General features: G+C 41.1%; 1 protein-coding gene across 6 annotated transcripts; it reads left to right on the top strand.

The window, feature by feature from the left end:
- The first annotated feature begins 5,829 nt into the window (after positions 1 to 5,829).
- Positions 5,830 to 49,371, top strand: LOC125333628 (core histone macro-H2A.1). 6 transcript variants are annotated; one of them, XM_048319667.1, is made up of 9 exons: positions 5,831 to 5,962; positions 13,612 to 13,812; positions 27,157 to 27,263; positions 28,723 to 28,920; positions 30,744 to 30,851; positions 35,924 to 36,023; positions 41,343 to 41,432; positions 44,490 to 44,664; positions 48,641 to 49,371. In XM_048319667.1, exons 2-9 carry the CDS (start codon positions 13,641 to 13,643, stop codon positions 48,804 to 48,806), a joined length of 1,116 nt encoding a protein of 371 aa, XP_048175624.1. In that variant the 5' UTR covers positions 5,831 to 5,962; positions 13,612 to 13,640; the 3' UTR covers positions 48,807 to 49,371. The 6 variants fall into 6 exon arrangements, with proteins under 6 accessions (XP_048175627.1, XP_048175624.1, XP_048175623.1 ...); XM_048319666.1 differs by having other exon boundaries at positions 5,832 to 5,978; positions 30,741 to 30,851; XM_048319665.1 differs by having other exon boundaries at positions 5,832 to 5,962; positions 30,741 to 30,851.
- Positions 49,372 to 72,089: the final 22,718 nt, after the last annotated feature.

Below are 72,089 nucleotides of genomic sequence, written 5' to 3' on the forward strand. Positions count from 1 at the left end.
AGATGTCCTATCCCTAGTGATAGGACAAGGGAGAATGGTTTTAAACTAAAAGAAGGGAGACTTAGATTGGATGTTAGGAAGAAATTTTTTCCCTGTTAGGGTGGTGAGGCCATGGCAGAGGTTGCCCAGAGAAGCTGGGATTGCCCCATCCATGATAGTGCTCATCCAGGCTGGACACGATTTTGAGCAACCTGGTCTAGTGGAAAGTGTCCCTGCCCATGGCAGAGGGGTGGAATGAGATGAATTTTAAGGTTCCTTCCAACCCAAGCCACTATGTGATTCCGTGATTCTATGATTCCTAAAGTGGGATAGAGATGGAAACTGTTCTTACAAAGCAATCGAGCAGCTACTGCATTCCCAGTGCTCTTTGGATCCTTCAGCAAAAGCCAGGCTGACCACATCACTTGGCACTTTTGACATGAACATACTTCTGTGTCCTTCACAAATATCTGGCACCATCACTTCCTCATTCTGTACCTCCATACAGAGAACATACTTCAAAATAAACTGAAGGAATGATGGGCTGTGTCTGATATAATGAATTTATGAAGCTCAGGTTAAACTGAGTACATCACCCTCTGGTAAGCCTTCGTATGCTGTGACAGCCAATGATCTTTGTACCTGCAAGAGAAGTTTTGTTTAACTTAAGCAGTAGGGTTTGTCTCGTGAGATGGATGTGAAAGTGCCTGATTTCATTGCTGCCTGGTATTATGGTGGACTCTAATTCTCTTGCCTCCTTCATGAACCATATTCTATAAAATTTCTGCTGTCCAGCACAGGAGCTTTCTTAATTAATATTCCTCAGAGAGGTGATCTGATTTTGCTTTTGCAGGCAAAGAAATGGGTCTGCTTTAAAAATAACCCCTTACATGAAATGATGCATCATAGCAATCCCATGCAGAACAGCAGCTAGGAAAGTATTCCATAGCAATGGCCACATCTTAATAGAAGATCATCTCCTGGACATCTCCCTCTGCATTTCTGCAATTATCAACTACGTCTCCTACCATGTGCAATTATATAAAACCCCTCTGGCAACTACAGCTATTGCTTACATGGAAAATTAATGTAGTGGAGCAATGGGACCTAATAACTAAATATAAGAAATGTGAGTTATTACTACATTACTATCTGCCAAGCTTTACACCAGCTACCAGGAACCATGATCATCATGTGAAGTAATTTTGAATTCTTTGACTTAATAATACAAATCATAGATCTCAGATTTAATATTTTCTTTGCACAATAATGCAGAACTTTCCCCTGCCACTTGACATTAAAAATGCAGCAATGCAAGGGCTGTTTTGAATACCAGAAAGGAATGAACTGATTCGCTTAAAAGACAACCAGAGTTATGTTAGGAGCAGCTGTGTGGGAGTCAGGTTATGTTGGGAGCAGCTGTGACCATAGGAGAGACAGACAAGTGTCCTTGTTTCCTGGGTGCTCCAGGGTGCATCAGGCTTGTTTGAAAGCACACTTCTTCCATATTGCTGGGAAAGAGGCATTCATGTTTCCTGATGCCACTGTGTCATACTGCGGTTGGGCTACTGGTTTTATAAATCAAAAAGCACTTAGATTCTATTTAGAAGAAGCAGGTTTTGAAATGCATTATACTGCAGGTTAATATTAATCCTAATCTACAGATTAATAATGATCTTACAAACTTTGGCTTTTCCTTTTGTCCCAGCTTTAGTTAACTGTATGAATGACTTCACAACCTGGTTAAAAAAGGTGCAGTTATCATAGTGGCTCTCATTTTCCAGTTTAAAATTTTAAGAAGTTTGCCTTCTTTTTTTTTAAAAGTGACATTTTATTTAAAATATTTTCAAAGCAATTAAACATTGTCTGATAGGGGGTATAAACATTGATAAAAAATTTCCATAATTGACATTTTTCTAGAAGAAAGCAATGGCAAATGGCATACATGTTTGAAAAAGTTGCACAAATATCATGTTGGGGAAAACAGTAAGAGGTGGCCTGCCTAGAAAGATTTGGAACAAAATAAATTATTGGTACTAACTTATCTCTGTCTGCTAGCCTGGGAAAGAAATCCCAGACATCCACTTTTTGTGCCCTGGAAGTATTAATCTCACCATAACATATCAGCGCACCAGTCAGCACTTCTGTTACGGAACAACACTCCTGGCAATTAATACAGAGTCACCAGTGCCTTGACGTTGTCAAGGCAGGAGAAAATGTTCTGAAGCGGGAGGATATCCCAACTGTCCTGACTTGGATGTCAAAGCAAAGACTGACTGAAAACGGAATTAATCCTGCTCACCTGTGGCAGATAAACAAAGGGTGAGTATAAAACAGAAGCTCAGTTCAACAGTCAGCTGTCAGGTTTTGAACTGTGCTGAAACTAAACTGCAATTCTCTGGTGGTCTAGATAATGGAGATAAAAAGGGATCATTAAGATCAATGGCTCTGACCCTGAACCAAACAGGTATCAAACACACCATGCTTCCAGCACCAGTCTGTGGACAATCTTAGTTGCAGAACTTACTGATCTTGATGGGCTAATTTTGAATAACCGGGAAGCTGAGTATCTTTAGAGTGGCGGGAAAACAGAGCGAAGTGAAAGCAAAGGCCTGGCCCACACACATTCAAGTCCTGTAGTACATCATTCCTCTGGATGGTAAAGACACTGGTGGATTAAAGCAATCTGCTGCAAGGCCAGGGTCAGCCCTCTGGAAATCACAGCTAATACTCCCCTGGGACAGGCAGTAGGTCTGTGGGTTGCATTAGGAGCATGATAAGCACTGAGTGGATTTGGTACAAGGACACTGGGCCCATCTGATGGTGAAGGCAAGAATATCACTAGCATGACACACAGTACAGGTATATTTATCTGTGTGATTGTAACCTGAAGTTAAGAAGCATGGATTAGTCATACAGTCCGCAAAGAGAGAGAAGGCTGAGTAGCTGAACGAGGTTCAGATAACCCCTTCAGAGAAGTAGGTCATGTCTGAGGAATCTGTACTTTTTTTTGACAATGGGAAGGTGAAAGGAGAACAGCAGGGATCTGCTGGCTAGGCACACAACATCCTGAAGGAATATTTCAGCAACCTCCAGTAACCTAGGACATGCATTCTCAGTAGCCAATAAACACACAACATCATCAAATACCAGTGACAAAAGAGGTGACGCATTTAGAATTAGGATAGCTATCCTAAAGTGAAAACACTTATCTAAATTTAAGAGGATTACCCCCAGCCACAGCCCTTCCCACACTGCTCTGTCCCCTCCCAGGTGATATTTCCTTCTCCACCACCTCTGCTGCATAAACAAGTTAACTGTTTGTATTCTCAATCACTCAGAATTTCTTCTGCAAATAGTCCCTTGAGGTTGCTAGAATTGATTATAGAATCAGAGTGTCAAAATAAAGTAAGAGTAAAAAAATGTAAGAATATTAACTGTTTAGATTAGCAATAAAGACAGTGGAACTCTGGAAAGGTGTTTTTTCTCATTCTATATAAAAATAAATACACTACAACTGGCAAAGAAAACAAAACTTAAGCCAAGGTTTGTTTTAGTGAGGTTGTTCATGTAGTGTTTCACAGGCTTTTGTTGCAACTTCTAGACAGTCATGACACATTGTGTGCTTTCAAAATGGGCAATCTTTGTAGACCCAGCAGATGTTCAATATGATAAGTCTATGTTTTGGTGGGAGGTGAGCCAGGCAATGCTAACATTACAAATTATCAACAGCAGTCTTCATGCTAGCATCCCATTTCATGGACAAATTGTTCAGGACCTCTGCAAACTCAGGTAGCTCCCACTCTAGAAATTCTCACCAATTCTGTTTTGAAGGCTTTCTTCAAAAGCACAAAATCCATAGACTCCCCTTCAAACCAGACAAAATGAACAATGATAGTAGAAGAGCATAGAAAGCGACCTTCGGGTTGTAAGGGACCTTAAAGGTCATCTAGTTACAACCCTTGCAGCCTTCCATCAATCCCATTACACAATGTCGTGGGTTCTTTAATTTCACATGGGCTTTTGCAGGTCATATCAACAAGATATTTGGCGGAGGGTTGGTTTTGTGATTTGGTTTTTGTTTTGTTGGGGTTTTTTTTATTTAAATAAAACTTGTGTGGGTGACGGGAAAATAGAGTGTGAAGAGCCAAGCACCAGAGGACCAGTTCTGTTGGGTGCTCTGCACAGCATACAGAAAAGGTTACTGCATGGGCAGCACAACCAGCAAAGAAAAAGGGAACGGGGCAACGTGGAGGAAGAAGAGGAGGAGGAGGGGAAGGAGGGAAGGAGATGATTGATGTGTGTGGAGAGGAACACAGGGAAAGAGTTTGTCCTCAGCTGTGTAAGAAGAGCCATGGCAGATGGCCTAGTAAGGACTGTATCCATATCTTTGGGTTAAGGGCAATCAGGGACTATAAGGTACTTACCCAGCAGGGAGCCTTTGTTAAGCAAAACTGCCCCGCTGCATGGCATGCAGGGTACAGTTAGCACTCACAGAGTGCAGTGAGGACTAGGTTGCATTGGACTGTGTGGTGCACTGAGACATAATGAGAGATGTCTCAGGAGACACTGAGTTTAGCTGTGTTAAAAACCAGACCAGGTCTGGCCATTTAGATGGATGAGAGCACCACAATTATAATGCCTGAAACACTCTTTGAAGGGATATTTCTCAGACCAGCCACACATTTTACATAGGCTGTCCACACTCCCCTGTTTTTTCTTTTTCTTTTAAACCCCCTTCTTCCTTCCCGATTTCTATTTTGTATCACAAAGGCACTGTGATTGATATGCTGATAAGGAGAGCTGGAGCTCAGAGTGGTTGAAGAGAAGAGCAGGAAAAAAACTCCTTGCTATCCAGTAGTAATAGTATTATGCCACTTGTCACTTAGTACAGTTCTACCCATGAAAGAACAGCAAGGGACACTGGGGAAGAGGCTATGGGCTAGCATTCCGCTTTGGGTACTGAAGAAAGAAGATGCTCCATTCAAATGGCATTGGCACAAAAGTCTGGGAGCATTAACAAGGCAGGAATCTTCCAGGACACTCAAAACTCCAGCTGCTTCTAGTCCCACCATTGTAAACAGAGTGGCAGTCTGTTGTGACTTGTCTGTTGTGACTTGTCTGTCCTACAGCCAAGAACCGCTGTGGCAGCTCCTCTTTCCCACTGGCAGCCTGTGGGCGAGGCAACTGGAGGAGGCAGGAGAGGAGAGGTGGAAAAGGGACTGAACCCTCAGCCTGTCACAGGGCGTGTGGGCAGGGGGCAGCGGCGACCCAGGGCTCCCAAGTCGGCAAGGTGAGCTCAAGGACATCCGTGTGGCCCATGCACAAACGCGTCCAAACGCTCCATCTGGGGCCTTGGTAAAATGGCACTGAGCCATTTTTGTATAACACGAGGAAGAAAGTGCCTGTGCCTCACGGAACAATCCAGCTGCTCATTCTCTTCCCTCCATGAACTTCATTCTTGTGAGGAATACAGCGCGAACCCCCCGCTCTGACTTCCCCGTCCTGAAAATTTGGGAGTGAACACGTTTGTACACAATGGCTCGGTCGGGAGCAGCTGCGGAGGCCGCGGTGCCAAAGCCCAGCCCCACGCAAGGACAGGGCTTTTCAATAGCCCGGCCGGCCCAGCTGCCGCCTGGGGCCTGTGCGGGCGGGAGGAGAGGAAGGAGGGCCCCTGAGAACCTCCGTGATCGCGGCACCGGTGGCCCAGCCGAGAGGGATCGTGAGGGAATCCGTGAGTGGATCGTGGGGAGACCGCGAGGACAGCGTGCGGCACCATGACGGACCGTGCGGCACCGTGAGGCGGGCCCGCCGTGAGGGGCGGGCGGTGGATGTGACGCGCGGGCGCGCGGGGCATTGTGGGAGCTCCGCCAGCCCGTCCAGCCGATCCCGGTGGCCCCGCAGGCGGAGCGGAGCAGCGGGAGCGGGAGCGGGGACGGGAGCGGGGCCGCCGCCGGCCGACCGGAGACATCTTGCCCACGCCGTAAGTCACCGTCAAGGTCCGCCCGCTGTGCGGGAAGGAGGGGGTGCGAGGGGCTCTGTCGCGGCGCGGTGACACCCGGCGGCGATGGGGGGGGCCGAGCCGGCCAGGCGCGCCGTGGGAAGGAGGGGTGCCGGTCCCCTCCCCTGAGGGAAACCAGGGCTCAGTTCAGCTGCTGCTTGCTGTGCTTCGGGTGAAGCCGGGAGATCCACCCGCGCCCCGCGAAATGGTGGCAGCGGGGCTGTATTTCTATGGAATCCGCTACGGAATGACGGTGTGGGGCTGGAAGGAGCCCGGCGGGGGTGCAGGGGCGGCCGGGTGTGTGGAGCCGCGGTCCCCCACGTCCCTGTTGTTCCACGCACGGACGGGCTCCGTCCTCGTCGTTCCCACCGCGGGTCGCCAGGCAGGGGAGCATAACCGAGGGAGACTGCGAAAAGCACAAGGCAAAAAACAGCAGGACGTGCTTTGCGTGTGTTTCACTTCGGGATGAAGAACCCGTGGCATAAAAGTTACCTGCCTCGTGTGAATGACTTAATTCAAAAAAGCCAAATGACGTATTTTAAACCGTAAGCAAAGGTTTCCGAGAGTGGCAAAGATAAATGTTTGTCTGGAAACGGGGCTCCTTATTCTTTTAGGACTGTCACTTCTTGTAGAGGCTGCAATATGTCTGCCTGCAGGATTCGAGCAGCCCATACGGACTGTCTGGGTGTGGGTGTTCCTCCAAGGGGACTGCGAGTACTGCAGGGCGCAGGTGAATGCAGGTTCCTGAGGCTCCGCACCGGCCCCAGCACAGGAGCGCTGGGATTGAGACTCGAGGCTGACGTGTTTGTGTGTGTAAGAGACAGTGAGGGCAACAGACTATTTCTGTGACTTGCATCTCCCTGTAATCCTTTTGTTTCTTCTGTAATCTTTAAAAGTAAGTTGTAGAAGGCCCATGATATTGTGTCTGAAGCCAGCAGTTGGAACTAGCTCCTATGCAAGCAGGGTGGTGTAAAGCTGAGGTTGCTTCATTTGTAGAGACGGAAGGAGATTTGTTGAAATATACTTGGATGAGACTTGTTATTTATCTCTTGACCATGCAAGTGAACAACCATTTTTTCCCCAGGAGTGTGTGTGGCTGTCACTTAGCAACAGGTCTGTAGGGAACTTTGCAGATCCACTGCCTCCCCTATTCTAAAGAGTAGAAGAAATAAATGAGCGAAGGAGCAAGAGTGCAATTAATGAAAACAGTACCTGGGTTCTTAGGGACAGCCCAGAGTTGAAAGACTTACGTGGGAACAAGACAATTACAGTTGCATTGAAAATTATGTTTTAATGCAGTTGGGTATGAAAGATTTTGTATCATGTAGTCCCTAGAAAACTACCCAGTGTGTTTGGGGGTTTGGGGCGCTTTTTTTTAAGTGTTGTGAAATAAAGGAATTACATTGTTTACTTAGTAATGGTTGCAGGTTATTTTGCATCATCATGTTTCGTAACCTTTCACACTGAAATCTAGGCCTTCTGGGTTTCTGAAGAGTAACTGTGCTTTGCTGTGTGTACTGTGTGTGTATCCTTCTGATTGCCAGTAAAGCCAAATGTTGACAATGTAGATTAAGCCATAACTGATCTAAAAACTAGTGGCAAGACTAGTATTTGGCTTAATGACAGTAATGTCGGTAAAGTGCTGAAGCACTGCTTATTTTGTAGATCAGCATGAGCCGTAAGAGAAGTCCACCACTGCAAGTTTAATCTTAAAAGAAACTGCTGTGTTTAAATTTGTTCTTAGGAGTTACCTGGTTCTGCCAATACATAGCAATGAGCTTTGATAAAAGATATTCTCTTGATAAGATAGGTGATACAATCACACTCTGGAAGAACAGTCATGAACCTTTGCTCTCAGAGGAATGTAGAAATATTTTTGTGCAACTCTGTCAACTAGGATCAAGGCCTGCTGTCTGTTCCACAGAAAAGGTAGTCCTACCCCAGCAAGGTTATAAAGAAGGGATAAAGGAGCGGGGATCTGGAACTGTTGCTACAAGAGGAGAACAGAGTCTCCAGACAGATCCTCCATTGGGAGAGGAGATGTTGGCCCTGTGGGCAGTGCTGTGAGCATTAGGTTTTGTCATCTCGAGGTAAAATTGGGAAAGGAAAATGCAGTGCTTGTGGAAAGACTGCAGGGCTGGCTAGCTTGCTTAGTAGGAAAAGATGCTATGAACACATAAAGAAGCTGTAGTTCCTTACCCAGACCCATTCTAAAGACAGGATAGGCAGGATTCAGCTCATGGTCCTTGTTCCAGGAGTGATGTAAGAATCACACCATTCATTACCTCCTTGATGGGTCAAGTTCTTGCAATCCCTTCCCTCAGCAGCATAATGTCTATTTTAAATTTTGTTCTGCATTTGGATTTTGCCTTGGAAGCATCCATGTGAATTCTTTATTATCTTTTCATTTTCTTACAAATATGTCAAGGGACAAAGTTGTTTTCAACATTTTATTTAAAACAGTTTTTCTGAACATTAAATTCACAAATGGTCCAGTGACTTAAAGCCCTGTATAAATTTTTATGCTTTCTATCTAGGATACAAAAACCCATAATGTGTAAATGGTTATTTCAGGCCAGTTCTGCCAGCAGTGGTCAGTGAAGACAATTGTATTTACGTTTTCCTGACTATTGGTGGCAGGATGCCCAGCAGAAACTCTTGTCACACTCCCAGCACTGTTCTTAGTGGAGGTTTGCACATTAAGGGGCATTTGTTTTGGTGTTTCAGACCCACTGTGGGAGGGAAGGACTTCTGCCAGTTGAATACCATTGTGCAACAGTATTTTGTTTAGCACACAGATTTTGTGAAAACGTTATTCCTCTTTTTCCCATCCTTTATGTAGGAATTGTAATTGTCTTAATCTTCAACAGAAAGTACACCTACTGTGCATTCCTAGATGAGGAGTGTTCTCTTGGTTTTCCAAATGAAAATAAATGTATGGTGCTACCTTTTCAGATGAGAAGTTAATGGAGTTTTGGAACAGCTGTTTTACAACTAGTTTTACTCCTCTGTCTGTTTCAAAGAGTTACTGCTTTGATAAAGAATTTGAGCTGAAGTTTGAAATCACATCAGATCAAATGATAACTGAGTGATTAGCTCTTTTTAGTACTGTTGTACCTAGAAACCACAGTCCTAGGCAGAGACACTGTTGTGCCAGGCAGGTATTATTAGAGACCATTCTATACCACTTTATAAATATGCCAGCTTCTGGTTAGCTAAGAAAAGAGCAAGTTCATTGTCACAGCAAGTTCAAATGCACCTTTTCAGCAAGAGTTCAGCGAGTGGCTATTATTGTAGGACATAAATAGATTTGAGAGAATGGCAGCACTTACATTGTTAATCTTTTGAAACAATGGGAAGAAAATAGCATTGCAGTTAATCTCTTGTGATACAAAAATGAACTTTCCAGCTTAGTCTTTGTATTGAAAGAAAAGAAAAATAATTACTACATCTTTGTATTTTTCCTATTGTAGTAATGGTATCCTGAATTCCACTACACTTACTGATATGATGATGTAGATCTAAATTGAATCATTTCTTTGAGTGCAGTTAATACACCAGTGTAAGCCCACGATCAGAACAGTCTCTGTCTGACAGCAGTAACATTCATAGTAATTTGTTTAGTCATTAAGAACCAGTACCTGAAAACTATTAATAACAGACTGGGTTTATTACTGCTGTTTGATCAAATCGACTGAACTAATGAAGTACTGGTATTTGGTATTTGGGTATCGCTTTACCAGGATGTTCAGGCTGTACTTTAAGAATTATGTGATGTTAAACCTTTCATTTCACAGATGCCTATGTGCATTTGAGGAAGATGGTATTTGAAAGTGTGGTTTAGCAGAATATCTGTCTTCACATAGAAAAATATGGCCAACCAGAATTACTCCAGCCAATTTCAAAGAGAGAAATCTTAATTACGCTGATTTCATCACTACACCTTAAGGTCGTTTCTTAGGAAATGTGTTTCTGGCTCGCAAAGACGTGACAGCAGAGGAGCCTTGTAGCTTGAATCTTTGCTGTGACCCAATTAATACACCATCAAATCTTGTTTATGCATTTGGAGATCTTAGAAAGCAGTGTGAATCTTGCCACAGTCTTTAAGGGGTTTCAAAAGGCTGTGAATCAAGTGATAAATTCTGTATCTAGGGCAATCTGTGTCCAAACACAACAGAGCCACTGAAGAACATAGTGTTAAATTTCATTTGAAGTCAAAGGTGAACTTAGATATTTGACTCCTCAGTGATATCCCCTGATTATTACAGTGATAATTTTGTGAACTCTCACACTGAAACAAAATCATTTTATTGTCAAATCTGTGGAGACTTCGCAATGTATTTGGTAAAGTTCTCAATAATTCCATTGCAAGTACAGGAAAAAAGAAAGAAAGGAAAAGTACCGGTCCACTGACTGTCATTTACTGTGATTTACTTAAAAATATATTTACTTACTTTTATTATACTGCTCAAATCTTGTCTGAACTATGGTGCATGTGATAAGGTTCCCTTTGGTTGCTTCTCTGATCTGTGGGCTCCCAGTGACTCAGCAAACAGCTCTGGTTCATTAGTGTTGGCAGCATTCCAGAGTTTCTGGTGTTACAAAGATAAACCATTTTGGAATATGTAAGGCACACGGCTTTCTTTGGTTTTTGATCTATTGCCATGCACTTTACATTTCACCTCAGTACATTTTCTTGTGGCTTTTGCAAGTGAAATCTCTTTCCCTTCTCTTTTTTGGTGGAGAACTAGAAGTAGGGAAGAGACATTTGAGAGTTGGTTCGGCCATGCTGCAGCTCAAAGGCAGGACAAACAGGTTCCGGAATACACAGTTAAGCTCTGAAAAAGGTTTTCATGCCGGGCTCTCACCTTCACCTTCCAAATTACATGATTGGTAACAGTAAAAGTGGTACTTGAAACCTAATTGAAGTTTTCCTCCCTCCACCCCCAACATCTAAACAATCTGAACATCCAGTGATTCACTACATGTAGGAATGGGATCCTTGAGATGGGAAGGTTGGAAACTAATCTGTATCACATTTCATCTTTAATACTAAGAGTTTCAGAAGTTCTTGATTTTTTCATGATGCAGCCCTGCTCACCAGCACCTTTCAGATTCTGGCAAAGTTTCTCCTCACAAATAAACTCACAGCTAGAAAGGTCTTTAATGTTAATATAAGGGGATCAGGTTAATTGTCAAGATAGATCCAGGGTATCCTAAATATTATTGTGAGTTGTATGACCAAGTGCATAAAATAAAGAGAGAAATTACCTGTAGAATTCGCAGAGGTGATAAACTAAGCTTATGTAAGAAAAAAAATACTCCATTTTATATATGGGTTGGTGTTACTCTCTATTACTACCTACTTTACTAATGCTTTGATCCAAATGTTACAGTAGCTGATAGCTAAGATGACACTCGGCCAAAGGAAAAAAAACATTAGGAAGTAAGGATTTCCATATTCTCTTCCAGCTATTCTGACTATCCCATAAACTCACTAAATGATTAATAGAAGTTTACTGCTTAAGGCTTGCAGGCTTTCTCTGGAAAAATTATGGTTTTCGTCATTGACCTCTCAGTTACAAACCAAACATATTGCAGAGCAGCACAGGTACTTCTTATGCCCCTTTCTGTGGTGTTTGATTCAATGAACTTCTTAACATTGGAGATTAAATGTCCCTAGTACTGTTGATGAAAATGGATTATGAAACATGAAAATAATTTTTGGCAGAAGGTCTATAGCCAAGTCAAAGCCCCACCCAGCCTTCCTGCTAACAAAGACAGAGCTAACTAGATGAGAAAATGCAATTAAATGGATGTTTTTAAATTCATTTGTGAGCTGCAGTTAGGCCATTTCTCAAGGCAAGAAAATTGGCTTTTGTCCTCTTCTTCACAGAATAATGGTTGTTACAGAGCCGAGTCCACAGCGGATGAAAGGAGAAGGAGCCCTTTTGATGGCTTCCCCCTCCCAAAGATTCCTATCTGGTTTTGGACACGAGTTTCCTAAATGTAGTGTGACTTTCATCTGAGCTACAAAGATGGGATTATTTTGTTTTGCTTTAACAAACAGTAAACCCGTAGCATTTAATTTACTTGATGTGTTGTGCAGGTGTAGAGAAATTCTGATGAATGGAACGTGGAAGTGGAAAGGAAAAGAAACCTTTGATACTCGTGTTTCTTTCCTGATTTTGTTTGGCAGTTATGTAGCCTGAGTCTTAGTGACTCACTGAGGTTTGAAGGACTGTAAGGATGTGTCAGCACAGAACAGAAATTGCAAAACCTAAAAGTGGGGTTGATTAACCTGTTTTGACTAACTCTGAGCTCACTCCATTGTGTGATTCAGGCATGTGGGAAATACAGTTAGGTTCGTAAGGGCAAGGAGAGAATTCAGAATAAACAAGCAAAAAATAGAGGAAGCAGCAGAATGGTGTCTTGGGAAAGCAGGCTTAAAGGGGGTTTCATAGTGGAGTGTATAAACACATCAGTGAATTTGCATGTGTATTAGGTAGGACTTGTGCAGCAAGGGAAGAAGTGGGATGCACAGAGGTGTGTGTGTGTGTATCACTGATGCATTCTGCTGGTTTCCATGGAGTTCAGATGTGAGGGAGGGGAGAGATGGGGAGATGGGCACTGTCTCCTTTCCTCTGAGGTAATTTCAAAACCCAGTGAGTTGCCTAAACCTTCGAAGACACCTTGAGAGCCTGTGAACCCTCCACCCCTTTGGATTTACCAGCTTCTACTTACAGCCTGAGCAGAAATCAAAGAGACAACAGAGTATGTTTGACAGCTGTATCAGCAGTAGTTTCCCTCAGCAAGATAAACTGAGATACAGTTGTCACGTACATGCTGGGTGTTCAGATCACTGTGCTGTTAGGGAAAGGTGGCAGATAGAAGATCGTCAGATTCCTGGAGGGAATGTTGAAGCAATATGGTCTTCCATGTGGAGGTGGCTGAGTTTTGCTAGGTTCAAATCTCAAGGGGGTAATTTCAGATCTTTCTAAAAATAGAACTTTTACTGTACAGGAGATGTGTTTTGCCATCCATAGGCCTTTGTTCTGTCAATTCTCACACATCTTGAAAATGGAGTTTTTTAAAGAAGTACACTTTGAAAGCTTTAGTGGATACAGTTTCTCCTGGTTCAGAATGTAATTATTCATTAACATAACTGCCCTACCACAGCTGTTCAAATGCCCTATCAAAAGGTTTTCATGGCGATCAGGAGGTTGTGTCAGTCTCCTCGCAGAAAGCATCCTCTGCTTCAATGCAGAAGTTTTATTTAAATCCGGTAGTTATCACTCTGCTCCATTAGTGGTATTGGAGTTAATCTGTTAGGAATTTCAGAAAAGTAGATTTATAGGAAATAACTTGTCTTATATATTTTCTGTATAAAATTATGCCAAGTTACAATGGGAAGTAAACATTCTGTGGAAAATTATTTTAGGTTCTTGTTGTGTATACTCTAAAAAGGCAACTTGTCTGGATGTTTTAGATACTCTAATGCATTGCCTACTCCAAAATTCTGATTTGCCTTGGAATTCAGTGTGTGGTCTTAGAGCATCAGTCCTTATTAATAACCTTTTATCTTTTTATCTTTTTTTTTTTATCTTTTGTTCCTTTTTTTTTCTTCATAGAGTGCTGTTTCAGACCTGATACAGACAAGATGTCCAGCAGGGGTGGAAAGAAAAAGTCAACTAAGACTTCCCGCTCCGCGAAGGCTGGGGTCATATTCCCTGTCGGAAGAATGCTCCGGTACATTAAGAAAGGCCACCCCAAGTACAGAATTGGTGTTGGTGCTCCTGTGTACATGGCTGCTGTACTGGAATATCTAACTGGTAGGTTTTGCTGAATTATGTGACATAGTAGCAGTAAAAGTTAAACACAAACTGAATTTGCACAGAAAAAAACCCAAACAAATGAAAAAGATCATCTGATTTATAAATGACTGAAAAAGTTACAGCTTAAGTGCATGTTATGCTGAGCACACTTCTAAGCCAGAATAAAGGTACCCTCACTCCTGCCTCACAGCCCTGATGGCTTTTGTTCATTCCAGTATTGGATTTACCTTCACCAGTTGTAAACACACTGCTTCCACATAGGCAGTCAGGGTTCCTACTGCAATCTGTGTGTGTGGACTACATTGTTGCAGTCCTCCTTGCTTTGATTTTGTACCTGATGACTTTTTTGGGGTTATAATTGTCTGTTAAGCATATACATTAATTTTAAATAGAGAGAGCTTCTCAGTGTTTACATGGGGCTGAGATTGCTTACAGCCTTGTTTAAACAGTTTTGTTCAATTTACAGATTTCTTTTCAGACTACACATGCTGTTTGCAATTTGTTTGACGGTCTATGTCCACATGCACACTGTTCATCTTCCCTGGATCTCTGTATCTTATTTGCTTACATTTGTAGTTCTTGCTCTGTTCCTCTCATCACGTCAGAATGAGAATACCTTAAATAATTATCTCATTCTCACAGTACCTTCTCGGAGGACAAAAGTATTATTTTTCCTCCATTTAGAAAGAAGCTTCAAAGGAAGATAATGCTTTGCCCAGTGACATAAACAACCAGACATGCAAGTAAAGATCTTTACACACCTGTTTTGTTCTCAAACAAGACTTAAGACATTGCAAGTTTACCCCCCAAACAATATTACAAAAGCAGTCTTTTGACAGAAAACCCCGACTGTAATACCATCAACATATGGGCTTTTTGCAATAATGGTTTACTTAAAATAAAAAAAAAATAGAGAGGGGTTCAGTCACCTTCATGTGGCCAGGTTGACTTCTAAGTATATACTTGTGGTGTAGAGATCTAGAAAAAACCACAAGTGCCACATGGAAGAGTGTTTGGAGACAGATTCTATTAGCATGACTAAGGAAAAGCTTGAATTAGATCTTATTTCTCAAAGCAGTGTTTCTTTTTCCAGTGCATTTGCTTGTGTCAGTGTTCTTCTTGCTGCAGGTTCAAGTGTTGCAAGAGACAGGAGACTTTAAGCTGTATTGGTGTGCTGAGCCTCTAAAAGATACAGGTTTTTCTTTGACTCAAGCACAGAGTTGTAAAGCATTGACTTTTCTGGGAGTATTTAAAATTGAAGCAACCTGACCTTACCACAGTTTTAGATACATTTTATAATGGCTATTGACATGAAGAACAGAAGATTTCTTCCTACAGTTTCTTCTCCTGTAAAGATGAAGATTGATAATACTACCGAATAATTAATAGAGTGCTTGTTTTCTGTAGGATATTCATACCATCAAATATATTTTTCCCTTTCACTTGTTGACATTCAGTTTTCTTTACTTGGGCTTTTTCTTTGAAAGAATGCTTTTAAACTTCATAGATGGCCTTAAAAAAATAACATTTCCTTTAGCTAGGTTCCTGCTTACAGCAGTAACAACTCAAATAAAAGGCTTCTTAGGGTGAAGGGTGCTTTGAATGCTGCCCTTTTAAAGAAACAGAGCAATGCAGGTGATCTTAAGGCTCTGCTAATGAGCAGCACATGTTACTGGTTAACTGTTTGGTTTAAAGTGTTGGCTGCGGCAGTGATAGTTTAGGCAGTTAAGAACAGGCTGGGGAAATAAAGGTGTTTCTTTAACTGCTGTGCATCTTGGGAACCTGTCTGAGGACATTACCAACAACAAGAAAAAACCAAGCAAAAGTAGCATAAATCACTTCAGGAAAAATAGAAGAGGCAGGAGGAAAGGATAGCTAAAGGAAGAAGTACTTTACCTCTTTATCCCTTTAACTATTTTTAAGCAGTTTTGTTGTGGTTTTTCTGTTTCCTCTGAAGGCTAGGTAAATAATCTTAGTAACCTGTATCTCAGGGTTTTCTTTCATTCCTGTACATAGATGCATCTCAAAAGCACAGATACTACTTTTTTTTCCGGAGTTAGTACTAGTTTTATCATAGAATGGTTTGTGTTGGAAGGGACCTTGAAGTTCATTTTATTCCAACCCCCCCCTTCCATGGACAGGGACACCTCCCACTAGATGAGGTTGCTCCAAACCACATCCAATCTGGTGGCCTTCAACACTTCCAGAGATGGGGCAGCCACAGCTTCTCTGGGCAACTGTGCCAGTGCTGCAGCACACTCACAGGGAAGAATTTCTTCCTAATATCTAATCTAAATCTATCCTGTTTCAGTTTGAAGTGCTTCCCCCTTGTAGTCCCATCACTTTAAGTCCTTCCCTCTCCAGCTTTCTTGTAGGCCCCTTCCTGTTTCAATCTGGTGAGGATTTTTTTCCTTTCTCTAAGTTTTTCACACTCTGTATAGTACAATTTTTTAGCCTTTAGTGCTCAGTATGTTTTCTGAACTTGAGGTCATTCGTCTTTTTCAGTGTAATTCAGAAACAGCCCCTTGAAGTGGAATGCTTGGAGATTTTTGGTTTGTATTCTTTTTACCTCTTGGCAGTTATTACTTCACAAAACCGGAGAAATCCTGACTTCTCTCCAGGAGAATTTTTAAAGATCCTCATGTTAGCACATGGTCTGAGACCAAATCAAAGCATTTCAACCATTTCAAAGTAAAAGCAGGAACGTGACATAATAGGAAGGAGACCATGTGAACTGGCATGCTAATAAATTGGCTAAATCAAAAAAAGCAATCCTTTGCATCCAGGAAGGAGAAGTAAAAAATATCAAAAGCAGTCATAGGAAAGAGAAACTTCAGAAACAAAAATGGGAGGGGAAATGACAGAGACATGACCTAATAGAAAGGAACCTACCAAGGTTTAAAAACTGGTGCATCAGTGTGCAGAATATGGAACCAACTTTAATCCTTTAGAAGGTGAGGTGCTAAATTTTGCTGGCCTTTGCTGAGGTTTAACTTTGAAGTAAATCTGAAATTAGCCCATAATGTGCTGAGATCTGGGGGTTTTTTGTTCAATTTGAGATTCGAACTTCTGAAATGCTTCCAGCTGTTCAGACTTGGAGTTCTGTTCTGGATTCGTCTGGAGTTACGACTTCGTCCACTTTGTACTTGAAAGTACCTTATTTTTATCATGTGTGTACAACTACTCATCAGAAAGTGAGAGTGCACATTGTATGATTTCTCATGTCCTTAGATTTCAATATGCTTCACATAGAAACAAGTTGTACAGTGGGTATCCTCCTTTTATTACTTATTCACTAAAGGTTCTTGTTACCTAGAAGTAACATTAGAAAATAATTCTCTCATCAGCACAGTCAGTGTATCCAGTTTGGTTTCTTAAGCCAAGCTGATTATTGTTTCCTGGTTTTTATCTAAGGAAATAATGTGTTATGTCCACTGTAAATAGGATGCAAGTGTCTTTTTTGAGTAAATGTGCAGAAAGTACCTTTGAGTGTTACTAGTATTGAAGCAGGTGGATATACTTCCTTTCTTTACTCTGGAGGAATAGTGTGGATGCCAAAGAACTATAAATGTGCAGTTCTTATTTCTTTTCTTTCTTTGCAGCAGCAGTTCATGCAGTGCTTCCTGTCTTGCAGGGAATAGTCAGAGTAGTGCATCAGTTCTGCAGCATAAGCAGAAATTAATTTTAAGCTAGTCTCTGTTTCTAGGAGGCCTCTTAAGGCATCATTATCAACAGTTTTCAGTTGGCATGTGCAGTGTTGATAATTCCTTTTGTCTTCTTTCCTTATTGCACTTATTTTCCAATGGTTCCTTGCCTATTTATCTTCCCTAACATAGACTTCAGAAAACTGCAATCCCCTCCTTAATTTCTCTGCAAAATAGTGCATCAGTATCAGTTTATGTCAAAAAAGAACAGTAGGTCAGTCAAGAGAATGGCCACAGACTTCATCTGGGGCATTGCAGCCATTCACGTGAATTTCAGTGGTTTGTGTTTGTCAGAACTGCTCCTGCCATACAGGTATGGTCTTTTCAGATGTAGAGCTTGCACATGTTACAATATATAGTCCAACCTTTCTTGCTAACTGAAAAAGATACTCCTTTGCCCTTGAAAAACAGAAATCTCTTGAGCATAAAGGCAGCAAGAGCCAGGCCTGCAAGTGATTTCTGCTCTCCCCTCCCCCATCATCTGTTCTACACTGTAAATAATTTTCAATTGCCAAAATGTCATAGCAAATGAGGAGAAGGAGAAGTTTATTAAACAGCAGGAGCACAGGAATACAGAAGAAATGAGGCTCTGATTTGTATTTGTTATGTACATATGAAGATAGGAGAAAATGTTAAATACCTGTTTTCTCCATTAGATCGTTTTCTCAGCTGGGTTTTTGAGGTTTTTTGCACAGGGGTACTGTTGATCATATATTTTGTTGAAATGTAAAATAAGCACTTCTTGAACCCCAAAGTTAGAATTGCATCTGAGGCATTCCTGTGTTTACCTGAGTTTTTGTTTTCAGGCTTTCTAATGTCAGCAGAATCAAATAATGGGGGTTTATGTGCTGGAGCTCAGTTCATTGCGTTTTCATCTTGACTAATTTTCAATGTGGGAAATGCTCTTGGTCCAGAGGCTGATTCACTGCAAAAGGAGAGTCCTTCCTGTGAGCATTAGGTTTAAGTGCTCACTTCAGATGCTCACTTTGCAATGTGCAAGCTGAGCAACTTGAACTGCTGTTCTCCTCTTGTGTTCTGCTCACTGCCCAAAATCTTCACAGGCTCACTGAGGAAAACAATGATTTGCGCTCTCTGTCAAAGCAGATGTTCTGCTGAACTTCTTCTTGGAAGCAGAGGGGAGCTCAGGGTTCCACAGTAAAAAAGCATTAGGTTAAAAGCAGATTCAAGTTCCAGGCATTCTGAGACTCCCAGAAATAACCCAGTGTCCTTGGAGTGTAATGAAATTTAGGAAGATAATTAATTGACAATATCTTTTTTGATACTGCTTAAATGTGCATTCACTACCAAGATACGTTTCTTCTATTTAAAGAGGCAGCTTTAGAAACGCTACTTCCTTTTGTGGTGGTGTACCACAAACTCTGTCCCAAAGACGCTTGAAGTAAATGAGGGGCTTGTAGGATGTGTGCCTTCCCTGAGCAAGCATGAAACTACGTCTTCGTATGTAGTGCGCATTTAATACGGATTAATACTGGACGTAAAATACAGCAGGGTTGTTTATGGCAATAACATCACAACCTTTTGACTATATCAGCATAGGAAAGCTCCTTTGTAACATTCCTTTTACGTAAGACTTGTGTCGTGCTCTCAAGTGAAGTGTCATTATCACAATTTAAAATTGCTCCACTTGTAAGAAGTGCCTCTTTAGATACAAAACTTTGCACTGTTACCAACTGAATGACAAACTTTCTGAATTACAAATGCATGAATCAGTGTATGTCAAACGTATATAAATAAAGAGTTTTCTTTCACTGATAAGCTCTTCCTTGGCTCTAGCCCTGTAATCACTTACATACGTGTCTGTCATATTGTGTACTCCCATAAACTTCTGTGGATCTTAGAGTTACAAAAGCTCACTCAGTACAAAATTACTGACCTGATTACAGTCCTAATGTATTCTCCAAGCTGCACAGGTCAGGTTTGATGAAAAACTGTAAGGGCCAACAAGAGTGTTTTCTTGTAATAAAAGCTCTAACAGTGCATCTTGCTATGTCAGCACAGTTCAGAGAGGTAAATATGCAACATTGTGATGTGTCGGATTGCAATAATGTACAAAATGCTGGATGGGGCTGGTTTAGTTTTTATGTCATGGTCAGTGAATATTTCTCCCTTGAAAATGTTAATTTTTTTGCTATATTTCAGTTGTATTTTAATATCCTTAGATCTAGCATGAAGTACTTTTTATTCTAGTAAGTAATTTCATCTGTTTATTTGGCTAAGTTACAACAGAGTAATGACTTCTTCTGTATATTGCTGCTCAATTTAATACTGCTTTCAGCCTTTGTTTGGAAGAATGGAGTGTAAGAGAAGTGTAAAACAAAAATGTGGCTCATTTCACTACACAGTTTTTTCCTACCCATACCTTTATCTTAACACAAATTCCTTCTTGAGAAGGAGAAAAGAATCTATAAAGCTTAAGTCTTTTCTTCTTCAGCCCTTTATTCTTGGAATGACAGTTGTAGCACAACTGGCTAGAAAGCAGGAAGACATCCTGACTCCACAGTGTATTTATCAAGCAGTTTCTTTCTTCAGATATTCACAAATTTTAGAAGTTCTTGCATCAAGTATTGTAAGCATGATTTTTTTCCTCCCTTTTTTCCATGAGGATTATTTAGAATGCCTGAGTTCAGATAATGTTCTTTGGTCTTCAGTATTTTTCCAAAGTATATTTTTCCCTGAATTACCTTTAGAAATGAAATTCCATTTGGATTATTCGGTGCTGTCAGACAAAGTGCTCCATTCTCAATTTTAACTTCACTGGGGGAAAATAAATTTAGGGGATTGTACTAGTTTGAAAACAAACCAGTGGGAGGCACCAAGTCAGAATAACAATTTAATGGAAGTTAAAGAAAAGGAAAAAAAGTAAAAGAAAACACTGGTTCAAACTGACAGAGTCAAGGTACAACCTGACACCCTGTTAGGCAGGGTGGTGGTAGCAGTCTGGTAGAATGGTGGCTGCAGTCCTCTGAAGCGGTGATCCTGTAGTAAAAGAGTCTGCTCTTCCTCAGAAAGTCCAATGGTGGCTGTGTAGCTCCTGTCCTCTGGAAATCCAGTGGGAAAGGTTGTCTCTGGTGGTCAGAGTCCCAGCTTATATCCACGATGGGATGCTTGGTTCCTCCCTCTGGGTGGAGCATCTCACAATGGGGTAATGAGTCATGAGGCCAAGTGTTGATTAGGCTCATTAACAGAAGATAGTCCGGAGGGAGTTATCTCTGAGTCAGGCGGCAGGACAATGATGGGCAATTAACAGAAAGATAGTCTGGGGGGAGGAGGCAAGGAAACACTGCCTCACCTGGTTTCAACGGCTCATGAGGATGGTGATAGAATACACTGCAACCCAGGACAGGGATATACAGTGAAATACAATATTTCTAAACCAAACAGGAGGTACTTTTCTCCCAACTTGCAAAAATGTCTGTGGTGTAGCAAGCCTTGTTAGTGAAAGATGTTATGGATACTAAAAAAGGTGCTGAACCTTTCTGAATGGATTCAGAAAACAATTAGACACATCCATAGAAATAAAATCCATTGGGGAACTAAACAAAAAGACAGCATTTCTAACTTGGGGAACCACTCAGCTGCACATGGCTGAAATCCACAGGGAATGTTCTGGAAAAATAGCATTTTAAGTTTGCCTGTTCCTTTAATGCTCCAGCCCACCTGCCCTTGGGCACTGGCTGAGGACAGGAGGTCAGGCTGGATATGGGCTTTACTCCAGTGAAGTTAACAGAGAGTCCTCTTGATTTCTTTAATGTTTGGGAATGCAGGGTTAAAGACTAAACTAGGACCAAGTCTCAGGATGTGAGTCGTCTCCTGTATTTAACAGCCAGACCAAAGCGTACATGGAATCATTTAGGTTGGAAAAGCCCTCCAAGATCATCAAGTGCAACTGTTAACCTGGCGCTGCCAAGTCCACCACTAAACCCTGTCCCCAAGTGCCACATGCTGCACTTGATCAAGTAACGTCTGGCAGCAGTTCCATTAATCCATTTCTAAAACATATGTAAGCTGTTACGAGGAACAGCAAAGTGTACTGCCAGGTAGAGGAAGCTCCACTGAAAAAGAGTAAAAGCTGATTTGAGTTAGATCAGGATTCTTGTAGAGAAGAGCTAGGCTAGCTCTTTAAATTAGTACTCAGGGTGTGGCTGGTGTAATAAATAACGTCTGAGTTGAAATTCAGGTTTCCCTGAAAATTGAACTGTCGTATCTTTTACAGATCAATAGTAAACAAGAAATTAAAATTAAAAAAGTAAAAAGGGAAGGAAGTTAAATAACCCTGGATCTCTTACAAAAAAAAAATAATGGATGGTATTAAACTCTAGAAAAAAGATGAAAAGATGTGTAAGTCAGATCAGAAGGCTCTAAGTGGAAGTGGCTTTTGTGGCCTGAATTTGTGTTTTATGTAAACAGCAATCTGTCATCTGCTTCACAGAAATGCAAAACTTACAATAACTTGGCAAAGTTAACAGTTTTTCCTTTAAGGGGCCTAGTTTTGATACAGCTCAGATTCTCAAGGTTTGGGGTTTTTATCACATCCTAAGAGAACGATTGCCCTGCTGAGAGTTAAGGTTTCATCAAGGCTTGTTCAAAGCAGTAAAGTTTCTTGAACCGATTTTCACTGCATCAGATTTCCATGACTTTGAACCAAGGCTGAGAACTGTTTTATTGGAATGCATAAGAGGGAAAGTGTTGTTAAATGATTTTACCTTCACTCTTGCAACTGCAGATTTCAGGGAGATTTGGTGGAATACATGGAGAGTAGAATGCAGGAAACTTTTAACAGTCTTGGTTGATTGGGGTTGATTGGGTTAAAACCTTCCGGAATCAGGTAAAATGATTCTCAAGTCAATAAAATGCTGATGAGAAAGATGATTGATTTAAAGTACAATAAGCAGACTCCTTGTCACATAGTTGGCTTTGTAGCAAATACATATTTTTCTCAGTGGAATTGTATCAACATTCATTTTTCTTTGATTTCTGGATATTGTTTTCAATTTTCTTTTGAGGAGTGGCTTCACAATTTTTTAGAAACCCCTGACTTGTTCCTGTTGGAATTTGTGTGTTCAGAAACTGGCCTTGTGTCAACACATCACCTGTTAGTTGTTAAGAGTTTAATTTTCAAACATATTATTTCATCTCCCTGAAGACAGGGGGGACAAAGAGATTTGATGCAACAGCCATGATTTAGCTTGAGATGTAAACCAAAAAAAAAAAAAAAAGAGGGAAAAAAAAACATTTTGGGGATGAAATCAGACCAATTGAATTGACTATTTACATTGATAAAGTATTACAGCCTGGAATCCATGATAAGCTAAAGGCTTTGTCATTTAGTCTTGAGAGGAGTTTTAGTCAGTAATGACCAGTAATATGTTGTTTGAAAATTAGGATAAGTGAACTAGAGCACTCTCCAGGAGGGGGAGGAGAGAATGCATTTGCTTTTGTAGCACCCAGGTTTGCAGTTCCTACTGTGCCTGCTTTGTTCTGGCCTAATAGTAATTAGTTTCATTTTAACCACGTGTTGTGCTCTGGTTCCAGAATTTGCAAGTGTTGTGAAATACCAGTGTAAGAGTACTCGGGCCAAGCAGACCCCCGTGAAAGGGAAATGCAGGTAGTGAAATTGGGAACTTAGTAGGATGTCTAAGAGATGACCTGAGTCTGAAAGTAAAGAATGAGGAACTTGCCCTGAAAACTTGACTCAGGATGAGGTTTCTGTGGAGACTTCTGACACTTTTTGGTTGTGTTTGAGTAGGAAATGTCTTGAGAACAGCTTTTCCTGTGGTCTTATCTCAAGCTTAAATATGAAGATACACAACCGGTTTGCTTTTCTCCCTTAAAAATATTTAACTGAACTTTTAAAAACCTCAGCTGAAGAAAAGTAGTTTTGGTCCAAATGCTGAGAACAGGCTTAGACCAGTTTTCACTACCCATATCCTAGTTCTAACTATTACAAAGGAGTTTTTCAAGTGATCTAAATGAAAATTGCCTTGGAAATAAATTTTAAGGAAAATTTCTTAACTTTCAGGGTTTCCCACTTTATGCTTCTACTTTAATAATGACTGAAAAGAAGAAAAATATTTATCATAACTATGTCTTTATCATGTTCATGATAAAGTCAGATTCCTGAGGCATCCACACCTTTTTTGCTACTTAACAGCTGTCCGTACATGAATATATCACATGCTGACATAGCATTCCTAATTAATTTTTTTCCCTAATTATACAGTTCTCACACCTTTTTCATTGGTTTGTTTTATATCTGCTCTTAAAGTGGTACATGTTGGTTTGCATTTTTGTTTGAAATTATTCAAAAGCACAGAAAAAGTAACTTGTGCAGATGGAGTTTCTCTTTGTATTAAGCTGATTTCAGTATGTAGTGGTTGAAGGATACCTTTCCAAACCATGTAATATTGAAAAACTTGGGGTTTTCCTTCACTTCTGAAAAAATAGAGCTCTTCATGTTCTTTAGTTCTGTAAAGTGAGTCTTGCAGTTGCCTGTTGCCTGAGTGGTGGTGATGTAATTATTCTCTAGGGGGGAAATGCCTTGAGTAAATATATGAAACGAATGGAATAGACATTATGCAACTTCCATCGTTTTTGTGAGGCCTCATTTTTGTAAAACATTCTTGTTTTGGTCTTCTGGCTGGATAAATACAAGCTGAGTGAAACCTGATGTCATGGAAGCTCTTAAAACTTTCTTTTGCCTCAACAAGTCTGAGCAAAGCTTTCTCTCTTGACCCTGCTCAATTGCAGGAGTAGATTTTTGAATGTCTGTTTTTTTCTACTGTGGGAAGATTACTTTTAATGAAACAGAACTCTTCAGTGACCCAAACCTTTGAACCTGGTAGAACAACACTTCCAAAGATGGGCTGACCTGAGAGTTCAAGTCCAGTCTCAGTTTTAAATATTTTTTCCCACCTACTTCTTTTTCCAGAGTTACTCTTCTGAAAATTTGAATCAGCTCCCTTACAGAGAGATCTAGATTTTCATCTAATTTAAAATTGGTTTAGAACATGGGCAAAACACCATTTAAATCTTTAGAATTAAAGCAGTGTAAAACATATGTGAAAATAAAGCCGTCTGCAAGAAAAATCCAGGCAAGTAGTCTGAATCCTGTCTGCATCCAGAAAGTCTACATTTCCAGCATTTCTAAGTGCTCTATCTGTTGGGTTTGGATTAGGTTTGTCTCTTGTCAGTGCTAAATCAAAAAACTGTTGCCTATGTTGGCTTCAGCTGGAATACCTCCTAATCTGTTTCTAAATAGGAGAGTCCCCCTCTGACCAGACTTGTGTACATAGCTGAGTTTGGCTGTTCTCAGTGCTGTGGGTCTCTCTGCATGTACTAGCAATACTTGATTATTGTTGGAGAGCTGAGGAGAAGGCCAGAAGAGAAATTCCACCTTCCATGGCCTCCTCCTCTCTCCCGCTCCCCAAGCTCATCTTTTGTGCTCAACACCAGTGCAAAGCATTCTGTGCCTGAAGAGGAAGTGGGGTACCTCAACTTCCCTAAAGGACCATTAGAAAACTGTAATTTCAAAATGAGTTTCCTGTCCAAGGAAGAGGGCTTAGCACTTACAAGAACAGTTCTCCACTGTATGAGGCAGACATTTTCATTTTATGAGGAACAAATAAAACATTCCTCTGTGCTTTACAGGCATAACACTTTCTTAGAGTCTTTAGTTCCAAAATGACCTGTCTGCATAGCTGTGCTGATCAGTCGCAGGGAATAACACGGCCTGACTGTTCAGCGGGGCCTAATGCCGGAAAGAAGTGGAGGTGGGGGAGTGGAGGCAAACCAAAAAGCAGCAAAGCCTTCCCTTGCTTTTCAGCTGGGATTAAGTCTGAGGTACAAACAGTTCCATTCCTGGTGTGGAGAAGTGGAGGTGGTGGAGTTACTCAGTGATAGAGCCTTGCTGAGGTCAGTGGGGATGCCTGGGGTGTATCCAGGATTTCACCATGTCCCCTGGGAGGTGATGCAGGGCTTTTGCCACCACAGGCTGCAGGCAGCTAAACCTCATGTGTCTGAGCTGGGCCTTGGGAGAAGTATGTGAAAAGGATTATGCCAGCTTAATTCAGTTCTTTGGAGGTGTGGAAAGCATGGGCAGGTTGACCTTACCCAGCTAATCCTGCTTTAAAAATAAATTAAAGCAATTGTTGTCAGCATGAAATGTTGAGTTACTTTCAGGGTTTCGACTTAATATTCTGCCTCATGCTGTAATAAAGTTAATTGAGTGCTTTGTAGAACACAAAAATAGTGAAAACACACAAAAATCCTCCATGAAGTTTAACTGTAGAACATCCAGAAGCATCTGAATGTTTTCCAGCATCATAACTTACTTGTTATGGGACTTAGGATGAAAAATAATTGGTGAATCATGTTAAATTCAGTCTAATGAGATGCCGTGGTCTGTGCTGTGTAGTATTACTTAAGATTTACTGTGTCCTACAGTAAAGGCATGTGGTCACATGGACTTTGATTTTAGTATTTTTTGTTTCCAGGTTAATGCCTTAATTCAGTTCTGTTTGCCTCCAAAGCAAGCTTATGGGAGAGCTCTCATGGTATAGTCAGCTCTTAAATGTGAAATCAACTCATATATTATTGTAATGTTGCATTTTAATATTAGTGTGTAATAGATGTAAAAAAAGACATTTCCTTTTTTTTTCTCTTTTTCTCCAAATGTTATCCGATATGCAAAAGGAAACCTACCAAATGCCATAGTGAAACACAGATTGTAGAGAGGGAGATGAAAGGTTATGTGTAATGGAGACAGCAGTAGCACATAATTGCAAAGTCTGATAAACATGTTATGTCATTTTTTTTTTAATTGTTCCCCAGACTTTCTTGTAATTAATTTTATCCTTGCCCAAGGCTTGTTGAGCTGCAGATAGATCAGTTAGCAGGTAATGCTCTAATCTTTCTCTGCAAAGATCCTGCAAGAGGAGCAAGTTCGTCTTTCCTGATTCAGTTATATGCATAGCTGTTAAACCTTATATCTTCTAAGGAAATACCTTCTAAGGAAATAATTTATGAGGCGCAAACAAACATGATTCATCAATTACTTTTTCTGGTTAAAAACGTCTCAGATACGAAAAGAGTCTTCAAGTGAGTGTAGCAGCAGAATTTGTATTTTTAGTGTCCTAATTGGATGTGTGCTTACATAGTTCCATAATGCTAAAAATGAGTCATTGAGAATAGTGTCTTCCAGTAATAAAAAAGTAGAAGTGATGCAAGCCAGAACTCGCATTTGACAGGTTTGAGAAAAAGACCTATAGAATTTGTGTATCTACTGTACTCTGTCCTCTGATTGGAGAGGGATCCTAAGAGATGAGCACACAGTAGCCTTGAGAAGAACACTGAAAAGTGAAGAATCTAGGGGAACTGCTTCAAAAGAGAAAAAAAAATTCTAGTTTAAAGCACAGGACTTAAGTGTGCATTTGTTCTTCAGTGATTAGACTTATATAAACAAAATGATACTTTTAGAGTTAGATGTCTATTGAAGGTACCTACAGCAGTTAGGAGTAACATGATGTAATTCCCCAGTCGTTTTGCATGGATGCTAAATAACACATTGACTTTTCTTAATGATCGCATTGTAATTAAAAAGAGCTTACTTTTTCTTCAGCGGAAATTCTGGAATTGGCTGGAAATGCAGCAAGGGACAACAAGAAGGGTCGAGTCACTCCTAGACACATCCTGCTGGCTGTAGCAAATGATGAAGAATTAAATCAGGTAAGAAAAATCTCTGCCATGTGAAGGCCAGGATTTCCTTTAGGGCTTCTTAAATTGTCTTTCCATATAGCTGACTTGTAACTCAAGACCTCCTCTTATTGAGTAGCACACCAGGAAACACTCACTAGCATGCTGGCTGTGTAACTAGCTACAGCACTCAGCTTAATTATGTATTTCAGCACTCCTAAAATGTGAAAAAATGCAGTGGAGATGTAAAATGATGTTTGCTAACACTATTACAACCACTTCTGTTGGACTGAGGCATTGTCATAAATTCAAGGACGCTGAGAAAGTCCTGCAGATGCTGGTTTTTGTTTGGTTGGTTTTAGTTTACCCCTTAGCTGAGGACTCAGTGGGACCTAACCACTGAAGTCTGTTATTGTGACCACAGAAGAGCTCTAAACTCTTGCAAGTCTGTGTCCTTTGCAGATTTAAAGATGCCTTTAACTTAGCCACAAAAAAATGGGCATTATTATTACAGTGCCGTGGTGTCAGCCAGAGGCAGTGGCTGGGGTTAACATACCTTTGTGTGAGGTGCTGTAAAAACCTGTCTGAAAAGATGCTTTTTCCAAACCTATGTATCATGATGGAGCAGGAAAAAAATAATATCCCCCAACCACCGTCCTTCTGGCTTTGTCCGAAATTTGGTAATACTTTCCATTCATTATCCTTTTGTAAGTTTGGGGCTCACTGAGTTGAGACTGGGGAGCAGTAACACGAATCAGAAAGTGAGAGTAGCTGGGGGACCTGGATGTCACTGTCTGTATCCTCCTGAATAATGAATTAGTCCCAGTTAGATGTAAAAAAAAATTTATTAAAGTGGTTTTAAATACAGAACATGATATATTTCACCTCTGCTTTTGAAGGCTTGAATGAACTGCACACTTTTGAATATTGATCTTCAACTGCATATTTTTTTGAAGAAGGACGTACAGGTATAGAGATTTGTATAAATGTTGCCCTCCATTTTGAAGTTTGTTTTTCTAAGAAAAAAAATGTTTTTAAAAACACAGTTTCAGGAAAATTCAGCACTTGAGATATTTATTGGGTTCTCCACAGTGTGGCACCCGCTGCAGTCTCACACCCTGGATTTGGGGTCCCATTTCCCTCTCAAAGGCTGCCCTGTCGGGCCCTCAGGTGTGTACCTGGAGCTGTCTTGTTTTTCCTCATTGGATAATAGCCTTCATGGCGTGGATTCAGAGAAACGGATCTTGGGTGAGCCCTAGAGATGCTGGCAGTGACAGGCACGGGTGCAGGAAGAACACATGCTCCCTTTACATTTAAAATCTAGTATTTTAATGGTCAGCTCCATTTCATGCATTTCACATCTCTCTTCTTCAAGGATAGTGGTGCAGAAACTCAAGGCAGTGTGCAAAATTTGCCATAAATCTTATTTTCTATTTATCAGTGAGTAAATGCTGGAATTTGTCATGTACAACTTTTTTTTATTTTTGATTAGCTGTTGAAAGGGGTCACCATAGCCAGTGGTGGAGTGTTACCCAATATTCACCCAGAACTGTTGGCAAAGAAGCGGGGATCAAAAGGAAAACTGGAAGCCATCATCACTCCACCCCCAGCAAAGAAGGCAAAGTCTCCATCACAGAAAAAAACTGTATCAAAGAAAACAGGTGGCAAGAAAGGAGCAAGGAAATCCAAGGTAGAATAATGTGTTTATTTTAAACCCAAACGAGCTTGCCAGCAGTAGCTGCAGGGAGCTTCACACAGGGTCAGCTCTCTGTTGCGTGTGTTGTCAACAATGGTGATTTCAGTCACAGTGTGAGCAGGGAAGGAGGAGCACTGCCCTCTCCATGGTGCAGCTGGAGTCTGAACACCCTCAGAAGTGGCCCAGGTCTGCAGCACAGGCAGATGGGCTATAAGTACTCTGTAAGAAACATTCTGAGGTGGGCAGAGGGTGGAGGTACCAGGAGACAGAAAAGGAAAGTGCCTGGGTGCTGTACTGGTCATGCCTTACAGGTTTCAGTTTGTAGGAGTAGGGAATCTTTCTAAAGTGTACATGTGTAGCCAAGGATGTTTTTTCTTTTGCAAAACAACTACTGTTAAGCAATAAATTTTGCAAGTAGGAAGAAAAGTACAGGAATTTCACATGAAATGGACAAGGAATGTGAAAGTTGCCTCTGGGTCAAGCAAAGCTTCTTTATTTATCCTGTTACTGTTTACTTGGTCACTCTTCTGATTGTTTCACTCTTTAGTTTTTTGAGGTGTTGAATTTAGTTTTCTCCCTCAGAGCACCTATTAATTGACATTTCAAATGCAGTGCTTCCAATAACCATGCACTAATAATTTCCCTAAATCTGGAATTTTTTTGCCCTACTTGATTACAAAAGCAGGAAGTCTGTTGTGGGGTTCTGTTTTTCTTCACACAATAAACTGGATTGTCTGCTTACTATATTGGTATTTGGCTAACAGTAAACTCCTGGGGAATTGAAATAGGACCCATGAAAATCTAATTTTCAAAACATTTGTGTAAAATAAAACATGGTTACAGCATCTAAAAGCACAATATACCCTTGCATCAAAGTCATTTTAGTTGTTCAGCCTCAGACTTAGTTTATATACTTTGGAAAGGGACAATAGGAGAACAGTGGTTTGCTCAGTGTTCCAGGTGTTCTTTTTTTGCTTCAACACAGATATTGCTGAGGCAACAAATATTTATATGAAATTGTAAGTAGTAATTTTATTGAAAACGTGAAATCATTTTTGGCACCAATTGAGTTTATAACTACAGCCTTCGTGAATTGACTTCCTTTTCAAAATGTTCCTAATTCTCATTTTTGTTCAGTAATTCAATTCATTCCTGAAACCTGTTATTTCACTGCAGTAATAGAGTTGAAAAAAGAAACGGTGGTTGAGGGGAACTCCTTCTCTCTCCTCCAACAGTTTTACTGAAGATGAAAGTAGGTGATGGTGTTAAGACAGAAAATTGTTCAGCCCATTTTCTGCAACCAGGCAGATAGAAAGTAGTTGTATTCTTTTGACACTGCTTCTAAGGACAGCCACATTACAAATGAGCATTTCTAAAAATAAGTCTGTGAAATCTGGGAGCACCTCCCATCACAAAAAATTTATTCTCCGGCAAGTCAGTTTTTAGCTTAGAATGAATGTCTGCCTACACATAGAGATACGTAATCTTCGTCCACGCAAGCCATTAGAAAGCTGTTAAAAGTTTAGGGCTGTTTATATGTTTTCCTGTAACATTTAAGACAACTGTCATCTTTACTGTGCACTTGTGGGCAAGAGAAGGCACCTGTAGATCTGCAGACATTGAGGTCGTTTTTCCTATTGATCCCTTCAGCTGTTATCAGGCACTTTGGTTGGACTAAAGGATAAAATCCAACGCCACTGTTTGTGCAGGCATTTTATTGCCTGCTAAGCATTTAGTGCATATCATATATCTTAGTGTCATTAAACTGTTCTTCTCATGGCCTTAAGTTAACTAATTAACTATATTTTTGGAAGAAGAAGCAGGGAGAAGTGAGCAAATCAGCCAGTGCTGACAGTACAACAGAGGGAACTCCTGCAGATGGTTTCACAGTCCTGTCCACCAAAAGCCTGTTTCTTGGCCAGAAGGTATGATCCTGCATTTTTACAAATTAATACCTATTTTTCTGTGCTGCTTAGGGAGTAGCCCCCTCCTACCACCCCCTTTTCCACAAAACATCTAGGTACAATGGACATTTCCCCACTGAGCAATCAAAGAGATGTATGATACCAGTTTTTCTAATTTCAAAGAAATTCTCTGAAACTCTTCTAGAACATTTTTAAAAGTACATAAATAAGTCTTCATGTGACTACATAATTAAATACTTAATTAGAAAGAAAGCCTGTGTGCTTGTAATCTCTCATTCATAAACAGCATAATTGTTACAGAAAAACATCTGCCAAAGAGATTATTCTAAGAATAAAATGTATTTTTTCCAACAGTCAGCCCACTTCATTGCTGATGTAAATGATTTACAGGTTTTTATCAAAACCCATTTCAGACATTTGTTCATAATAATGGTTTTATGCTATGTTCTGCTTTGTGATTTACAGAAGTTAATGCTGTGTAATAATGAATGATGCTTTTATGAAAAGCTAGAGATGAAGAATTCTTTTTTCCCCTGTGAATATGCTTTGGGATATGGGTTGGTTTAATACAAATACATATCTGCTTAAAGAGGATCAATTTAAAGAGACAATTCGTTAAATTAATTTGGTCTTTTATCCTGAAACCTGCCTTTAATTTGTGATGCAAAATTTTCTTAAGTAAAACAGCATCTTTCTGCTATCATTCAGTAATCAGATCATTGTGTTGTAAGCCATAAAAGATGAGCCATTGTCCATTGTGGAATGTAACGCCTCTGACTCATTTTTATTTCATACTGAGGTTGTTCTCCATTTATCCTTCAGTTTGTTTGCCAAGTTTAACATGCATGAGAGTAACATTTTTTGTAAGACTTCTGATTTTCCACAGCTACAGCTAGATAGCTGGTTTGGTAGGGTTTTTTTTATTTTACTCTTATTAGGGGGGTGTTTTTTTAAAAAAGTTTTGATGACTAAATTAGAACCCAAAATTTATAATAGATATTACTGTTTCAAGAAAGCAAGTAACATCAGACTTCTGGAGCTGATTTTGAGCTCATTTTAGTTACCATAGAAAACCTGTAATAAGACCTAGTGTTGTGTTCCAGCAAGACTGACCCAGCAAATCCGTGGGGCTTTGCTGTTGGGCTCAGTGGAAGAAAATCATGAACTCCAGGACTGCTTTAAGCTGTGGTGGGCAAAGCCAGTGTCTGTTGTAGAGCTCCCCAGTGAGTCCTAGTGCCAGGGAATGGACTTTCTGGCTTTCTCATTCACTTGGGGTGCAGCCCCCTGAGAAAATTACTGGTGTAATCCATCCCTGCACTGGGTCCTTGTCAGTTAGGCCTGCACATGAGAAGGACCAAGTGTTAGCCTTTTGTTGTAACACATAATGAAAAGAGAAATCAAAAGAAAATGAAAACCTGTTTGTCTCCTGTGAGGGAGCACTCCAAATCAAACAGATCACGTTCTGAGGGTTAGAGAAAGCATTTGAAGAATTGCTGCTGAGATCAATCAATCAGGATCTTTCAAACCTCCTGTGACATTTTTGAACACCTTTCCAGCACGTCTGTTTGGTTTGCAAAACCATTATCTGCCAGATCAGAATATCATTTGCTAAATGCAGAGAAGGAAAAAAATAATCTTGGTTTTGATATCACATCATTCATAAGTGTTTAATGGGAAAAATCTTTTTCTTGGCTTCATGTTTGCAGAAGGGAAGGGAAGGGTTTTGTTTGCAGGAGCAGCTCTTCATCCTTCTAATACCCCCAGATTTAATTTGATGCAAAAAACACAAATGAGAGTGTTGCAAACCTGGGTATTTCTCAGTTTTTTAAATTACAGTATTGCATTGAATCTTTAGGTAACCGCTGACGTTCGGCTGGAAATCCTTAGAGGTCCTGAAATGGCAAAGAACCCTTCAGTTATACCTGTATAAGTTTATTAATGCTACATTAATTATTAAAATCTAGTTAATATGTAAATGATTGCACTTCCTACAAGTGACATCCTAGTGGAAATGCGGCATTGTGCACATTACCTAGTTTTGTTTTTCCTGAGAGGATTACAGAGTAGAGGCAGAGTTGCAGGACCTCAAGCCTAAGCTTTAAGGTTTGGTCTCTTTCCAAGAGACCTCAGCTTGTGGTCTGCAATAGGCATCTTCAGTTTTTGGTATGAAACTCATACCAGGAAAAGCTTCAAGACTCTTAAGGTAATTTTGTCTGAAATTAGAAATGCCAGGCTTGGCTTAGAAAATACTCATGGATGTGCCAAGTGCCATCCGCATTTTATCTAATTAACATTTAATGGAAATGTTACCTAAAGTTATGTCCGTTCTTTGTTGCACTTGTATATGCAAGTTATGTCTGTTCATTTTTTTAACGTAGCCCTTTAGGGTATCACTTCTGCCTAATACATGCTTCATACTATTGGGTAGTGAAATTGAGTAATTACTCATTGGAGGATTTAATTCCCCAGGAAAAATTCTGATGAATTTTTTATTTGTTTTTTGGCAATTGGATAGCTAACAGGGCATTGAGCAGTAAATGCAGAATTTAGTAAAATAATACTTAGCTGCCAACACATGCTATCAGTCATGGGCAGCTTTTTAAGCATTTTCTTGTTGTGTTAAATTGAAACTTTAATTACCAGCTGTCTGTTATGTAAATCCTATATATGAGTAGGCTCAGGGGTAGATTTAAGGTCCAAAACAAAAACAATCTGCAGCTGAGATAGATCTGGGGCAAAAACTTGTAGAGCACAGAGTTAGGAATCAAAGAGATCACTTAGAGAATGAGCAAAATATGCTTAGGAACATACTAAAATTTCCACAAAACAGTCCTGGTGTGTGCATGTGTTTTGCAGTTGTTTTTTTGGTTTTTTTGTTGTTTTTTTAAATTCATGAAGTTTTTTTAACATTTTGGTTTGATTTGATTTGACTTTTTTAAACAGCAGTTGCTTGTATTCAAACTCAAGACTCAAACTCCAGAATGAATAACTCACCACGTGTGAAGTATTAAAGGATTCCAAGCTATTTGGAAAGGAAGCTTTCTTAGATTTTATTACAAATTCCCAAACAGACATGTACTTAAAACAGGGCTGAGTTACACTCATTTTTAGTCAAAATCACCATATTTTGAGGTAACATAGTTTACTCAAGCAAAATATGTAAATTATATGAAGTTGCAAGCTTTTAAAAAGAGAAAGAAGGTCAATTCATAGAATCACATGAATGAAATGGAAATATGTTTTTCATAAAATTTAAATACAGGGATGGTGGCCTCCTTAAATACATTCACTTGTATGAGTTCCGTGGACTGGCTCATATTCCCTGTTAATAAATTAACATACACAAAGAAATTATTTGAAGAGTTAAGTTTACAGACCATGGACTACAAATGAGATAAAATTCTCTTATTGACGAGATGAAGTGCCATGCCTGAAGGTGTATGTTATGCTTAGTAGGCTGAGGGCATTGGATTAAAAGGAAAGTCTGGCTTAACTGCAGCTGGTTTCAGGAATTGCATCAATGAATGAAAGCTTTCTCTTTTATGGTTGCTTTCCATATCACCTAAAGAGCTACTGAAAAAGTCATTTTAAATGCATATTGTAAACACAGGTGTAGGTCATGCTGTAGCTAATGTATTTCCCCAAATGAAAAAGTCTGGAAAATCTTTCGCACTTCTAAAGTATTTAAAGTTTTGACAGTAGTAAACTTGGTGCCTGTGAAATCAGACTTCCAACAGAAGTTACGAAGCAGTGTCACAACCTGCTCAAAACCTGGTTATAAACTTTCCATATCTGCAGTTCTGACCTTTGCCAAGTTTAGCATTCCCATCAGGTTGCCTCAAATTGTAGAGTTGGTTCTGTGGTGTGGGTCACATCCTGTGAGGAGACAACCAAACTGTCTTTTAAGAACATGTAGTGCAGGTGTGACGTCAATCTCTATGCTGCCTTCCTCGGTTTTCTGTGTGCCCAGGAGAAATCCTCCTGGTTTATAACAAAAAAGAAATTGAAAGACGTGCTTGAAATATATGGGAGTACTTCGAGGAGTAAATGGGCATTAATGGGTGGGGTTAAAAATCTCTGCTTTCATAAGGGACAAAAGGAAGTAAAGCAAATAAAAACTGGAAGCAATACACACATAGTATCATGGGCCTGCTTACGGTACCTCACCGGACATTCCCAAAGGCTGCAGAACTGTAATGAGGACTGAAGTGCTGTAATACAAAACATGGTGACCACTGATAAGGAAAGAAAAAAAGCCACGTCCCCTTGTTGGGATGGAGGAATTGCTGGAGACAAGTGTGTGCTTTCTCAGAGATAGGCTCGTGTTTGCTGGCTTAAAGGAGGAGGAAGCAGCAGCTTTGATCCCGTTTCAGTGCAGAACGGTCCTAGCACATCCCTGTAATTGATGCTTAAGGGATGCTTAGGGTGTCCTTCATCTATACTCAGGGAAGAAACAAATACCCTCTTTTAATGGCAAAATGAGAATCACAGAAAATGGTTTGGAAGGAATCTTAAAGCTCCCCTCTTTCCAACCCCCTGCCATGGGCAGAGACACCTTCCACTATCCCAGGTTCCTCCAACCCCCATCCAACCTGGCCTTGAACACTTCCAGGGATGGGGCAGCCACAGCTTTTCTGGGCAACCTGTGCCAGGGCCTCACCACCCTCACAGGGAAGAATTTCTTTCTAGTATCTAATCTTAACCTAGCTTCCTTCAGTTTAAGGCCATTCCCCATTGTCCTGTCACTCCATGCCCTCATGAAAAGTCCCTATCTAGACTTCTTGTAAGCCCCCTTTAGGTACTGGATAATAATAAGAATCCCAAATAGTTATCAGTGTAAAACCAAAATAGAGCTGACTAGTAGGTACATTCATGTTCTCCCAGTGTGAACAGTGTTTGAGTCTTGTGTTTGAATTTTTTTGGGATAATAACCCTTTATGACCTGCCTTTTATTTTGCATATTTGTTTGCAGTGATGCTATCTCCATCTGTGTTGCAAAGCTCACTTTTCTGCAGCTTCTCTGTGATTTCCCAGCTGTCCTGTTATTTCCCACCTCATGCTTTTCTTTTCAGCTGAACCTTATTCACAGTGAAATCAGTAATTTAGCCGGCTTTGAGGTGGAGGCCATTATCAATCCTACCAATGCTGACATTGACCTTAAAGATGACCTAGGTAAATGGGGCATGGGTTGACACAACTAACGGTCACATGGAAATTATGGAACCCAGAATTTACTCTCTAGGCCTTCATACCTTTAATCAGAGCAGAAATTCAAATCTTGCAGGTCCTGCTTTGTTGAAGAACTATATTCAAAATACTTTTTGACCAATTCTGAATACTTGCAGCTATTGCTAGTCTTCAAGCTGATTTCAGTTCAAAAATTTTAAATTCTTTTCCATAATGATCATATGTGACTGTTAGCTATTTTGGGGGGTTTATTATTTGGATACTTTGAGGACTAAAATACTTTTTTGTCAGGTTTTTCTCAAAATAAGCAGTTTCTCCATTCTACCTGCAATGTCAGGGTTTTTATTTTGATACTTAGAGTAGGCTTAAAATTTTTTGAAAGGGATTATTAAATAATTAGCTATCCCCAAATCTTTCCTACCTTGATTTGATGTTTAATTCAGTCAGTGATTTGTTTCCATTATGTTTCAGTTCTTCCCTTTTACATTCAGCTGAAAACAAATACTGATACTATACCAAGAGTGAACTATTGTAGGTGGAGAATTGCTTTTAAAGCTTCTCTCTTGTTTCAGATTTATAAGAAATCAAAAAAATCCTTCTTTAACAGAAGTTTGTTCTTCAGCAAAACAAAAATTGCCTTTCATGCATTATATACTGCATTCCCTTCTTATTTGATTACACCTACTGCTGTCTTTTTTTTAAACTTCCTTAATGGAATACAACCCATAATTCTTCTACTGCTGCATTTCCTATGGGAATGTAGAGAAGTAACTTAACAAGAAAAAAGGTTTAAGAAGGCTAATTTTTAAATCAGCCTTTCTTAGAAATACATATTTCTGCAAGTGGCTTGGCCATTACATCACATAGTTTAAAAATACGCCGTACTTCTAAGCTATAAGAACAATTATTTGTATTTTTTAAAGGAAATTCTGTGCAACCCTGGCTGCAAATACGTGGTTTCCTCCATGTGAAGGAGACTGGCATTTTTAGAAACAAAATTATGAATGGCTTTACATATGAAGATCAGTGCCTGTCAGCTTATTGGTGCTGACAAAATGGAGAAACTAATTATTTTGTTTGGCTTGATGATCCTGAATTTCTCTTTTTTAAACAGATTCCATATTTTAATGTCATGCTCTGTGGGGAACTGGTTGTTCTAGGTTTCTGCAAAATGAAATGGGGCATTAGCTGATTTTAAAACTTTGGAAATGATCTCATGTGATTGCTCTGACTTGTCATTTTAACATTTATTTGATCATGTCATACTCAATATTCCTTCTCCTGCTGCCTACACCCCTTTCTCTACACACACCTGCACACACAACTCAGCATACTCCTTTGGCGCAAGGTTTGGAGATGTAAAGGTAGGAAAATATGGACGTTGGTACATGTGTAAATGTAGAGCCTGTGCTGGGTCTCTGTCCAACGTGGTTGATATACATCTGTTTACCTGTTGTAGTTGCAAGTTGTACAGGCTGACATTGCCACGATCGACAGTGATGCTGTCGTTCACCCGACAAACTCTGACTTCTACACCGGTGGTGAAGTAGGTAATGGCAAGTTCAGTGCTGCGGAGTTCGTATGTGTGTGCATGGTCGATCAGCAGCCACCAGCTTGTTGTAGCTATGCAGATTTGCATTCATTTCTCACTTCCAGCAGTCCTGACTGATCGTAACAAGAAATGAACAATTACAAACCTAGTGGGCATTTTTGGTTTTTATTGCCAAATCGGCCTTTCGGAACTAACAGTGGAGTGCACCACCAAAATTGAAGTGCAGGAACAGTGCATTAAATGCAGGCACATGACCAAGGAAAATGAATTACAACATTGTTGGTTTGACAAGTTAAGTGCCTGGTTTGAATGTGGTTTGAGTCTTGATCTTTAGATTTCTAACCAGTTCCAGTGCACCATGCCAAGTTTCAGATGTTCATGTCTGGATTCACATGCCAGATCTAACCTGTCTGTATTTTCCAAACTCTTAAGATTATCTTACGGGCCAATGACCTTCCTAGCCCTGCTCCACGGTCCTCACATCCAGAAGCCCAGGCTAGTGCTGCACACACATCAGTCAGCTGAGCTACACGGAGAGAAGGCATGACAGGAAGCAGGACAGACCTCTTAAGTCAGCCATCTTAACTGTCCCCTGAGTAACTCTTCTCCTAGCCCTTCTCTTACCTCTCTCTGCATACAGAATTTTGAAGGATTTTATTATAAAAGGGTAGGAGTACTTTGACTGAACTGCCTTGGTAATTTGAGAAGGCAAATCAGAATTTGGGCTGAATGCAGAAATGCTTAAAACCAGTCAGCTGATCCCAGCCTCTATTCTGCATCTCCTGTGACCTCACCTTCACTGTGAGAATGGGCTCCCCCCACACCTGATGCCTTGTTTCAGTACTGACTTGGAGGGACACATGTCCTGCACCATTGGCTTTTTCTGAAAGGGCTGCTTTCTGAGTAACATGCAGAGAAATGTAGCTCTGGTTGGCCTGTTGGGCAGAAGCACTGTGACTTGGCTGGCTAAATAATATGCAGAGTGTCATAGTAGACTGTACCTGAAGAATATGCTTCCAAAGTCTGTCAGACCCATTTAGCCAATGTGCCTGTCTCCTACCCTGTGACAAAGAAATGCTTTGCTACCTACAAAGAAAATTGTCTCTTGAAGCTGGACTGCTCATTCCTTAGCGTAGGTTCCTGTTGCCTCTGACTGCTGTAAGAAAGAATAGAAGTGCACAAATGCTTAGCTTCCAATGATTAACTTTTACCATCTAAATTTGTTTTTTAAATTTTTTGTTGGTTTTTTCCCTAACAATTTAAATGTACTGGGGGCTTATCCTGAGAATTTTAGAGCCTAAATTTCTGCTAACGCTGTTTTCAACACTGATACCAATGCCTGCTTGGAAAGCATGAGATAATGATCTTATTCTCATGGGAGTGACACATATTTATGCCTTTGAGCAAATAAGCTACTAACCTTGAAGCTGTGAAGCAAGACTTCCATCAAGAAACTTGCTACTGTAGTGGAAAATGGTTAAATACAGTCTGTCCTTTGCCAGATTAAGCTGATTTACAACACAGATGTCAAGTATGATTTCAATATAAACCCTCACTACTAATCAGAAGAAGAGCATAATTGAGGAGTAAATGCATAATATTGCACTCATTCATACCAAATATTACTTTTTCTCTTCTTTTTACCATATCTGCAAGAAGAGAGCTCAGTGAAATAAACTGATGTGGTTGTTCATTGCTTTTAATTATAAATTAATTCCCAGTAGAAGGGAAAAAGCTGATCCTTCTGGATTGAATTAAACCAAACTAGGCTAAATTCCATTAAATGTACAACGGCTTTGCAATGGCAAAGAAATGACCTACTTAATAGAACTTTGCTGTTCCTAGATTCTGCACAAGGCTTAATTATGTTTCCCCTTGAAACAAGAGAAATTAAGGATTATGAATGTCATGGGTTTTAGGACTGATCAGAGTTCATGGACTCATGGGGAATATAACTGGAATATATATAAATAAAAATTGGAATTATATGGAAATATATACAAGAATATAACTAGAATGGAAGGCTGTTTCATTCCCCCCATCCCTTCTCTGTCAGGGGGTTTTTATAAGACCCTGGAGTCGGCCACATCTGCTGGATGGGCCCAGCAAAGGGCACAGGGTGTTGTGCTTTCTGGTAATTCACTGCCTTTGAAGGGCAGAGTGCTTCCAGGCATCTCAGTGCTGCTCTGCATCTCCTTTCCCAGTAGTCTCCTAAGACACCTTGCTGCTACAAATAAAGCCATTACTGTCTTTTCTAAGAGATTTGTAAGGTGATCCTCCTACTCAGTTTCACTGGGATAGGTAATTTTAAGTTTCAGAAAATTCTTAGGAGTTTGGCTGAAGTATTTATATTTAAAAGCTTAAATGAGGACAAAGAGCAAATTACACTCTGACCTACACAGTCTCACCTTGCAATCCAGTTTTTGGCAAACCCTGTTGTGAAGTGGTTATGAAAAAGCCAAAGAAAAGGCATATATTTTGTAATTGTCCTCAGCTTTTGTACCCCAGAGGCAATAAACTCCCACTAACAAAATAGGGTCACAGAGTCGATTTTTGAATGGAAAACAAATGCATTGTTTTCAACTTTTCAGTTTGGAAGAAATTTAGCAAAACAAAACAAAAGCATCTTGCAGTCTTCTTAGCTCCTAGAGCTATAACCTGATTTAGTAACCGGAATCTTGGAGGAGGGACTCTGCTTCCTGGAGCATATAGTATGTGCACTTCCATCAGAAATTGCATTTTTTTCTTTCTTCATCAGTGAAAGTAAGGGGTGTCACCAAATAAATGTCTAGATCCTTAGAGATCCTAGTTCTGAATTTCTGGAATCAGTTTTCAAAGCAATATCTCAAATCAGAGCCTTTATGATGTCACTGCTTTTTACTTATCTACCTTTATAATTAATATGCACAGTGCAAAATTATGTGGGATGCTTATGTAGTTAGGAAAATGCTTTCTTGGGCTGTTTTTTCTTATATTAATATTTAAAACTAGAGCTGCAAAATAAGATCTAAACCATTTAGTGATGGACTGCCTTTGTAAACAGCATACCTTTTGGTTGCCCTGACACACTGCACAGCTCTTCTCCTCCCAGAATGACTTTGTCCAGCTCCTTAGTTGTAGTTAGTGAAGTTCATTGGAGGAATATGTTCCTTAGAGATTCTCCTTATTTCTGAGGCTCTTCCTCTTGGTTAAAGGTGGCTCAACAAGCTGGGCAGTTACCAAGTAAAGCAGCCCGCTGCACTCACGAGACTGTTTCATTCCTGGGGCCACCTGTTGGGGTCAGGGACCAAGATCAGGTGAGTTTTAAATTCTTATTGTGGCAAATGGCTCTTTAAAGCAATTTGTAAGAGAAGAGGGGAAATGAATCCTAGGGGAAGGAATTACAAACCTTCAACCACTGTTGAGCTAGCACATTCTTCTGGAACATTTCACACTAAGAGATGCTCATGAGAAGGAAGGAGGTAGGGATGTCACGTCAGATGGTTCTTGACAGTAACTTCGAGTCTGAGAATGTTAGCAAGGGATACCAGTGTGAGGTTTTTGGGTTGTTAGGGTTGTCTTTTTGTTCTTTCTGTTGTTGTTGTTGTTGTTTTTAATGACTAGCTAATTCTCAAGTCCCAAAAGGTTTAGATCTTACTTTGCAGTCCCCAAAAAATGTTTGGGCAGAAAACTCTAGAGTGATGTAACAAAAGTGAATGATGAATCACATGTCTGCTGAGATCAGAGGAGTAAACTAACAATTCTCTGTTCAGGGAGCACTTTGGAAAAGAAAGGCGGCAAGGAGTTTGTGGAAGCTGTCATTGAGCTCCGCAAAAAGAACGGGCCGTTGGACATAGCCGGAGGTGAGGCTGCGCTTCGGGACCCCAGACCAGAGCTCGGCGGGCTGTGGGCTTGGCTCACACAGCCCAGCTCCTTCTGCAACAGCACTGGGGCTGTGCTGTCTGCAGGCAGCTCCGGAGGGTTGTATGTTTGTGTTCTCCACAGTTAAACTGCACACATTGCATCTTAAGTAACCTTTACCAAAGCACCTGGGAAATGGGCAGTGCTGTAGTGTTACAGTAAAACCAGGCTGTTCACAGGTACGTGCATACACACTCAGTGTTGATCATTAAGGGTACAGTTCAGGAAAGCAATTAATGAGATGCTTATTTTTGTAGTCCAACTCTGTTAAACATCTGCTTTGCTGAAATGCCACTGACTTTCGCTGAACTTAAGCATGTGCTTAAAGTTCAGCATCTGCTTGGGTACTTAGTTTAATCAGTGCCAAAATCATCGCTATAAAAGCTTACAACTTTTTGATGCCTAGTTATCAAAATTTATGTAATATCGGAGAAAAATCTACTATATGAGTAATAAAGTTTGATAATGGCAATATATAATTTTACACCATCTGTGAAATTGCTGATCCATGTTGTTCATATAGAAGGCTGATTCTGCCATCTGTGTTTATGCTATAAAAATAAATACAGTGTGCAGAGTTTTGTAAACGAATCCTAACTACAGCCGAAGGGGAGATGTAAGAATTCAGCTCTGACAGGAAAAATTACAACTGTTTACTTCTGGAGCTTAATACTTCGGGGGTTTCTCCCTTGCTTTTTAAAAATTTTAGTAAGTTTTTCTTGGAATTTTTTTCTGCAAAAATATGCAGAATCAATTACTCACTTTTTTCTTTTTACTAACTTCTGTACAAGATTGCTTACTAGCCCAGACCAAACTGCTTCAAATAGGTGGCAAGTTGAAAAGTTTCTTTTTCCCAGCTGTCAGTGCACCCCTCAGATCTGGGTGTTGCTTGGCAGTCTTACCCAGGGCAGCTCTGCATTGCACTGGGAGAAACTGGCTGCTAGGGACTTACTGGAGGACTCTAGAGCAGAACCGATACATCCATTTTTGTCCTACAGATACCTAGTTTTCAGATTTCTCAATTCTGTGGGCATCCCTTTAATCTACCCATAACCATGATGCTTACCTGGAATGTGACTAGCACAGAATAAGTCCCTAGTTGGTTTTCTCTTTCTTACTTCCCGTTTCAGTGCATTTGCATTTGAAGTAAGGGACAGCTGCTCTTGGTAATGAACAGTTGTCCTCATCAGAATCCTAATGAGTTAATTAATGACTACCCTAGAAAACACTCCCTGAGAAATATTAAAGTTGGTCATGTGTATCAATACAGTATTTTATTCTTTCAGGGTGAAGATGATATCCACATTTCACATCTGACTAGAGATATGTCAGCTGTTTTTAATAGATTTTTCTTGGATTTATGATGTATTCTGAATCTGCCAACATTTTAGTTGCACATTATGACAAATTAGCATTGCCTAACACTGAGACTATTCAACATGTTGGGACTCTGCAAACCCATAAGAACATAAATGCTTGTGCTGCCATTGTCCTTCAAAATGTTCTGGTTAACCCCTGGTCAGGATCCATATGACAAAGAGTATTTTCTCTTTCCTGCAGCAGCCACAGGATAGTATCCATATGTGATGATCATGTGCCAAGAGTTATTTCTACTATACTTAAACAGCAAAATGCCTCATAAACATTCCAGAATGGAATAGAGGATTTCAGACCTCTAAGCACCTTTGCAAACCTGATTTTTTAATTTTTTTAAAAACTTACTGGTATTTTTAATATGGTTTTGTGAAGACATAAGCTGCCATTTAATACCTACAATTTGTGGGGTATTTTAGGGGCTGATTCTTTGTGAAGGTTCACTGTATGTTCTTGTGAGATTTCAGATAGATGTTTTTCTTCTCTCAGCTTGTGATAGGGTGGTTTGCTTCCCCCCACCTTTTTTTTTTTGACAAACCAAAGTTACAACTTTTTGTTTGCAACCACAGCCCAGTGAGTTCGGAAATGACAGAGATCCTCTTACCCAGGTTTCTGGCAGGCAGAGCCCAGTCTGTTGTTGCTCTGTGATGGGAAGTGGTGAACCCAGAACGTGTTCTCCTGCAGAGAAGGAGGCCTCTCATCTGGAGAATTCCTGCCTGTCAGCAGTTTGTAGGCAGGGTCTGCTGCATCTTCTTAGTCCCCAGATGTCCATGGTAGTATTGTGGTGATAAGATAGGATTAAAAATTCCTCATTTCTTTATACATACAAGGCCTGGCCTGTTGTTACACAAACAGTGTGAATCAAACATTGCAAATCTGTAAATGCATCCTCTCCACCCCTCTGTCAAGAATGTGATGAAAGAGAGAAACTAAGCCCAGCATTGTTCAAGTGATCTTGGATGACCCATACACAAAAAAGCTAAAATAAGGCCAGGCCCAAAGTCTTGAAATCACACAAAACATCTTCATTATAGTTATTCAGAGACAAAGCTCGAAATAAAGCCAGAATCTTAATTCACCTCTTTTCCATCCTTCCTTAGGGGTTTGCAGAGCACTAGTACCTCTGAACTGCTCCAGTTTGGGCTGGCATATGATCAGAAGCCAGCTGAACACTGTACATTTAGCAGGAGTAGCTGAAGGTCACTGGAGTCGTAGCTCCTTGTGCCTGTCCAGCATCCTGATATTTACTGTAGCTCTGTAGTAAACCCAACCAAAGCACGATCATCCCTTGTCTGGGTTTGAGTTCTAACAGATACTGCCCTTCTCCTTACCCAGACCTCAGTATAAATGTGCTTCCTTTGATGTCAGCCGTGAATTCTTGCTCTCTCCCAAATAAGCTCAATCTTCACTATGATTTATAAATTATCACAGCAAAATGCAGCTGCAAATGGAAAATACAAAGTCTCTGTAATCATGTTATATTTTAAGGCTATGTGATTTGTAATCTAAAACATTCACTGGGGCTAAAGGAACGTCTGTTGATTGTTTGCTATTTTAATCACATGTACACTCCTTTAATCCTAAGGAGAGGAAAGTAATTATGTTTCCTTTTCAATTCTTCCTAGCTGTTGTCAGTGCTGGCCATGGACTGCCTGCGAAATTTGTGATCCACTGTAATAGCCCAGGTTGGGGCTCAGACAAATGTGAGGAGCTGCTGGAAAAGACAGTGAAGAACTGCTTGGCTCTGGCTGATGAAAAGAAGCTGAAATCAATCGCGTTTCCTTCCATTGGCAGTGGCAGGTAAGGCTGTCAGGCAAACCTGATGCCAGATAGGTCACATTCTCTAAGTGCCATCTGTTGTTCCAGTCCCTTCCCATGTATAAAACACATTGCTACAATGCTGGCTTTTTTCTCCTTTGTTTAAATCAGTTCCCTAAAAGAAGTGTTTCTTCTAGGTTTGTTCAGGCAGTGCATGAAGCCTGCAGCGTTTTCCTGAACACCAGTTCAGTTTTGGCAGATCTTATAGTGCCCTGCAAATCTTAAAGCATGCAAAAAAAAGAGCATAAAACGAATTTTCAAGAGAATATTAAAAGATTTTTTTCAGACTATCAATTCATTTATATAAATTGGAGATGTGGAAAAGAACATGAAGAAAAGGGATCTCTTTTGCCTGATTTTAGTGTGTAATGAAACTTACCTGTCTTAGGATGGCCAGAAGACATGGCTTAGTGTTTGTTTAAGCTGCAAAGCTAAAGTGCCTTGATTCTCAGGATTTGCAGAGTCACTTCAAGCTTTCATCCAAAATCCATAAGCTGAATTCCATGCAGTTTACATCATGGGACTATTTCATTAAAAAAAAAAAAAAAAAAAAAAACAACTTAAAAACCCTTGCCAAGGTCTTGAAAGCCTAAGTCTAAAGTTCAGGTCCTCTGGCTCTGTACAGTGTGCTGAGTGCCTTTGAAAGTTGGATTGTGTTCTTAAGAGTCTCAATCCAGACTGACTGCACCTTTAGTCTGAGGCTCCTGGGTTTGGGGTGCAGAGGGAGGTTGGGAACACCTGGCCTTCAATAATGGCTCAGTATGAAGACCAAAGGCCAAATCTAGACTGAATTACACAGTTGCGTCTCTTAAGAGGGTCAGTTGTTCAGGGTTGAGCTTGCCATGAAAGAAGTTGGCTGGTGTACAGCAAGAATATTCTTTCCATTGTGCTGTGTTGCAGCACTAGATTAATTCTTGCATATTCTGTGGGCTAGGGCAGAAAACCGTATTCAAGGTTTTGGGAGAATGACAAGAAATAAAAGTTTCGTTAAGATGATAAATTTAAGCAACTTGCATCATACAGATCTCCAGCTAAAGTTAATTTGCATGGGTGTCATTTTAAGGAGATAACTTGAGCAAACTTTCCAGAACAGTAGAGAAATAGAGCAGAGGGTTCACAGTAACCTGTTGAATTAGCAGTCAGGGTCATAGGCTGGTCAGTACACAGAGAAGCTCTGAATCGCTCTCTGGGAGAAACTCTATTCCTCCACAGAATAATGCAGAGAGTGCAGAGTGACTCTTGAATTGGTTATGTAAAAGTGACACCATGTAAATTATCTTCCACACAGCCCTGTCTTTTCTGGATAGTTCCCAGCCCTTGTTGTGAAGTAGGTGATTGGTATTGGAAGATGATGAAGCCCTGAACAATCATCAGGATTCACATTCTGTTCTGAAATCAGGTTACTGACAGGCAGGATCTGGGGCAAGTTCTCCACTTGGCATAACATGTCATTCTTACTCAAGCCAGTTGAAGTGGTGCTTTTAAAAAGTGGAGAGGAATCAAAAGGCCTTGAGTAATATATGAGGTTATGTATTTTTCCTTTTTTTCCCCTTAATTAGAGATACTCAAGCATAAGTTAATTTTGGAGGGAACATAATATATTCTGACAGTACTCTCTACTTGTTTTTATGAAGTCAAAAGCTTTAAAAAAAGAAAAAAGTAAAGCTTTAAAAGATAGTAAATGCCAAAGACACCACATGTATGCAGCTGTTCTAGTACAGGCATCTGTCAAGCAGACATCACCCAATAAACCCATATAAACAGTTTCATTCTCTTTTATAGTTGAGGAATGGGATTACATGAGGGCAGTTCAAATAAATCACGAGGGGAAATAAAATAGCATACTTGTAGCGTTCATTGGGCCAGATGCTCAGCTACAGCCAACTTACGGAAAGCACAACTTGGGTGCTGTTCAGAGGTAGCCTGGAGTTCATTCTGGTAGGGCCATCAGGGGAAAAGGGAAAGGAGAGTTAGGGATTGAACATGAAATATCCTCAGAGAACGGATTTCATTCTGAGGCTCTGACTTTGATCTGAATTGACACTGGTTTGGCTAAAGTCCCAAATTGCCTTTTCACAAAAATTGAACTCAAACCCATAGATCAATGCATAAAGCTTCTGTTTCTTGCAGCTCACACATGGCCATCAGGCCAGCACCTTTCTGCTGATTTTTCTGCTCTTTTTCGTTTCTCTTGGGAGAGGTGTCCTTAGCAAATGGATTGTTATCAGCTTCCCTGGCACTGTGCCTTCCTTTCACCAGGCCACTCTTCTTTCATGTGCCTTGGTGTGACCACCCTGCCAGAACACTCGGAAGTTGTGTGACTTCAGAGGCCCCTGAGAACAATTCAGAAAGAGTGTATATCCACATATGGATGCTGCTCTGCATGACAGTTCAGGAGCAAAATTCCTGAAAGATCTCTTCAATGTATGCCAGGATGCAGCATTCATAAGTAACCTGCAAGTGCTCAGGTGTGGAAGCTGCTGACTCCTAAGTAGCTCCTGTATCAAAACTGCTCTTAGTTGATTAACTTATCACAAAACTGATTATCCCTGACCAGCTCATTTGGGTTTAGAAGAGTACAAGCTTTTCTCACAATGCTTTTTCCTTTTTTTTTTCCTTCTTCAATAGAAGAAAAAAAACGGGCATTTTTAGAAAAGAAAAAACAGTGTAAGCTATTTCATGCCATCATATTTGAAATACCACAAACATTATCTTCAAGAGAGCATGTATAATATCGCATTACAGGCAGGACTGACACAGAATTGCTCTGTGAGAATGTTTTTTGGTAAGGCAATATGCAGCAAGTGGGCCATGACACAGGCAGTTGCCCTTCACATTGGTGTGTTGCCGCACAGAAGAAGAGGGAGATTACAACAGCATTTTACTACCAGTGTGGTGCTTCAGTAAGCAAGTGCTGAGAAATGTTCACCTGTTAGAGCCAGAGGTGAATTTAGCCCAGCTTCTTTGAACTGCTTGGGAAATGCTGAGAAACTCATCCCTCTGTGTAATCTGTAAATTATCTATAGTATTAATAGTACACACTTTACAATGGGGACTATTAACTGTCAGATATCTGTTAGTGCATGTCAAGGAGCCAGGTGATGTTAAACAGGCTCTTTCAGATTCTGATTCAGCAGAGTGGTCATGTCCCATCACCTTCAGACTGACTGACTACAGAATGCACGTCACTGAGACTGGGGGAGGGCTCAGACTTTGTCAGGGCAAACTCATGGTCTGGGTGAGTAGCATTACTTCAGGAGTAACACAGCAACAAAAATCAGGCCACATTCCAGGCAGTTACCAGGTGTAATTCCAGGAGTTTGCCATGACCTATAAAATTCACAGTTCAGGTCATAGCTTTGTTCAGACCGTTCTACTTGTGCTTGACTTGTTTTAAGATTAGATTAATCTTTCAGACAAGGATTCCTAGATAAAAATGTGAAGAAGTTTGCAAGAAAGGTTGTCAGGTTAGGTCCTGTAAAATCCTATGCTTAGTAACCATTAGTAGTGGCAAGACCATTTTGTATTTTGGGTCTTTTCATGTTTCATATTCTATATCAAGTTCTCTGTCCCTTTTTACTTTAACAGTTGCTTTGCTTTCAGGACACGTTTAACTTCACAGCTCCAACACACACGCTGCTTTCCAGAACGCAGAAGGCTCTTGGTTTGCTTACCTGTTAAATGAGAATAATTGACCCATCAGGTATCATAAGCTTCAACCCATCAATGTGTGTAGAATCTGTATTCATGTTCTGAGAACGCTTTTCTTCTCTTTGAACATTTTAAGTCTTGCCTAAATCAACAAGTTTGTAGCTTCTAATTCAGACTGTAAACACTGTCTTCGCAGCTTTATTTACCATGGAGTGTCGGCAAAAAGCCAGAGCCTTCCCTGGGAGGTTAAACCATCAAAAGTTGGTTCAGCAAGTCTTGATTTTCTTTATTTTCTCTCTCCTTCTAGAAATGGCTTCCCAAAGCAAACAGCTGCTCAGCTGATCCTGAAAGCCATCTCCAGCTATTTTGTGTCAACAATGTCCTCTTCAATCAAGACGGTGTACTTCGTGCTCTTCGACAGTGAGAGTATAGGGATATACGTGCAGGAAATGGCCAAACTAGATGCCAACTAAGCCTAGAAAGCAACAGTACCAGCCCCCTCTTCCACCCATCAGCATCCCCAAATCCTTAACTCATTGTGAGGCAGAGCATCTCTTATTTTAAATTTTGCTCATCTAGGGGAATAAAGGTGGGGTTTTTGTCATTTTGTTTTGGAATTTTTTGTTTGTTTTGTTTTTCCTCTCTAAACTGTTTTATGTTGGCACTGATAGTTGGCATTACTGCTGTTAATGCACTGTTATACCAGGCATTGTCTGAAGTTAGTGTAATCTAGAAGATTTTATAGTTTTATTTTAATGAAGTATGAATTGGAGCAGGAAGCTGTTAGGAGTATGTAGTCTTTTACTTGTGAAAGAAACAGGCCAACCCTATTTTGTAACTGTGTTGTGGTGCTTTATCAATACATCGAGTGGCGTTCCTTTCATTTTTTAAAAGAACAGATGCTATAAACCTAATTTGTGTTTGTTTATTGTCTTAATGATTCTGGAAGGAAAAAAAAATACAGAAACCCTGTTGTCCTTAATTATATTTACAATTTTGAAACTGTGTGAATTGATTTAGTAAAATGTTTGAACTGTTGCTCTTGGTGTACGTGGATTGATTTTTCCTTTAAGCCTTTATTTTCTAAGTTCTGAAAAGTTAGCTCTGAGCAGCATGAGAGCAGATCAGAACTGGTGAGCTGAAGGCTTGTTTGGACATGCTGGGCATCTTCCCTGTGCTGGCTGGATGCGAGTGTGCTCAGTGATGCTCACAGCTGGGATTTTTCCAGACTTCCCAGTTGTTGCTTCAGCTCCTCCTGTTCAGAATCTGCCCTAATTGCCTATTCAGTTTGGGAGGTTGAAGCCTTTTAGATCAAGCAAGGCCCAGCATTTTTTGAACTCTTTCCAGTCATCTAATATTAGCCTGTTTAAAGCTACTTTGTATTTTTTTCCAAATATTTATGAGCCCTGTTTGTAGTGGTCACCCTGCCCTTTGCACAGCTGAAATCCATACCAACATAGACCTTTATGGAATCCACTTGGGTTTTTACTTTGAGAAAAAAAGAAGTTACACTTTTAAAAGCTGTTGCATGTGGATGGTGCTCTGAGGGAGGCAGCTCTTCCTTTGAAGTTTTTAGCTGATGTCTAGGTAGGAGGCATACGTTTTCCATCTCTGTTGAAAACTTCATTAGCTGATGAAAGGATATTTCATATCCACTCTGGATTGGTCCAGAGCAACAAGCAGACCAAATCTGATTTTTCAGTAAGTTCAGGAATACCAAATATTGAAAATGTGTAGCTTGAACTCCTGCAGAAGTTTGGGGTATTTTGTGTAGAAGTTGAAATACTTGGAGCCTTTAAGTGTAGAGGAGCAACAGCACCAGTAACAGATGGCAAAATTTAAAACATAAAATAAAGGTTATTCTAAATATATACCCAAAGTTAAAAGGAGCAAAGAGTAAATTATTTGTGCTTCAAATGCATAAAGGGTTTTACCAGAATATCAGCTCAAACTTTAAAATTTTTAATGGCCAAAATGCACTTGGTGCATTGTTTAAAGACAGCAGCTTAAGGGACAGTAAATGAAATAAGGTGCAGTACTTCAGGCATTTAATTGTGAAGCATCTGCTACTGCAGTTGGAACTTGCACTTTCCCCAAATTTCACTAGATGTCACTAAAAGAATTGAAAGATATCAAAAAACTCACATGAGCAGCTAACTTGGAGTGAAATGGGCCTTGATTTTTTCCAGCACAGGAGGGGATTTTTGACACAGGAGTGTGCATCACACCGAGTGTTCAGATCACAGAATCGTGATCTGTTTGCAGTGGAGAATTTACTGTATTAAATTGCACTTTATTTTAAATTCAAAGTTTTAATGTCAACAGAAGTGTTTATCCAGATATTTTCTAGGTAGTTTAAAGTACAACCTCCAATGGCATTTAATAGATCTCTCTTACACTGCACCAGACTGGGAGGGCCAACTTTTGTCTTTCAACTAGAAAATCCTAAAGCAAACTGAATTGTAATTCAAATCACATGGACTTGCTTTTTCTGGCCTCACATCCCATCTCTTTATTTAGCTGTGGGCTCCATAAATAGCTTGGCTGATTTCTTTGGGATCACCTGTGATGTGCCATTTTATTTGCTGGGATTATGGTGCTTTTGTAAGGGAAAAACAAAATCAATATCATTTGTGGTGTTGGAGCTGGTCTCATGTGGGGCATCACCATATTCTCCTTCCATACAAACAGCAGTGTTCCTCGTCCAACAGCCCGGAGCCGTCCGTGTTCACCCACACTGCCCACAGCCCAAGGAACGCTGCTCCAAGGTCCCAGAATCCAGCAGGCTCTGTCAGGAGAGCCAGAGATCCCGGAACAAGCTTGACCTCAGGCAGCCCAAGCAGATTATGGCACCTATTAAAGAACCTAAAAAAGTAACATATCAGGTTACATTCATAACAAGGAAAACAAGAAACTCCTGCTAACACGTGCACTGGGGCCAGGACATTACTTTGGGAATCTCTGTGGCATTTTGCTTGTTGGAGTTAAACGTGCAAGCTCCACTTGCAAAAGAAAAAATAAAAAAAAATTTTAAAAAATAAAAATTACACTTTGGGAAGACCACACATGGAAAAATCTCAGAAATCTCAGTGAGGTACCTTTACAGCTTCTATTGGTAAGTTCATTCTGGCTTTTACCTGAACGCAGCAGTTAAAATAGACATTCTCCAACTTTTTCAATACTTTCAAAGCTTAAAAGCATTTTGTGGCCAATAGCGTTTTCAGTTTGTATCAGTAGAAGTCAGGTGGCTGAGCAAGGACTACCCTGACAGGAGGTACAGACATATGGCAGAGGCTTTTCCTGTCCTGATTCCTGTTGCAGCCTGGAGACCCCTCTGCTCCTTATTTTCAGACAACTACACAAAAAACAGATGGGACTGCACTGCTTTCAGTGTGCTTGACTCAGAGATTACAGGTCTGACACTACATTTTATCATCAGCATTTAAACTTAGAGCATAGTTGAGAACAAATAATTGTTCTAATTATTTTTTTTAAAAATCTATCATTCATTAAACAATCTTAGATTAATAACTCAAACCCTCTTTACCATAATATTGAAGAAACACAGCATGCAGCAGGGTAACAAATGCACCAATGGGACATCAGGACATCTCCAGAGATTTGTCACCAAAAACGTTTCTATGTACAAGATTTTATCACCATTGGGGAATGCAATTCAAGGGTCCATTGGGAGCAGTATCAACATAATCATACAGATAACATGAAAATACAAAAAGATACGTGTAAGTAGCTAGATAGGAGACGGTGTAATCCTTCAGCCACCAAGTGTACTAAGGAAGAGTCACTGAAATGGCTGTGGTTTTGTAAAAATGTGAGGAAAACTGGAACTGGAGTCATTAGGTCTGAGCAAAGTACCTTTAGAAATGCTTTTTTCAGTAAGAAGGGGAATCAGGAGCCTTCCTATTTGTATAAACTCTCAAAAAACCCAGAGTAGAATCAGAGTCCTAGAATGGTTTGGGTCAGAGGGACCTTAAAGACCATCTCTTTCCAACTCCCTGCCCTGGGCAGGGACACCTTGCACTAGACCCCGTTGCTCAGAGCCCAGCCCAACCTGGCCTTAAACACCTCCAGAGAATTCAGAAAAAGCATCCCAAAAGGGAAAATAATAACACACAGACAAGACATCAGAACCATAGTCAGGCTGAAACAACCAGAGAGACAAAAGTTTACAGAAAAATAAGGCTCCGATTTTCCAGCATTCATTAGCACCAAGTTTTTGTGAGCTCCCTTCCCCTTGATCCCAGCTAAAATTGGGGTTTCTAGACAGAGAAACAGCATTGACAGGAGCTGCAGGTGCTGGCTACTCAAAGATGAGGTCTGTAGGCTGTGATAACCCATCACATACTCTGCTCTGTGCTGGTTTTACAGCGGACAGTAATACCTAAAGTTGTAACAGCAACTCGGAGGGAGCAACATAATTGATAGGCCTGAAGAGTGCAGGTAAGTAGGAGGATTGTATTTATATCCCTGGCACAAAACCCAAAGGGAACCGGGCTATTGCACACTGGCTAAAGTGCTTGAAAATTGCCACCGATTCTTTTTTGTATCAAGTTCTTCAGAGATTTAGTTCACTCCTCCGTAGAATCCCACTTAATGCCTCCACAACTCATGTTTAACCATTATCACCAGCGACCTGCTCGTAAATGCTTCTTCCTTGTTAGATTCCACAGCCAGGAATCAAGGGGAGATGATACTGCTGTTTACTAATAGAAAGGAAGGAGCGACAATGTTTCCCAGCACAGCCCATAAAATCCCAACTCTTCCCCACTTTTTCACCAGCCTGGTTAACGGAAGAAATTTGATATTTTTGTACCTTGAAATGACTAACCTTCTTAGGCTTAGGAGAATAAATTAAAGTTGAGCCAAAGTATGCCTCAGCTGCAGCAATGGGCAGATTGATTTGCTTTCCATCTGGGAGATTAAATTCCACTGCCAAAAAAATGGCACCAGCATAATTAGCTGTCAGTCAAGTTGCAAAGAGACAGACTATGTGGGATAATTGAAAGCCCTGCAGCTTCTCATTACATACTACAGTAGCCTATTTGCAAATTTCCACCTTGAGGAGGTTCTCCCAACATGGTCAGGATTGTACTCATTCCTCCTGGCACATTCTTCTGAAGCGAAACAGGAGTATTGTGAAGGGATGGATTAATTTTAACTAACTCGCTTAACCTAAGTTGGTTATAATATATTTGTCAACAGCCCCTGACAGCTCCACTAGGCTTTAATTGCAAACAAATCCAAACAGCTGGAAGGAAGTGGTACATCTTCCACTCTGGTTATGCCCCAGAGACACCTTTACAGGCATAAAAATTACCTCCCTCCCTTTGCCTTTCCTTTTTCTCCATGCACTGTCCCTCCCACAGGAATCCTCCTATTCGGCAAATTGTAATTCATAATGAACCCATCAGTATGCGATATTACAAACATGTACCTTTCATAAAATAATGAACTCTTTTTTCCCTCCCCTGTTTCCTGAGGCCTGAGAACGCTTCAGCGATTGCTGAGTGTACAGGGAAGTTTAGAATGATAGAAGAAAATCACAGAATGGTTTGGGTTGGAAGCAACCGGAAAGATCCCCTGGTTCCAACCCCCTGGCATGGGCAGGGACACCTTCCACTAAACCAGGTTGTTCAGAGCCTCATCCATCCCGGTCTTGAGAAACAAGAAGCTCTGATGATCAGTCCAAGCCTTACTGAAGAGTGTGAGGTAATCCTGGTGATGAGGCAGGAGACAAAAAGGGTTCCAAGAGTAAAATATGTCACAGCTTTCATCCTAAAATTATAGGGAATATGTAAACCAGATTTTTCCTCTGACTATAATGGGAGTCAACACTGCCTGCACTCTCCTTTTAGGGTGAGATGTAATTTCTGTCACTCTTCCCCAATAAACTAAGGAGAATTGGGTCCATCACACTCAACCAATCCCTCAGTTTTAAACAAGACACAATTACCAGCAGCTCCAGCTGAATACCCTGGCCATCCTTCCCTCCCTAGGGGAGGAGGCAGCCTTGCCCCTGCCTCACAACTGGGCGTTATCTGAGCACATCTACAATAACGTGATTTATACCAATGTCCTGAGGCGGGAGGGATGGGGAAGGTTTTGTGACCTTCGTCTGCTTTCGGCAGCTTCAAAGTTCTCCAACCCAGAAAAGTTACCGGTTCCCACAGAAGAGGGAGCCAGTGTCACACCTCCCACATGGCTCTGAAACCTCCGCGCTAATAAAGCCCGGACTAATACACTAATAACTCTTCTTAAACCAGAGCTTTCATTATAAATGTAATTTATGCTCACCTTTAAGAGCTCCACAAACCTGAGCCCTCTCACAGGCACAGATTTGCCTCTTGCCTCCCTGCAGCACTTCCTCAACACTGGGAGTGTTTCCAGTGCTGGGACTCACTGGTGTGAACTGGGAGCCAAACTGGGAACAGAGCAGGTGGTTCATAAAATTAGTAAAGCCAAAGTAATGAGTTTGCTGCTGTGATGTGGGAGAAGACTGGGTTGGCACAACAGAGCAAGACAGAAACTGCAGAGAACAGTGTGAAACTATTCCTGATTATTCAGGCTCCATCAGAAATATAAATAGGCCAATCTACTCCTATGTCTAGAGGGAGCAAGTCAGGATTTAGCACACAGACAGGTCTCACGCTGGCTTATCCTCATGTATGTTAGGAATGGGAAAATTGCCCCTCTTGTCTGTGCACAATGCCCCTTTATGATTTACTAGACAGTCCTCTTTTTTTGCCTCAATTACTCACTTCAAAAGAGGATGGAAATGGGACATTCCTAGCCCTAATACTAAATGCATGTAGTCAATAAAAAAGGAAAAACACTGAAAAATGTTTAAAGGGAGGGTGCTTAAGTTATTGCAGCCCTTGGGAGCATTAATGTATGTGCCAACAAGTTACTGTATGTGGCTTTAACATGCTTATTTATTCTGCTGTGCAATAAAACGCTCTCTTAAATAGTGCCAAAACCTGTTTGCCATGGCAACCCCTCATCACACATATGTTGCAGTAGTACTTACAAGCACCTTCTTAAAGAGAAATACACATCAGAATAAATATCTTGTGACCTTCAGGGCATTTTACAAAGTTTAAGCACCCAAGTAAATATTACTTCGGACTGAAATATTTATTCCAGGTAATTTTTTTTCCCCTTTGAGCAACATTAAGCAGTGAAGCAAAGCTTGTTCCTTGCTCACTTCTCTCCAAGTGGAGCTCTAATGACTTGGACAAAGCACAGAGCCTGGTTTTTACCTGGCAGGGCTCAGGTGTTGCCAGTTGGCTGGGCAAGCATGGTAGGGATCAGCTGGTCTTCTATAGTTTCAAGTGCACTGCAGCTGTTCCTGGTGTAATTAGTCATCCTTTGTACTGGCACAAGAAAATAGATGTTTTCCCTCCTCCCATCACACTAAATGTTTGCTCAGTGTAGCCCCTGGCCTGGAATCCAAGTGTGCACGTGTCCATGATAAAGCCACTAACACTGGTGTTACACTTCCAGTCCTGCAAGTACCCAGGAAAGGGGTCCTGCATTCTTTTACCACTGCTTAATTTACTGCTGTGCCTTAACAGAACTGGCAAGACCAGCTCATTTCCCACGTCACTGGGAGATACATCCACAGAGCACTGCAGGAAACTGCATGGAGTAAGTAGGTCTGGGTTATCCTGCTGAGCCATCCTCCCACTACAGGACGCTGCAGTGTGGGAATCCCTGTAGGAAACCAGCGAGGGCTGCCCTGTTCACTGTCCAACCATCATCTCTCAGCTGGAGACAGCACTAAATGGAGGAGGTTCCTCAGCCTTTCCAGATACAAATTCCCAGTGACTCAACAAGCAAAGCCTGATTGATAGTGGCCTTTTTTTATTATCATTGGCTGTTTGTCCTGTTGTGCACAAGCAAGACCAGTGGAAGGAGCAGCCAGGCAGGTTCTGCGCAGGGAGCAGGGCTGCGCCCAGGAAGGCTTAACTGCCAGGAGTTACCTTATCTGCCCTTCCTCCTGCCTTCCTTCTCACCTGCTTCCCTTTGTGGGGTTCCCCCTCCTTTCTTTCCCTTTTGCTTTCAAAGAACACTATTTAAAATTTCCCAAACTCATCACAGGACTGTACAGGATGATGAAGCACCTTTATTCCCCAGGTCTTGAGAGGCCAGGGCTGGCTCAGCAAGCTCAGGTGGCTGGCCCATCAGAAATGGCTGGTGGAGCCTCCTGAGAAACCACTCCCCAACAGCTACAATGACCCTGCATAACAGCACATCCTGAAAAGCCCCCACAGCCCCCAAGAAGGATTCCCAGTGCCCTCCATCCTGGAGGTACTGCCCAAATGTGAGTTCATGCTTGGGGCATCCCAGAGAGCACATTCACTTCACTGAATTCTGCTAATAAGATTGGCAGGGGGAGAATAAGAGATATTTTAGTCCTCTGGCATCATATAGAACCACAGAATCTTTTAGGTTTAAAAAAAAAAAAAATGCAAGATGGTCAAGTCCAACCATTAACCTAACACTGCCAAGCCCACCACTAAATATTATGACTTTTTGCATATGAAGTTCAGTTTAATCTTTACAGAAGGAAATCCATGAACATTATCAGTCCCTCCTAGGCCATGCACTTTCCTCAGAGTTGACAAACCTTGCCCACTCCATTGCCCACCTAACTTCCCTGTCCCAGGCCCTGCTGCAGACTGTGGAGGGAAAGGGCTAGTCGCAGTAAGGCACAGGGAATATTACCAGATATGGCTGTACAGACATTCTTTCTTGTAGCCAGCTCCAGGAAAATGCTCTCTCCAGCACCTGGGAAAGAAATCCTAGAAAGCACCAGAAAACAGTTGTTTAAAAAATAAATAGATGTATATAAAGCAAGAAAAGAAAACATGTAAGTGTATTCTTAATGCTCCATTATTAACGGTGCTCAGGAAGGGATTTTCTGCTTTGCTGGAGCATGTAACAGGCTTAAATAAGAATCCCTATCAGAATATAACTTTGTAATTATGCAGATAACATTTTGTTCTTGTAATGACAACATAAACACTCACAAGCTGCATTGCTTACACATTTCTGTAAATAGCAGAGATATCTCTCAGGTTGCATTTCCTTGAACACCACAAGTGTCACCTTGACAAACCACAAATCATTTAAGACTCCAGGCATTTAATAGTGGTTTTAGTCAGGCTTTCAGCTACTGGCTCCTGGCAGGATTCCTGAAGCACTTGTGCCAGGCAGAAAGCTGATTTTGCAGCCCTATGTTATTAATTAACCATTTCAGCACCAACTCAGGTGCATCCTTTGATGCTCAGTGAAACCTGTAGAGAGCAAACCATCCTGAGGGCTGTTTTAAAATGCCTCAGTTTTACTCTTTATCTCTCAAAACAACAATACCATGCCTAGAAAGACAAAATCATAGAATGGTTTAGGTTGGAGGGAACCTTAAAGACATTCCATTCCACACCCTGCCAAGGGCAGGGACACCTTCCACTATCCCAGGTTCCTCCAAGAGCCGTTCAGCCTGGCCTTGAACACTTCCAGGGATGGGGCAGCCACAGCTTCTTTGGGCAACCTGTGCCAGGGACTCCCCATCCTCATGCTAAGGAAATACCCTCTTTTTTTCTTATTTTCTCAGTGACGAACATAGATTACAAACACAGCACTTGCACGCCTGCAGCTATGACAGGACATAACTCAAAAATTCCAAATGTACAGAAATAAAGTCTAACAGCTCTGTACAGTAAGTGATTCCTTCTGGTAAACTGTGACCCACTTCTACGCTATCACAGCAAATATGTGTTTTACTGCTCTGGCAGTGGGATCGATCCCTTCCACAGTAAGTGTTTAAACAGATGCATGCTTTGCTGGAGAACTGTTTTTGGATCAACTCCATGAGAATTCAAATTTGTGCTGAAATGTCTAATTATGAACACTTCTGTCATGTCTTACAGCTTCCTAATCCCAACTGGAAAATATCTTTATTTTATACTGGTGTCATCAGTTTAGATGAACATATAAATTTCCATTTATTGAGCTGCAATTTTGCAGTGCACTTGCAAAATTCAGAAAATATGTTAATATGTGATTCCTCCTAAAAGCAGGCACTGAAATCACACTGATCTACTTGTACATGTGTTTATAATTATTTCTGTACATTACTGTATCCAAATAGCTGTTAGAAAAAATTCCAGGCTAGTGTGGATATGTTTAGTTTTACCCCAATGTCCATAAATGCACAAGAAATCTGTGCTGCCTAGAGACTTCTGAAAGTCTTGTTCTAGCTGGAATCAAATATCAGGAGTGATACCTATTACTGCATCTTGCCTATCCCATTATAGCTTGGCTTGGAGGCATCGCAATATTTTGTGTCATTACATAGTGCTGGAGGCATGAAAATTCTCCAGGCTGATTAGCATCGTAGAATTTCTCACACAAGCACCTAATCCATCGGAAAGGACTGTTGGGTCTCAGCTGATCATTCATTTGTCTCATTGAAACACTATGACTCCATTTTAAGAGCTTTTTTATAGACTCGTATAAAGGAGAAAGTGAACTTTTTAACATGTTTGCACTTCACTAAGTCAATACACATAAAAAGAAGTACAACTGGGGTTCTTACATGAATATACAGCCCAGAAGTGCTAAGCTGGTAAAGAGATACAGCTACTAGGTAGGCAAGAGATTAACTTTATTTATTTCCTTTTCTTCAATTTGCTAGCTTCTTCCTAGAGATACAACAGACATCCAGGAATGTGGCAGTAGGATGAGTCAGATCCCAGACTCCCCAGACAGATGTTTTACCCAGTACATTCATATGCAAATTTTTTTTCCCCCTAAATTATTTTCTTGGAATAGTCTGTGTTACTCCATGAGTGGTTTTGCTGTTGCTTTTCTTTGAATGCCAAATCCAAAAGCAGAGCAGGATTCCCAGAGAACTGTCACTCCTGTCTCTATAGAAATGTACATGCAGCTTAACACATGTATCTCTGTCCTAACAAGTTTTTCAGGGAGTACTTTGCCCAGTTATCTGATAGGAGGGTCCCAGAGCAGTGGTGAGGATTAGGCATCTATTTCTCCTACACGAAAGTCTGGTGCACTTGTCCATCCTGCTGCCTAACAATAGTTCATAAAGCATGGTGGGGTGTTTGACCCTCCCAATTTACTGAGAGCATCTCCTTCTCCCCAGCATCCCTGGTTGTTGCCCAGATTATTCCCACACCAATACAAAGATCCGAGTCATATGAGAGAGAAGAAAATCAAGTTCCCTGCAATGGTAGTGTTGGAGGCACTTGCCCCCCTCTCTGATGGTTGGGAGATGGCAGGAGAAAGACTTAGAGGAAGCAAGACAAAGAATCTCAGCAGCTGCAAGACGCAGCAAACAAAAGAAACATGTTTTTTAAATAGAAACCATCAGCACCAATAGAGTTGTCTACTGCGCTTTGCCCAAGTGAATTTTTATTAGGCTCTGTAAAAGCTTCCAAATCTGAAACTTTAAAAATATTTTTTTCTGCTTAAAATGAAATTTAAAGTGGCAGGTTTTATTAAAAATTAATGTTAAAGCAAGAGCATTGCCAAGAAAATCACTGAGATGAGTAATGTTATCAATTATCATTTAAACATCTACATTTTCAATAGTCATCCAAAACCTGTCACGAGGAGGACAATCAGGATCTCCCAGCCAGATGGCTGATGAAACAGCACCAACCAGCCTTTGCCATGGACAACTCCCTCCTTCATAGTCTAACTTCCAAAATGTTCACATCCCTGACAAACTTTAAAGAAAAATGTTTGATCCAAAATTAATGACATTGGTGCAGTACCATTGATTGCTCAGCTTGCAAGAACCTGAGTGGTACTTGGGAAAGCACCAGAGGAAAGTAGGAAAAAAGAAGAAAAGAAAATAAGCAATCAGAAATTCAGAAAGTCCAGTTATATTCAGAAAAGAAGAACCCTCACATCAGGAACACAATCAAAGGAAAAGTTGCAAGCTGGCTTGGATGGTGTTTCAGTTAAAGCCTTCCCAGGCTGGGGGTATTCTTTTTGTTTTCTTGAAAAGTACACACATTAACCCAAACCCTCTGAAGGGTGGTGAAAGCTACAGAATTCCCAGCCATTGCCAAGCATCATCTTTTCCTAAAAATACTGTTCTAGGCTGTTATTTGACCTAAAAGTTGAGAACATTTAAACCAGAGCGAACCACAGGCTAGAGACAATGCTTATTAGAAACAGCCTCAAATGATATGTATAGTTGGATACTGTGATCTTAAAGATATATAACAATAATTCTTTTTGGAAGATAATCTCCCTGGAAATGAGGGCAGAAATTTATGCTGCCCTCTCCTTTCTGACATTACATTGAGAAATACCCTGGAAATTCATGGTTTATTACCATGAAATGAAAGTTTAAGGGAGGAGATCTGTCAGGGCAAGCAGACCCGTAGCTGCTGGATCAACATAAATACATACACAGAGAAAAACTTTTCACTGCTAAGTCTAAAACCTTAGGGAACCCACCTGCTTTGCCCTGCTCCACAGGTTTAATGCAAGTAACCTATTGTAACAGCCATAACTCTATCAAGAGCATAACTGCTGCTTAAAATAACCCAGAGAACTAGGCATTCCTACTTGGATATATCTGGAGCTTCATGATGGCAGCATTTCCATTTATAAAATAGGGATGTAAACCAGCTGGGACCCACCAAACCCACTGCAGTGCTCTGCCAACAACAGACAAGATTTCCGGTCCCAGGTCAATTTGCTGTGGAGGATTAGGGACGAGCAGGGCTGGCTCCCAGGAGCTGGATGACAGACATAGTGAGAGCAACCCTAACACAGCCCCAGTGCCCCCAGAGCATGTTCAAACACACCAATATCAGCTGTCAGATATAAAAGGGGGTTGAGGCCACTGGCATGCAGAGCATTTTCTCCAAGTCTACACCAAGCTAAAGTCTTGCAGGGAAATCTTGATTTATGTCTCTATATAGTCCATAATCAACCTCATGATCCAGGAATTAAGGGAATCTTGAAATAATTGCGAACTTCTTACATAACTAGGGAATTTGTTTTTCATTTCTCCCTCCAACAAAAGAAGTTTTTGACTCTTCTGCTTCTACATGATCCCACACCCTTCCCAACAACGGGCTAATTAACTTTTGATCCCAAAAGGATATGAAGAACAAAAGGACATCATGGTCTTTGGGTGCATGAATGCAGGACAGCAAGCCATATGCAAGCAATGTTTGAGTGTTTCTACTGTTCCCCTGACTCCCAAAATTCTCTGAAAGACCTGGTAGAGCTCATGTTATGATGGGCAATTTGACAACAATCTGAAATATGTCCTATCCAAAATACAGTCAGTGACACAAGTGGTCTAGGCAGCAAATACAATGTTTGCCCACATGTTATGATTCTATGAACATGCGGAGTAGCATAAAATAAGATCTTTAAATGCTTTTGAGTTAAACTTCATTACCTCACTCAGTGCCTCGTTAACTAGGTCTAATTTTAATCAGCCAATAATCCTAATTGAGCAGAGTTGTCTCCCAAGAGATGGTGGGAACAACATCACTGCCCCATCACATTCATTCAAGGCACAGCATTCCTGGAGTGCTTGTCATTCTAAAGGCTTTGTTTCAGAAACCACGGGCAGTATAATTTTATCCAGTCCTGGCGAGTATGGAGGTCCATTTCATCATACTTCTCACCACAAGACTGTTGGAGATCCAAGTTTCTAAGCAAGATGACTGTGACTGCTTCCATCTCACAAAAAGGTGGGAAGAGAAAGCCATCCCAAAGACAGATTTTGGGGCAAAATACTCAGGGCTTTCAGTATTAGGACAGTTGATCGAAATATCTCTAATTTCCATTAGCTCTAAGAGGTAAATTTTTCAAGCAGCTCCTTATTTTTTTACTCCTTTATTAAGACAACCCATTTCCTTTTAATTAAGAACCCAGTGCCCCTCAGAGATAAACAAAAGGGAAGGAGATCCCCAGCCAAGTGAACAGGATCCACTCTCTGATATGCAGTTTTTGCATGGTTAATGGATGTTGGGCATTAATATTTCTTACCCTTTTGTCTGTGTTCACTGTAATAGAAACCCCTGTCTAGACTGAGTGGCTACTACAAGTAATCCCAGTAATATCCAATAAAATCACTCTGAAATGTGATAGCTATAGTTATCAAGGAGCACCAGGATTAACTTGATTGATTGAACAATGGACTTCTGGTTTTTAACATGATCTATATGTGTCCCAAAAAAAATTCAAAAATACACATAAAGTTGTAAAACCTTCAATGCTGGGCAACTTATCATAGTCTGTAAGTGTACTGACACACCTTGAAAGGAGAGGGATTAGTGCTGCTCCAAAATTAAAGGATAAATGGCAATAATCATAAAGAAATACTTTCACTTAACCAACTTCTGCAAGGATAGGATACATCACCCTCCCACTGACAGCCAGCAAACAAAAACATAAATATTCAATTCAATCTTTGCTTTAACGTCCTCTGCTGAAAATACTGCAAAAGTCTTCATTTGTGATTTAAGTCCAACCATGAGAGCCACTTGCTTTTCCTAAAGTAGTCTCTGAAGTGTGTATTTTATTAAACAAGGAGAATTAGGTTTTTCCAAGAGGTATGAGATCACATGGAATGCAGTTACTGAATTTAAATAAGTAGCAAAACGTCTAGGCCCAGGTGTAGAGCACCATCCACTTCTATTATGACCCCACAATGGCTTTCTTGCTGACCTAGGTCTGCAAATGGGTATCCATCCAATACCTTTGCTTTGAGCTTAGCTGGCTCATGGTGCGTATGTCTGATCTTTCTGAAGACTGAATCACATCAGTGGATAATTAATAAGTCAGAGGTACCTGGAACCAAAACCCCTGCACTCATTTCCAGCTCTGCTCATAGTCCTCTTTCTGAAGTTGTTCAAAACTTTGAGTTCTTTGCATGGGCTGGTATGAGTCTAGAAATGAGAAAAAACACTCCTGTCTAGTACAAAAGAGAGAACATTCAATAACTAAACGCATGCGTAAGTTGAAGATGAACTACTTCTCAAACTAGAAAAGTATCAACCTTTAGGAAAGTTACTCAATCAGTTTAATCTAAGGAATTAGATTAAGAAAGATCCACCTAAAGAAACACATTTTATTTCCAGAGCTCACAATCAGTTCCCAGGAAACTGAAAGGGAACTATCTTGAGTTTGCAGCAGTACCCAGCTATAGAAAGGCAACAGTGTGGATACCAAGAGGTTTAGTAGAGGCACAATCTCTTAGGAACAGGTTTTGAATGACTTGGTAGCAAGATGGGGCTTTTTGCTCATCTGTGGTATACCAAAAAACAACACATCTGCAAAGGAATAGAAAACTACTAACCTTAACAAATTCTCCTGATGTTCAGGCTATTTCTGCACCAGCTGTGCAATGACACAAAACATTCAGGCACTGTCTCACACTGCAGCAAAAAGGCAAACCTCCCTCCCAGTACCTCTGCCTTCCCTTTTATAATGCACCTGTGGATCACATTTCCGTTGGTTCCTGAATTAAAATGGCAGAGCAGGTGGGTCAGGTTTGCTTGAAAAAACAATTGAAGGAGCTCTCCCTATACTGCCACTTGTTAAGCAGCTCAGCCTTACTCACCTGGTCTGCTGCAATAGGGCTGCTTGTTCCCTTTGTTCCTGAAAGTAATCCAATTTGGGCAGGGAAGAAAAGGGAATTCCAGCCAAGAGTTGCTCATTCACTATTAATTTTTGTTTTTCTGGTGGAAACATTCTTGTTGCTACAAGCTGGGGCTGTACCCACTGCCCAACTTTCCTCAAATACCAACCAAATCCAACATTTAAAATGAGCAAGAGGTGAATACTTTAATCAATTCCATCCACCAGCCACTATGGAGCTCTGACAGTTTCTTAAAGGAGGATATGGTCCATGTCTAGCAAAACATGGTTAAAGAGCTCCCTTTGCTGACCTGACATTGAACCTTTCCCTGAGCCTTCTCAGTGCAGGAAAATATTTATTTTATTACAGCCCTGCAGAACTCATCCCAGTCCAAGCACTCAGATTAAGACCAAATGTGTTGAGCTTGCATTAGGTGAAGTTATGAGATGTGTATTTGGGATTTTATCTTTTCTATAGATGCTGGTGATGCTGAAAGGGCACAAAATAAAGCAACGGCAATAATAACAGTGCTCATGGCAGTGGGTGGGTTCTGTTGGGGACTTCATAAAGGGGATAGCCCTACCCTGTGTCAAATGTTGTTTTCAAAGCCTTGTGTAACACAAGTCTCCCTGAATAGTAAGAAATTCCTTTTACAAGGAAACTCACCAGGCTCTCCTGGCTGGCTGAGCAACATCAACCCTTCAAGTCTCAGCTTACATCAGCTCCCTGCACATCACAGACATCTCCAGACCTGGCTTAGCAACACTGCCAACCACCCCAACACCAGGAGGGAGATGGAGGAGGGAACCTCTCCCCAGCCAAAACAGAAAGGTGTCGAGGTGGGGAGAGTTCACAGTGCACACATCTCTACTGACGTACCCAAATCTGATCCTGGGAATCCTGCAATATGAGAGAAGGGACCATCTGACCTGCACTGAGACCTAACTCTGAGGTGTACAGGCAGACACCAATGCACCACGCTCATTTATTTCTGATTTTCACTGCATTAATAGCTATTTCGATAGCAGTGAGAGAACTGAGATCTCATGGGGTTCGACATTGATGAAACCATTAAGGAATTTTCTCACCAAAATTTCTAAGTAATCCATGTTCTCATAGTAACAGCAAAATACCTGTTTAAAATATAGTTGCAAATATCCTGTTTCTTTTTATTGCTGAGTTGATATATCAGACCTGGGATATGAGATATATATGATATTTCCATTACAACCATAATGTCTCCTTGGGACCTATATGGTGTCAGTGTGTATTACCAGACTTCAAGAGTGATCCTGAATACAAGGATTTTATTTACTAAAATATCACATATACCAGTTCCTGATCCTGATTTTCTCTGTAATACAAAGAAAATGAAAACTAATGAGAAATAAATACTAATTCTAATATTTAAAGCCCAAGTGTAATTTTCCAACTTTAGAAAACATGGTAGGGAAAATAGAGGTGGGAAAAGTGTGAAATCATAAGTTCTTTTATCTGATCACAAGAGAAATGCCAAATTATTAGCATGAGGGTTTATTAGTGTCTCTGGGCTTGTTTCTGAGACTGTGTGAAAGGAGCCTTTATAAAGGAGGTTTTATTCGAAGACGCCCCCCAGTTCTCACACAATTTTCCAAAAGTGTGACAATAGATCGCTAATACAGAAACTGAGATCTGCCACAGCATTATCTGTCCATCTATTTGAAAGCAGCTTGAGAAGTGAGGAAGGGCGGTGAGGTGCAGATGTTATCAATTAGCCAAAAAAGTTAACAAAACTTCAAACCGCAACAGTTGTTCCAGCTGAGAAGGCTGAGGTTTGAAGTGGGTATTGAGCTGTTGCTGCGTGCTCACTCCTCTTGTATGTGCTGATAGGAAACCAGTCAGACCACAGCTGTGAAACCCCAGCTTTGGGAACCAGATCCTCACTTTCAAATCCAAGGGGCAGCAGGCAAGGCTTGTATTGCAAAAGATGCACAGTCCTGAGGTAAAAATCACACCTGATACAAAACAGGGCTTGTAAAATGGTCATTGATGAACAAAGTGAGAGATAGATAAAACCCACTTCTGTCATGGCAAAACCAGCAGTGACATGAAGGTTTTGTGAATTGCTATTAAAAATAGTTCCTTCAAATTATGACACGAAGGCAAATGTGTGGGTAAGGATGACAAAGTCTAGAAAAAAGAGAAAATTTGCTTGGTCTATGCCCTGAAATGCCACCACCTGAGTGGGGTGCAATTGCAAAAAAGTACATAGGTTTTTGCAAACACTTATTCATTTTTAGACCACACTGAACCCTCAGCACCATCCACTGATCACCTGCTAGAACATTCAAACTTTGGCAGAAGGAAAATCAGGGATTTGTATTTCCTACTGACAAAAAATAACAGATGTCCAGAGCACAGGAGAGCCTAAGAACCTTCCTTCCCTAGTGCAGGACTTCCAGCCTGTGTCTCTCTATGGCTTATTTAGTGCAGCTTGTGGCCATCCCAGCAGGCCCATTACCTCCAAGCAAACGTGCACTGAAATCCAGTCTGCAATGCTCCCAGGTGCACTGAAGTGACTGCACTGGCAGCAACCAAAGGCACTGCAGGTTCCAGAGCAGACTGAGGACACTGCAGGCTAGAAAGGCAGTGTTTAAAGCCTGTTGGAACAGGCAGTGGTGCTTTCTGTGGAGCCTCTGTGAGCTGAGCAGAAGCTGCTTGTCACCTCTGCAAGCAACATTCATCCAGACTGCGTTTCTGACCTACTTCTGCAAAAGTGAAAGCAGAGTCTAACAACAAAGTAAGTTCAAGATAAATACAGCTTGCCTGCAAAGTCATGATGTCTTGATTGTGGCAAACCTCCTGGTGATGTCCTTGGCCCAAAGTCTTGGGTGGGAGACAAACACATGGAGGTGTTCAGCCAACAAGGCTCCTTGGCAACAAGGCCACAATGCAGAGCAAACCAGGGAGAGAGAATGGGTTACATGGTTGGAAGCAATAGGAGGCCAGAGCAACCAAGGGCAGCTGAGTAATTGATCTTATAAGAGTTAATTAAAAAATCAGTGTGATTCAGAAGAGTGCAGCCAGAGGTTTATAAGGCAGGGTGCTGTGGAGGGTGTGTGTTGGCATGGTTTAAAAGAAATAACAGCAAGAAATACAACAGTCTCTGATCCTGAAGTGACAAGAGAGAAACAATAAAAAGTTGCTGTACCTGCAGTTTGTCAGTGAGCTCTACAAATGGGAGTGAAGACTTTGTTTCATTGCCTTGGAGCACAGAGCCGTCCCTTTGGTTCCATGAGTCCTGCATGACATGGCCACGAGCCCAGATCTGCAGCCATCCCTGGGGTGTCGCTGGGGTTGCATCTGCCTTGTCTGAGTCAAACACTGCCTTCGTTAGCTGGCAAGTGGCTGCACCAGCAGACAGGCAAGCTGAATGAGGTCTGAGTCATGCAGCCGTGGCATCTGGTGCACCAGTCCTTGTGGAAAAATGGGCTGAGAGAGGCCTCCTGGCTTGCCCAGCCTTGTCTCCTGCTATCACAGGCACCATGTTGGATAATCCCCTTCATAAACAACAGCAGCTGCGGGAGAAAAGCCTGGAATGGTTGAGGATGCAGAAAGTGAGGTGTTACAGCGTCCTGAGTCAGGGGGATTGGGAGTATGTAAGGAATGTAGCTATGTGCTGCTCAGAAGAGCAACATAATATTTTGTTAATGAAACTGGAAAGTCATATATCCAGGGAAACACCCAAGACTTTAATTATGCCAGAGAGGCATCAGGGTAATGCAGTACTTACTTTCTACTTCTGGCCTTGAGTTCAGAGAATTATTTTCTTCTGTTTCAACATTTGGTTGAGCACGACATGCCAGCAGGAGAGGAAAAAAAACTGGTTTCCATTCCTGTGAGTACTGCGTCTGGTTTAAATCATGAGAGAAGGAGACTTCTAATGAGGCTGATTCATATAATGATGTATTTTACAAGCTATTCTTAGCAGATTCACTGCAATATGTCATTCTTTATGTACCATGAGAGATATATGAGCACACAAGCTTACGAAGGGTGGGGAAGTCTCTGAATAACTGGCCAGTTTTGCACCTCATGTGCTGGAGAAGGGGAAGTTCACACAGACTATTGCTTCCAAGCCCTCCAGACCTCAGGTCAGCTGTGAACTCCACTCCAACAAATCCCAACATTACAAGACTCGTGTCTTAAAACTTATTTCCAAGGAAGTGTCTCATTTTATTGCAATACGAATAAGAGACTCTAAGGTAATATTTACTTTGGTCTACATTTCATAAAAAAAGAAGACTGTAATTTCATGGAGGCTCAAACAGAAATTCCTCTTTCCATCCAAGCGGAAGAAATCATGTTCAGGACCTTTCCCCGAGGGCTCAAGGAAAGCACATTAACATGGCAACTCCCACTTTGCTTTATTTGTGAGTTACCCTTGCAGGAGGATGAGGCTGGAATTGAGACAAGCTATAAGTGGACTAACTGGCCAAAGGCTGTCACATTAAGGGGTAGGCAAAGATGCTGAGAGGATAATCCCAAAGATGCATTTTTCCAGCTGATGAAAATCAGAAGAGCCAGATAATCACTGAGAGAGATTCTCACCTAGGCAGAAGATAACTGCAGGAGCTGTAAGCACAAGGGTGCAGTGGTTACTCTAGTTCTGCCTGTCACCCCTGCCACTGCTGACTTTCCCAGCACTATGTTTTAAGATGCTGCAGGAGGGGCTGAGGCCCTTTTAATGAACTGAAAGGATGAGCAGGAGGCCTGTCCAGACCAGCAGTGGGAAGAGAAAAGACACGCGCAGCAAGCCCTGTGCATGGGGGAAGCAGAGCTGCAGCCTGCTCCAGACTCAGGAGCCGCTGGAGCACAGGTGTCCCCAGGAACTCTCCACACTGAGCCCAAAGAGCTCTGGCCAGGTGGGACAATGTCACTGCCACGGCCACGCCACTGCCCAGCTCTGCCCCACGCCAGCCTCGGGACCGAAGGACGCTCGGACAGGTGAGTGCTCCTGGCCTGGGCCTTCCCAGCTTTCGGGTGTCTCCTGGCAAGCCCCGTGTCTGCTGCTCCGAGGGGCCCTGCTCCAGCGCCGATGGAGCAACCTGAGTTCTGGCAGGGGGAGCTGGCTGCGGCCCCTCGCTGGGCTGCCAATGTACCTCCTCTTTCTGGCCCGAGGGGCCACCAGAGAGTGATCCAGGCTGCTGCCAACTGTGTCTGCCTGGGAACAGGGGACCCGGCGTGGAGCCCAAGCCTGGATCATAGCTGTTTTCTGCTGTTCGCCTACAGACCAGCCCTCCTGGATTTCTCAAGGGCAGGCTGCCCTTACTTACTAATTTTCTTAATTTTTGTGGCCTCATCGATGACTTAGTCATAACACCAGAGTCAGCCACCAGCTGCTGCCTATTCCCACGGTATAACCTGCCCCTTCGCTGTCTTTCCTTAAATGTAATACGTGGTACATTTGTGTCTGGTACTTTCTCTTGTTTCTGCAATTGAAATTTTATCCGTTCATGGAGTGCCCGAAATTCTGCAGAGACACTTGGCCTGAATAGTCATTTCATTGCTGAAAGCCAATACTGCTTTAACAGATGCAGTAAAATTGTGAGAATCTGAAGTTCACTTTTCTGCTTTAACTGCCCCAGATGAAAGAAGTCCACTCCACACAGCTGAATGCCTCTTGCGTGCTGGCACATGAGCTTTAAAGGTGTTCTGGTAGTTTTCAGTCCTCTGTGTTGCCAAAGTACTTTTGTCTAGATCCTCAGCTGGAGAAGATGGATGCAGCTATGCTGCAGACAGCAGAGCTATGCTGATTTATACCCCCAGGCATACTTTTTTATATGTAGATATCCTTAGAAAGTAATCACCAGGCTCCCTCAAGCTGATTCCTCATGACTTGCAACTGCAGTTTCAAAGCGGTGCTATTCCTGAAGCCTGCGTACCCCTCCCACACTGTGTAGGAATCTGTCCAAGGCATGAAGGAATCTGGACCCACAACAGTGGCAAATTCCCAGCCTCTACTCAAAGTATCCTTCATCCTTAGACATGCTTGACTGTATAATTATTGTATTGCCTTGCACAGTTTCAAACAATGTTTCATGACACAAAAACTCCAGACCAAGCTGTCAAATTATTTGCATTGCAATAAATAAAAAAATACAAAATCTGTCATTTCTTCACCTCAGGGAAATGAAACCAGAACGAGCCAAAGCTTTAGCACTGCACACCGTGTCTATACCTCGTGTCTTTAGATTCTCTTTCAATATCATTTCTGCCATGTGAGTTAGACCAGTGCAGACCAGTTCCCTTCTGCGGTTGCAGCAGTCAAACACCCTGTGGAGATGTTAGGTTCTGTTTAGTGTACAGAACTCACAGCCCTGAGTTACAGGGCTATCTCCATCCAGCAGTACAGCCCCTCTGCTCTCTGCCGACCTTGCAGGTTTGTTACCATTTGAAAACAATTATTTTCCCCTGACTTGGCATTTTTGGCTCCTACCCAACTCCTGGTGGGCACTTTGGGATTTATAGTTAGAGCTCCCCAAAAGAACAGTTATCTTGAAAGTTGAAATTACATCCAAAAGGCTAAAACATATCTTTCAGCTGAGTGTGGTTTTCCCTGCCAGAATTGCTTCATATGGATCTATGATTGCAGGAATACCTAAGGGCTGGGCTGGGGAGAAGATTGGGCTGATAGTCTCTTACAACCAGGGACTTGAAAATAGCAGTACAATTTACTTCCCTTCTGAGACACTTTACATAGCGGACAAATGTGAATCAGATCTTCTAACTAAATAATTTCATATGAAGAAATAATGTAGAATAAAGCCATTTAGCTGGTAAGTAAAGGTCCTAAAAGGTTTTAATGCTCGCAAGAGGAGAGAGGAAGATCCAAGAATTATGACCAGACCCAGGTACCACTGAAGCAGTTAGTTCCCAAAGAGGGAGACAGTGAAACACAAAGATCCCAACCCTGGCAGCCTGTCTTCCACCATGCACCATGAAGCTGCATTGCCAATGGGAACACTGGGAGTGGGAGCTCAGCATAAAGTTACCTCAGCTGTACCTGTCCTCCAGACTGTAATCAGGATCTTGACATTCTTGCATGCTGTACAGTGTTAAAGTGGTTGTGTGTAATCCAATGGACATCTGTATCTCAACTTTCCTGGCTAGTGTTTAGCTGTAGGGAAGCCCAAGCAAGCCTCTAATTTTGAATATGGGGAACTGTGTGTATAGCAGAGGTGAGATTCCACACTTGGAACTAGTGTCATTTCCCTAGCCAAAACTTTCCAGGCCTTGGTTCCAAAGGTGAATATTTGATAGATAAAAATAGAAATAAAATTATATCAGTGTTTATCTTGCAGTCAGCTCTTACTCAATGTAGTCAGGACGTCTTTGAATCACTCCTCACAAACACACTAGCAGCAACAAAAAATAGCAAGTATTACAGAGAAAAAAAATCCATGTTACTGGTGTACAGAACTTCTTTCCTGGGGTAAAGCTTCTAGCACCTCATGCTGTTCTCAGTTTTACAGCTGTGGAAGGAAAGATGCTAAGCAAGATTGGGAATTTGTGCTTTGATCACTAGTTATGTCATACAGTAGGACGTGCCAAGTGGAACTTTCTACAGTCTTCTTAGAAACACCCTTCCACATGTCCCAGAAAGACCTGGACCTCAGCCTGGCACATTTCAGACTTGCTGATTTCTGAAGTTAAAAAATAAAAAGAAGCAATGCCACTAGCAGCACGTTTGGATGTGTTTGTGCCCAGCCTTGTCACGTAGCTTGTTCATGGTGCAGTCAGCTGGATGGCCTTGGTCAGGACTCCACGTAAGGCTCCTCCTCACATTTCTGCCCCCTGCTATGACCCACTCATTTAACAGCAGACAAATATTTCTGTCATCTTCCAAGTCTGGTATCTGCAGTTGCAATATCTTCCTGAAGTGTTGGCTTTCACCTGCTTGTTAATAAAACATGCAAGTGACTGTGGTAAAAGGAAGTGAACCCACTCACCTTTTTTACTGCCAGTGAAATGTCAGCAATTTTTGGTAATGGCTTTAGCACAAAACAGATGAACTGAATGGTCAGTGTGATTTGGGTCGTTGTGGCAGTGA

Source organism: Corvus hawaiiensis, chromosome 15 (genome assembly GCF_020740725.1).
Source record: "Corvus hawaiiensis isolate bCorHaw1 chromosome 15, bCorHaw1.pri.cur, whole genome shotgun sequence".
NCBI lineage: Eukaryota > Metazoa > Chordata > Aves > Passeriformes > Corvidae > Corvus > Corvus hawaiiensis.

Excerpts from the sequence above, each read along its gene's own strand:
- LOC125333628 (XM_048319666.1), top strand. The coding sequence starts at position 13,641 with ATGTCCAGCAGGGGTGGAAAGAAAAAGTCAACTAAGACTTCCCGCTCC. Across the intron at positions 28,921-30,740 it reads AAGGAGCAAGGAAATCCAAG|AAGAAGCAGGGAGAAGTGAG; the intron begins GTAGAATAATGT and ends TATTTTTGGAAG. Across the intron at positions 36,024-41,342 it reads TGACCTTAAAGATGACCTAG|GGAGCACTTTGGAAAAGAAA; the intron begins GTAAATGGGGCA and ends TTCTCTGTTCAG.